The following is a 72089-nucleotide window of genomic DNA, read 5'->3' as shown; positions in this document are numbered from 1 at the left end:
GGATGTCCCCTTGAGTAGGGACACCTCTTAAGGTTTCTCTTTGAGGTTGAGAGAATCCTTATCACATCAGATACTTGATAAGTGAGTTGGTAATAAGAGCGCTGAAACTTTGAAATCTTAGCTAAGTGATATCAAGGATTGATTGCACACGCATAATGCTTTAGACATAAACCATTAACCAAGTCTGGGACTAAGTCTGGACCCAAGCGTACCTAAACTCCCCCTGTGAGAAGGAGTTTAGAATGCAAGGGTGTCCTTTCTGAACCTCAAAACTCAACGGGAGGGTCTCCCTGACAGTTTGGTCTGACCCTGTCCTCTATGCAGTAAATACTCGTGTACCTTGCCATCAAATCTTGTTAAACCACTGTCGCATTTACTGTCAAACTTTGTTAAATCACTGGTTTATATCAATAAATATATTTCTACTTCTCTCTTATGAGTGAAGTGTGTCACTCCATCCATGATGTGTTCCGAGTGCCAATAAAACTGGGTTATGCAGTTCCATCTGGGGTCTGAATTACAAATGCTCCTCCAACAGCTGCCTCTTGTTAGTACTGATGGAGCACCAACATTTCCCTGATCTTAGTTAGCCCCTCATGCAACTGCAGCTGAGTATGTCTCCTGCTGTGATGCTTTGAATCGCACTTGCAAAACTCGCTTAAGTGAGGTACAGTCCTCTGTTTTTCTGCAGAGGATCTGAAGAATTAGAAAGATTAGTTTGAAACCTGGCTTGCAGAGTGGGATCTGGTGCTCTGTGTTAGTGCTTGGTAATTCACCCCACCCAAGTTTTGCCCTCAGATTGTTTCTGAGCACATTTTAAGCTTAGTCCGTCTTCTGACAGATTTAATGGCACCTCTGAAGGTATCCAGGAAACAGTGTAAAGGCCAAAACCAGGAGCTCCTCTCTCCAGTGATGCCGTAGGTCACCTAAGCTCATTGATTAGACATTTGTGCAGTCACTCCATCCCTGATACAGGCGGTGGGCTCGGGACCTAACCCATCCAACATCCCATGAAAAGACCTAAGAAGGGAACACATGGGACAATACAGACTTTCAAAGTTCTTTGCACATTTTTCATTAGCAAATCTTTACACATTTTTATTATCCATAAGATTAAATCAGAAGAAAACAAGGCCAGAAGCAGAACAGTTTGGTTTCTGCATAAAGAAGTATCCAGACCACAAAACTAGAGTCTTTTATCTCCTGTCCTCCTGCATCCCAGAGTCTCTCACTGCTAGCTGCAGTTCTTCATTGTGAAAGACTATAAAGGGTGTCTCAAATAAAACCCCATGATTAGGAAACCATCTTTGGATATGGAGCTCTAGATCCAAATCCCCCTCACTGTGAAAAGCCTACACCTTCATTTTCCCGGGCAAATGTCCGGGAGCATTGCCATATGTGAGGGGCAAATGGCCCACGAGGTATTTGGATAATTTCAGTATGCCCTGACAAGAGATAAGCAGGGATTGAGCACAGGACACTTTAAAGGCTTTTTCAATGTGTTAGATGAAGTCCAAGTGCACTTCAGATCAGAGGATTTATGACACTTTGTTTAGGGCTGAGGAGACTGAACTCCAAGCGGAGAATATATTCATCAGGAAAGAATAAGTGATAGTGGAAATGTTTTCTGAGACATAAATACTTCATGGACATTTCTCCTAAAACAAACAGGGCTCATGTTTGCTTTTAAAACGTGGCTAGAGTCATCAGAGCTATAAGACCTTCATAGCTGATACTGACCTGGAGATAAAAAAATGGTTCTCCAGACACCGAGAGGAGCTTGGACCTCTCATTGCATGACTGAGTGAAGACCTCCCAGGTAGAGAGACAAAGGGTAGAGACGAGGCCTGACCCTACAAAGAGCAGAGAGTTTGTAAAATACATGTGGCACGGCCATATGCTTCTGCACTGGGATATCTGAGGTGCTCCCCTTTAAGGCAATGCAGCAGTGTTGTTAAAGAATTCATTTATTTTCCCTAAATATTATCAAACCTTATCTCTCAGATCTCCACCTCAGAGTGGAAGGTAGTGCTTGCCACTCAGAAGGGCCTTCCGAGCCTTATCTACCAGACATTTTTCCTTCTTTTTTTTCAGTTTGGCCAGTTCAAATTAAATGAGGGAAAAAAACCCAAACCCTTAATTAGTCACCTCCTCCTTGTTGCAGCAGGAGTCACCAAACCTAAAGAACACATTTTGGCTCCCTCCCTTGGCTGCCTCTCTTGTGGATATTTCAGGGCCGAATTGGCAGCAAATAATTGATAGCTACGGGTATGAGTAGAGCTACTGCTTCTAATCAGGAACTTGAAGTTCCTCCAGGAACTTGTGCTGGGTTCCTGGCAATGAATTTGTTATTCAGTGACAAATTTGGGATAGAGGAAAAATGAGCATACAAAATGTTTTTTGAATTTACCTCGTTCTGGTCTCTGTTGTCATCAAAATGTTACTTCATCTGTTCAGGTTCATATACTTCTCATTCTGGGGAGCTGAAGGACTGTAGTGCTAGGTCCCAAATTCAAAGGATTAAATGTATCAGAATCTTTCAGGGAGGTTGAACTTTTTGACTATGAAACATAGTTCAGCATGTTTCACAAGATTAATACGAATTTAATTGAACCGGCAGAAGATATGGCAGAAGAATAAAGCACAGAATGGCACAGCTGTTAATTCTTACTCTTCTATGCCTGATCCAATTCTCACTCAAAAGGAGTCTTTCCAATTAGTTTAACAGAAGATGGATTGGACCCACAGGGTTGATCCAAATTGCAATGAAGTGCCCAGGAAACCTTTGCTAATTTCTATAAGCAGAAAATAAGCTCCTTATTTAGTATAAATAAAATTGATACTGAAATGAATTGAAGTGGGGCACAGGCTTTCTGTTGGTCTTTGGAGAAAAATGAATTTTATTCTAGATTTCTCTTTCCAGATTGATGAGAGTTACATGAAAACAAGCGTCATTATTCAGAGGTCAATGCATTTTGTAGCAAAACCTAGCAAAGATTCCATTTTTCTCAGAAAGAAAATCCATTTTCCAAGTTTGAAAGAACAAAATGTTCCAATAATTACACAGACTGATGAAAATATAAATGAAAAATTCTCAGTGAAACTTCTCTTACATATGCATCAGTCTAAAATTAATTAGATAAACTTTTTTTTGCCTCTCTACTTTTTACCTGGGATAACCTAGAATAACAATCCTCAGAATAACCTAGAATAACAACCATCAGTGGATGGAAAGTTGGATTCTGATCTGAACTCTGTCTTTGATTCATAAAGCCTTGGGCAAGAACCAATCTATAACAGACTTAGATGTCTACAGATGCCTATGTGTGTCTTCATAGGTATATTCTCCTAAATTCTTTTTATAGGCAGTGGAACACAGAAGAATTTGTGGAACATTGGTCATTTGAGCTATTTTTCACATTTACTTCAGAAAGAGATGAGTCATATTTCCAACGTGCCTAATTCTCTTTAATGACTATAAAAACTTTCTAGACAAGCAGCTTAGGTTTGGACATCTATATCTGCATGTGTAAACCCTACCCAGGGTAGACTCCACCACCTTTGTTTTTACTTTATTCTTCCCTCTGCTCAGAGGCAATATTCTACATGCTTTGAAATGGCTGCAGAGAGATTCAGTGGAAGTGTTATTTCTTTCTGCAAGGGACATTCTACAGTTTTTCCAGTTGTGCCACTAGGATACAGCTATTGCTAGATTTTAGGCTTTCTTCTAACTTTACTACGGTCAGAGAATTGTGTTGCTTTTCCTCAGGATTCAGTTATATCGAGGTTGTCCATCTTTGCTCTATTGCCCTCCTAGAATTGTACAGCTGACTTCTGCCCCTAAATTATCTACAAGTTACTGAGAAGTGTGTAACCCCTCATGGTCAGTGCATTTGTCCTTTTTTCTCCCCTTTCCAGAGTGCTCACATCAGCTGAGCTCTTCTGCTGGTGGAATGATATTGTGCTATTCAACCGCTCAGCTACCTCTGCCTCTATTGGCCTATCTTGCACTTGCTTTTGCTTTCCCAAGCCTTTATCAAAGTAGTTCCAGCAATGTCCCCAAAGCACAAGAGACTTAATATATATGAAGAATGCCTCATTAAAGATTAGGTTGTGTACAGTACAAAGCCAGGTATGGGAGCATGTACCTGCTGAAGCATTCCTATTTCTTAGCTCTGGATGGTTGCAGCATGCTAAGTACACTATACTGTGTCATAAAAAGGTATAGATCACCCCTGCACCATTAAGGTTGACTTGTTTCCTTCCAGCAAAATCAGCTAAAGCCCTGGTCCCTCTGGCTTTTTACCCATACTCATCTTTACCTTAAGTTTTACAGCAAAAGTCTTCTTCATTGATCATTAAGGCTGAATCAGTGATATTACCTACAAGTTAGAGATGGCAATGATGCAAACCATGCAAGGGTCTGCTTGTGTGGTGTATGTGATTAACTGTTATGGCGAGGAAAGAGTTATTCTTCTATCCCCTTCCCTATCAAACTGTTTTACAGGAACAGAATCTATTTCTTCACCCTCTTTCACACCACATCAACTTAAACCTTCCCTGACCATGTAATAGATCTTTTCCACCTCTAATATCTGAGATTTATTTGCTGATGCCTATGGTAAAGGAGGAGCAATGCAGTAAGAACAATATATGACTGTTAAATAACTGGATTTCGATGCTAGTCATGTTTGAGTATTTTATTGCTGGATAATAATAACTTTTTTATGAATGTTTGGAGATAACATATGTCTCATCACCCTGCTCCTCACGGGGTGGAACTGTAAACAAAATAATTTATATGAGTACTTGCTATAAAATTTAAAATAAATCAAGTTCCTCTCTTACTCTGGTTAAACATACCCTTGCTACAAGTTGGTTTCAGTGCTCCAGGATGAAGGTCCCTGATCAACTGCCAGTTGCATAGACCTCTTACCTAGTCTTAGCCCTTATATTGTAAAAAATGTGTGGCCTTAAAGCTCCTGAGAGTTGTCTGGGGAAGTAGGGTCTGTTAATGCAGGCACAGAAATGTACTAAAGTATAGTTCTTCCACTGTAGACGGCTTAGAGTATGGGCAAAGGAGCCCTTATCTGTTTGCACCTGCCTGAGTAGCCATCCGTGACCAGAATTCATTTTCTGGCCTGGCTGTCAGGTGTTGGAGCAAAGCAAATTCCATCTCAAGGCAATTACAACATGCCAGCGTAGCCAAAAGATCCTGATCCAAAGCTCTTTGAAGTCCAAATTCAGCCTCCCTTGGCTTTGACGGCATCTTAATCAAAGCTCTATTTCACTGCTTTTATATATCCCGAGTTCCCTTGGATCCTGAATTTAACTCTGAAAATGCAGATATAGACAAAAGCATGATTCACCTCTACCAGCGCAAGCTCTATTTGGTTCCTACTTAGAAACGCATCTAAATGATTTTGACTAACCTCTTCAAGCTGGAAAGGTAAGACTGGACTTTGAGGGCTGCCACGTTAGCCCCAAGGCCAAGAGGGACAGAGGTACCTTGATTTACTTTGTGCAAAGTAAATATTTGAAAGTTCTTAAAGTTTTTGCTGGCTCAGATTCAACCTATTTAACTTTAGGCATGGATTTAAGAAGCCTAATTGCTATAGGTTCCACAGATAAGCAATTGATAAATACAAGTGTCTCTAGAGGAGAGTTGCCTACTGTCTAAGATACCAGTTGCCTACTGAAGGTTCCCATCTGTCTACATTAACTACAAGAAGTTAGTAGAGTGAAGACACTTAGTGTAACCACTTCAAGCTGATGCCCAAATTTTTGCGGGACAACCCTGGCTGTAATTTTAGACTCGTCATCAGCAAGCATTAGTCAGGATTGAAGCTGCTTCTGTTCTCAGAGAGGAGCAACAAGGGGTTGGATTGAAAAAAACCTACAAAATCAAGTAACATCTGAAATGTTCCTTCAGAACACTAGGCAAGAGTTTCTGGCTAAATAGCTTCTACCCTAAAACAACCTCCCAGGGAGCTCTACAACCACTCAGAATCTTTAACTGCCACTAGTGGAAGAGGAGGTAGAGCGTCATAGCACACATACCATCTGAGAATAAGGCCTGCAAAGAAGAGTACGGCAAGACACCCTGGCTGCAACTCATAGGAAGCTCAGTAGGACAATTTAACATTGATTATTTTTTTTCAATTTTTATATCTATGTTTTCCTATTTCTCCCAAATGTGAAATATTCTGCCACTTCTTCGTTTTATTTTTCATTCTTGCCGTGAGCTTTATGTCTATGCTGAGACAATCCTTGCTGTCGATTTCGTCAAAAGGATTTCTGTAGCAAAAGAAACATTTCTGTTGTTCCTTACTCCCACTCAGAGCATTAACAAGAGCAGGATAATGGATTCCTATGTATGTACAATGCCATTCTTCCTATAAAAATGCATATACAGTACAGTGCTTCTAGCTTGCTAACAGCTACAAACTGTTTTTATATCGATATCCTAATATATCCTCAGGATTTTTCATCAGTTCTCAACAACAAGCTGTGTCCTACACTGATGTTGTTATGTTTTAATCTCCACTGGGAGCACAGTAATGTGATGTGCAAAGAAGATGAAAGGCCTCTGCTATGTCCATTTTTACATTAAAATCCCATTGCAATGCTGCCAAAAATCTAAGAAAATTGTGGGAAGCCATACATAGAATGACTGAAAATCCGAGGGCAAGGGAGGTGGAGAGAGATAAACTGCATGTTTCCTGAACTTCATTCTTAGCTCTTTTCCTTAATCATACCTAGAATTCTGGTACTTGTGATGTTTTGACCTTGCATGTAGATTAATTGTAGGAAATTCAAGACCAAACCTATCGGGGTAAGAACATGTGGGTATGTTATTTATTTAAGCCTTGGCTGTGCAATTTAGAGCCAGTATAATGCTCAAGAATACCTATCAAAATTAATATCAGTAAGCGTTCACTAATGTGAAGTAAAGATGGCAAAATCTGCATCTCATTTTCTTTTCTCAGTAGATATGAAGCACCAAGGAACTTAGAGTGAGGAAACACCAAATCGGTTTTCCTAGCCATTTCCTATAGTGTCCCACACTGTGTTTGCTAAAGGTTTCTAAAACCACCATGTTCTATACATCTGAAAAAAATAAACTTATAACCCCCTCAGATAGACTAATCTGCTGGAAAACAAAACGTCTCCCTGTGGCTGGTAACCCTGACCTGGGTAAATCTGAGGTACTTTGAGGAACTTTGCATTTTCCCCACTGAATTCTTCCATTTGTGCAAAGCCTCCCTGTTTTTACCCCCATTTAATTATTATAATGAAACTACTTGAAGTGAAAGGAAAAAGCAACCCCCTAATGTGTTTGCCTAAGATATTTGCTCTATTTTTCCCCAAAGTTTTGAAAGTCTTTTTCATAGTGGGCATCAGCATCTCTTCATCATGCTGCTAAGCATATACATTAAAATACATTAAATACATGAAAATACATTAAAAACTACACATTTAGGAAACTTGAGTGATAATGGGGTGATAAAAAAGGTTTTAAAGGAAGGTAAGGCAGTCTAGTTTCACTGACATCAGTCCAGCTGTACTGATTTATATCAGCTAAGGGACTGGGCCAATATGTTAAGTCCAAACAAGACACAAATTTCATATGTATGTGGTCAAAACTTTACCCTGTACTACCACAGTGCTTGTATTCCAGCATATACATATGTAGTTCTTATTTGATTGCACAACAGTCATACCAGCTCACAATATTTCAGCAGACTTTATTATTTGATGCCTAGCATGAATTTGAAACTATATGCAGTAGGTTTGAGTTACAGGTTGCTGATGATTCAGCTCAGGTTTTCTACTTCTATTGCCATTGCAAGAGGAATGAGATAAAAATCAACAGAGTTTATTTCAGAAGGAAACAGAAATACCTTTACTGCTCACTAAACTGTGCTCATATGAACTGTCTGATATGGCTGTGAAGCTTATAACTGATCATAATAAGCAACTTTTGTTGCTAGATTTCCCCATCAAAGTCAAAGAATAGGATTCATGAAGCTAACAGTTTTCAGATCACTCCATCTGCTCTTGGATGAATGTTATAAATGACCTTTCAGGGAGACTCCTGTGACTCCGTGACAATCACACCAGCCAGAGAACATTTCTCCTGTATTTGAGTTGAGCAATATCAGGTTACCGCCTAATCCTGACCTATCATTAATCACTGCAGAGCCAGCCGCAGAAAAATATATTAGCAATCAGATAGAAAAATCTGGAAGGAAAGAGGCTCCATTGCCTGACAGAAGCAGAAGTAAGTGCTCTGGCAGGCTGTTCAGATTTGGAAAGCCCTCTTTGTCTAGCCAGGCTCTCACAGCAAAGAGGATCAATAGAAAAAAATCAAATGCATTATCTTTGTTTACATCCTAGGCACAACAGTGTGAAAATCCTCACCAGGCTAAGGAACCTGACGGCGTGTGATGGATGTCCTGTTTAAATGATGCCTTTGAAAGCTTTCACAATGCTCTGACAGAGGACTCACTGGAGAATAAATGACTTTCCTTTAAATTACAAGAGCCTGGGTTGAGAAGACAGACAGTGTGAATGTCGCACTATAAATTCAATATATTCAGCTGCTTCTGGTGCTAAAGAGCAATTGTTAGTGGTGAAAACACGTCCAAGATTGTCTTTGACCCAAGGAAGTTTTGGTTATCAGTAATGAGAAAGCTACAACATTTTATTTTGAATTATTTTTTCTACTTACAGAATATGCTTGCAATAAACAATAGAAATGTGCTTCGGGCTTGAATTTGCTATGCTGGCAATCCATATAAACATAATACATAAAAATCCAATGGAAGCACTCAACTGTGCATTGTGTATTATTCTTAAGTGCATACTGAGAGTATACCAGTAGAGCTATTTGGTATATTAAGTGTGTTATGAAGCTTTGGAATAATAGGTGAAATATCTGGAGATGGCAATATTACATAAAAATAGTCTTTCTTTAGATAAAGTACCTATATTTCATGCAAAGTATGTGGGGTTATTGGTAAAGAAAAGTTTAATCTTTTTGTAAAATGTGCACACTCATGCTCTTCCACATATATTACCAAGTTAAGAGTAAAGAAAACCTCTTTGGAATAGAGTAGATGCACTGGCAGAAACACTCACTCTTGTGGGTCTCGGGTGGATAAGTAAACCCATGCTAAGCAAGCAAAGCTCATTCACCTCCAGGCTGGACCTAGATACACTTGCACTCAGATTACCAGATATCACACCTGGAAAATGAATTTCAAGAGATTTCAGCCACCATGTGCACATCAAAATAAAAAGCTTATTTAGGAGCTGAGCCCTAAACATAAAACTTTTGGCAACATATTTATGCTTCCTGCTAAGGTGGCTACCATACTTCTCAAAGACACTATACTGAACAACCACAATGGAAACACTGCCTCATGCTGTAGCGGCTTTTCGAAGATCAGACACAGTAAAGGACTGTGAAGGACCTCGTTATGGAGAAGACAGCAAGTCAGGTGGATATTACTTACTTTCAGGACTCACTAAACTCTCTAGGAGCTCTAAATTTTTGTGTAATCCATAAAATGATCCATATTTTCAAATTCCTACAGCTTTTTGCTAAAGGTAGCTTGCTAGTAGCTTGCTAATGGAAAGATTTAGAAGTTCTAGAGCACCATAATCCAACAATGCAACAAATATCCACATGCCATATCTATCATGTATCCCTGACTGCTGTTTTGTATAAGGGAAACTGAGCAAGAAAGACACTGAGAACTTGCAGAGTTTACATACAATCATAAAATACTAGTTCAAAATGTGAAACAAGAATTTATTACACCCATGGATAGATCATTCAGCATTACTGTGACCTTATGCCTTTGTAATCTGCAGGAAACAAGAACAAACTTCAATGAGCCGAAGTTGCTTTAGTGACAAATTACAATGTGCAAACCCAGCTTTCTGTGTTCATTTCTTGTTGGATTTTCACTGATTGCCAAATGAATTGCCCAGAATCACCGCAGGAACATGTAATAGGAAACCCCAAAAGACTGTGGGGAGTGTCTTTTTTTCTTTTTGTTCTTCCCCACTCCCCACCTTGGTGTCACAGATTTTGACAAAAAAAAATACTTTGTTCAAAATTTGGCTAAAGAATGCCAAAGTGCTCTAATAAAAAGAAAAATTAGGTGCTGAAGAAAAATGGAGATTCAGCCTTTCCTTTGGCCTGTCCTTTACTTCTCTCCTCTTACTCTTTGGGAGACTTCCAGGTGTCTGCTCTCTGTGCAATCTCCTTCTCTGCATGGAGAAGAAGTGTTTTAATTAGACTGAGTGAGATTCACAGAGTTCCTACTGCTGTACTGGTTTTCATAACCTGTAATTTGAATAATAGCTGGTATGAACTAACTGAATTTAATTCAGTTTGAACATTCTTTGGTCAGTAATCGGTTTTGTCCTGAGAAAAAGCCTTAGTAAATGAGGCTTTTTTTTTCTCTAATCACTTTGCACCTTGCCTGAAACCACACAAGCAAGTATGAAAATAAATAGTGGATTTTGGAGATGCTATGAATGTACCCAAAAATCTCTGACTTTTTGAAAATATCAGTCTATGTGGGTAAATCTCAGTTCATCATAAATCTCACAAGCAATGGTCAGTCATTAAATTTATATATGTTAATAATCTTATATTTGTTCAGTTATGCATGTTAGGGTGCACTTCAATTAAGTTCAGAAATCCACCTCAGCCAAACACATGTTCTGAAGACCAGAACAGTTTTCCTGAACCTTGATTTTCACTTAGGTCACAGCATGGACCAGAACCCTAATCCCAAATTTTAAATTTGTTATTGGACCTCACATCCCACTTTAGAGTTGACATCAGCATCCTCAGCCTATATATGAGTAAGCCTAACTGCATGATGTGCTGACTCTGGGGACACTTTATACCTCCTCATTCTGACAGAGTTATTGAAAATGGAATTGGGTTGTCTCCACTTTAATCAGGGGTGAAAGCAAGACAAGTTGGAAAGGAGTAGGAACGAGCTGTGCAAGTTGTTGACTGCTGCAAATCCTGCTCCATAATTCTATTTCTTTCTATGGTAGTTATTTGAATTCACTTAGTAGTCAGAGCACATCATTTCTAAAAAAAAAAAAGGAAATTTACAATTGAAGGTAATGGGGTGTTAATAAAATATAAATCTGCTGGCTGTTGAGGCTCATGGATAGTAAAACAGACAATTATTGCTCTGAATGTTCCACTGAAAAATAAAAAGCTGTTGTCTTCGGAAGTATTTGCTTAAACCATATTATTTGGTTTGCTCAAAATTTGCAGAGCTGTGTTATTGGAAAAGGGTTTTTTTTGCAACAGAGAATTGAAAAGGTTTGAGTCCAGAAAAAAAAGAAAGAAAAAAAGAAAAAAAAGACCTCCATCAAGCAAGGCAGTTTAGTGATCTTAGATGATGGTCTGCCTAGATAGCATGGCTTTTCTAACTCTTTGTGATGTTGTTATTATCATAGCTGTGTTAGCTAGCAAGTGCCTTTGCAAACTGGTTTGTGAAAATTTAAGAGTAGGATTAAGGAAAAAGTGAGGAAATTAAGGTTACCAATAAGGTGTTTGGTCTCAGTTTGTTTTTCTCATCCATTGGCCAGAGCAATGTCAGCAGGGCACGTGATGCTTAGGGTTGAGAAACTGAGTGATGCTTGTACTGAGGATGTTGCCCATCTCCTAGCCATCAGGGAGTCCTTTTATGATCTTAAGTAATTCTTCAGCCCCTCACCCTATTTGTACCACATTGGCAACTTGAATTTCCCCTTAGATTTGTTTCAAAGTGTGTTAAAGCAACCACAAATGGAAAAAGCAGATGTATTTCTTCATATGCAATTGGTTGCCCTAGTTTGCTTAAAATAATCTCTAAAAATAATCTTCTCAAACTCAGTATTTAAGAATAAGGAGCCATTCCAAGGGTATTTCCACCCTGAGAATTCTTGTATACTGCTGTTTCTGTGTATATTAACAAGTATAACAGGAAGGATTTATCATAAGAGTGTGTAAAAGTGCTACACTGTCCAATGTTTTATGGAGTATGAAATTGTAAGTGTCAACACAATAATAGTAAGATGGGGATTGTTGTATAGTTAAGAGTGATCAAAATCAATAAATACACACAACTGTCTGAATGCATCATAAAAGCAGAGAGTTCATAATGGTTGCCTCTCTGCACCAAAATGAAAATAAACCAGAGCACAGAAGATGAACAGCTGATATTTTAGGGTCTAGCATCAACACCCAAGCAATGCGCTTCAGTATTGGAGAGTTGCCTATAGCAAAGCCCAGACTGAAAGCTCTTTAAAGACAATGGGATTCTTTCTTTTGGCCCATGCAATTAAAAAGAGAAAAAATGTGAGACAGTCTACACCAATTTCACTCTTAAGACAGTCTTAAAATTCAAAGTCTCCTTCTAATGATGCATTCATTTACCAGTCTACAGAAACAGTGGAGCCAAAACAAGTCTTTGTTTCCTCCTTAATGAAATACTGGTTGTGTCTGTGGTACCACAGTTCATTGTCACAGCACAGAGTATTAACATTGCCCAGTGCAGAGGAACTATTCAAATTGCATGATGTGGGTCTTTATGAAAAGTGATTTAGAATCCCATAAAGCTAAATTTGCAAAATTTGGAGTCTAGCTCTCTGCAATTGAGAAGTAACTGTTAAAAAGCCCCCACAAGGACATGCCAGTGTATGTAATACTTTTGCAATATGTGTCATTCTTTCATATACAATATGGTTTTTATATATTCAGAATATATGTAATATGTGATATTTTTTGAAACAAAAAGTGCTTCCATTTTTACATGCCCAGTTTCAGATGCCCAAAATACAGGTCTTCAAGTGTAATGACTTCTTGTGAAAATGCTGCTTGTTAGGACCCCTACCAGCAACACATTTTAGCATAAATTTCATTCAAATGCAAAAGCAATGTCACTATTTGCTGACTCAAGGTTGGATATACACACAAATATTTTGCTGAATATGTGCCATGTTTTTCCGTTCTCCACCAGGGATCTCACACATTCAAAGGACAGAATATCTTAAGGTGTTCAATGGTCCAGACTAATTTTCATTTTACCAGGGTATATTCAAGCACTTAATTTAAACAAATCTCACCCCATGAGTGAGTTCTTGTAGAAAAATTACTTCAACGGGTTAAATTTAGAATAATAGGAGCTAAAGATATCCCCAATGTGCAGGGGCTCATTTCTTAATGTGGGATGGTTATAATTAAACTTCCATAGGCAATTGTTTCATTCCACTTCCTCCATCTCACTACTGCCCTTAGATAAATTGAAGGTCTCTTTGCGTATGAGTTTAGAATTCAAACATGGTGTAAGTTGAGAAATCTTCTTTCCCCTCTAGTGCATAAAAATGGAGGAATGATATTCATCCATTGCCTTCAACAGAATTAATTTTAGGATGAATTTACACAGACACTCAAATTTTTCCATATATGCCACATTCTTGACTCTGGTTTCCTAAAATCTGTACAGAAAAATACTTCTTATGCAGAACTGCTGCAAAAAAAATCACATTCACAGCTATTCCACTTATAGTTTCAAAATAAATAACAAATATTTTCCTCACTAAAGAATTCAAAGCAGAATTGCAAATATCCTGTACAGAAGCGTACAAATGAAACTACTCAGTTCAGAGTCTACCACTGGTGATTTCTGTCTTTGCATCTGGGCAGGAGCTGTTAAGGTTTGTTTAATTATTACTTACACTATAATATAGTCCACAGAGAAAAATTAATTGCAAAATGTATCCATCTTACAGGGAAAGTAATATCAACTAGGATAAAAGCTGAAGCTTTTCCAATTAAAGCTGCTGTCAGTAAAGTGCAGAATGTGATTGCAAATGCAAAAAAGCAGTTTAACTTTAGCTCTCCTGCAAATACACCATGGATTGGGTATGTGAACACCATCTGTCCAAATACTGGCCAAACTGATCTTTTTAATAATTATATGGTTTCAAACACAGCCGCCATGACATGCAGTGTAATCTTGCTTCAAGGTTCTTTGAAAACAAGAAAAATCTCTGTTTACACATGGAAGACTAAGTAATGAGTCACTTTCTGAGTATTTATTCAACCCACTTCCATTGCATTCATTGGTTGCATGTCTGAATTTAGACTCAGTAGGGCTGAGGTCAGAAGAGGAGCAGGGTTATATCCTCAGTCCTGTTAAATGGTAATCCACTTTTTGTCCCAAGAAAGAACAGGCTCCATGTTCAACTGGTATTAATTGCCCTAGCTCCCATATTGCTATTTTGACATTATAAATATGGTGTGATTAATTAGTTAGCAGATTTGTTAGGTTTTAATCAATTGTCTCTGAAAGAAAGCAAGCTACTGGACCAAATGGAAAGTTATTGGCTATTTTAACCCAAAAATTATTCAGAAATGGTCAAGAAAAGTAGCACCTGGCTTTTTTAGAAAAATAACAAGCTGATTGCTTTTAGTATTTTTAAAACTACTCTCATGTTGATTATGAAAAGAGATTTGAAGATGTTCTGGAGACGCATGTATTTAATTGCTTGTCTAAATATGGAGCTCACTGAGGCTAAATAAGCCTAAGCACAGTTGACACACCTGAGGGATGGGATGCCATCCAGAGGAACCTGGACAAGCTCAAGAAGTAGGCCCATGGGAACCTCATGAGGTTCAACAAGGCCAAGTGCAAGATCCTGCACCTGGGTCGGGGCAACCCCCAGTATCAATAAAGGCTGGGGGATGAAGGGATTGAGAACAGCCCTGCAGAGAAAGACTTGGATGTACTGGTGGATGAAAAGCTGGACGTGACCTGGCAATGTGCGCTCGCAGCCCAGAAAGCCAACCGTGCCCTGGGCTGCATCAGAAGAAGCGTGGCCAGCAGGTCGAGGGAGGGGATTCTGCCCCTCTGCTCCACTCTGGTGAGACCCCACCTGCAGCTCTGCGTCCAGCTCTGGGGTCCTCAGCACAGGAGAGACATGGACATGGAGAAGAAAAGGCTCTGGGAAGACATTATTGGAGCCTTTCAGTACTTAAAGGGGACTTATAAGAAAGATAAGGACAAACTTTTTAGTAGGGCCTGTTGTGATAGGACAAGGGGTAATGGTTTTAAATTAAAAGAGGGGAGATTCAGACTAGATAGAAGGAAGAAATTTTTTACAATGAGGGTGATGAAACACTGGCACAAGTTGCCCAGAGAGGTGGTAGATGCCCCATCCCTGGAAACATTGAAGGTCAGGTTGAACGGGGCTCTGAGCAACCTGATCTAGTTGAAGATGTCCCTGCCCATGGCAGGGGGGTTGGACTAGATGAACTCTAAAGGTCCCTTCCAACCCAAACTATTTTATAGTTCTATGATTCTATGGTTCTCAAAGACCTGACTTTTTCATTGTGTCGGAGTCTGCTGTAACTAATGGGTGCTGCTAGTAGGTGAGCATTTCTAGGTGGGAAATCTTGGTCCTATGTAAGTCTTACTGACCCAAGATTTCATCCAACGTTTTGATGTGTGGAGCTAAGGGTGAATCAGATAGCACATGAAACACAATATTTTAAGTCATAGTTGGAAGTTTTATAGAAAAGATGCAGGATTTCCAGCTTGGATCCACTACTCCAAATCTCATTCCTCTAGCAAGAAGATATTGTCAAGCACAGATCATGAAGGGCAGATATGCTTTCATTCACACAGATTTATTGTGTCATTTCACCTATTAAGCAGAGTCCTACCTTTTCCAAAAAAATACGAGTTTGAGTTTAGTGTTATGTACTTTGTGCTAGTCCTTTTTATTTCAAACCATAGCAATATCTAAATAGTCTAAAGTTAGTTCGTACCAGCTGAGGATCTACACCACCAGGTTTGTAAAAACAAACCATAGTTTTATTGCCATTTTACCAATGAAAACAGCAAAAGCTAGGACTCAAAAGATACATTGCAACGCTATCAGGACTCATTTCCACATCATACTAGATTCACACATGCTTCATTAGAGTTAAGTTCATGTAATTACAAATAGGTGAAAGCAAGGCCAGAGGCAATCCTGATAAAAAACCCCATATCAACCTTTCCCACAGAGGTATGATGCCTAAGACTATAAAGCCTGCCATAGTAGGTAGGAACCAAAGGCCCTTCTAGCCCAAAGACATCCTTCTAACAATAGCCAAACCCAGCAACTATTCTTATGGAGAGCGTGTAATAAAAAAGGTATGAGAAAATACTTCTCAAGAACACCCTCCCAACTCAAAAAAACCCTGTAGCTCAGGGAAGTCCTGAGCCAAGAGGTATTATCTCTCTACTCAATACCTTGTGACAGATTTTCCAGTGACTTTTTGAATTCATATAAACTTAATATCCACAGACATGAATTTCACAGCCTATTTACATGCTGTATAAATATTATGTTATGAACTTGCCAGCTACTATTGGAAACAAATGCTGGAAGCTCAATACTGTATCTTCCTTTATCTGTTAGGTTTCTTTGAGAAGTCAGTACTTAAGAGAACTAGAAGGAGCAGAGAACTCTTCCTGGATCTCGTTTAGTATTCAACAACTGTATGTGGGTTCCCTATTTGAATTAAAAGACACCTGCACAATGCCCCAGTCTTCTTTACCAATTCAATGGTATAAATTTCAAAACAAATGCAATTTTAATGAAAGGGAGACATTTCAGGCACACCTCTGATTTCTGTACAATTGTAAATGGGCAACTAGGAGAAAAATTATTGGTATCACTCTCTAAGGTGGGAGCAGCAACTTTGGGTTAAGATAGTCCTTATTCAAAGGACCATTTTTAAATAGAAAAATGAGGAAAAAGGGAAGTGAAAACCTGAAGTTGTTACTAACCTGCCGGCTGCTTCCATATATCCTTTAATGAGAAAACTATAAAGCTGTTGCAATAAGACATTTTCTTTTGCTAATGTTGTAAATCCAGGAAATGTACCTGTTAAAAGGGTATTCTTTTGTATAAAATCAAGGAAATGTAAATAATCTGACATCATCATTTGCCTGGTGAGGCCATTATCCAGTTGCAAAAGGCAGCTGTGTTATCCCTTGATCATTACACTGTAGGATAAGGAAAGAAAAGCTCTCTGAAGGACTTCATGGCATTTACTACTTGCTGTTCATCCATTATCTTGATTACATTATTAAAATGATCATGATGTAATGCTGACATTACTTTTTGTTCACCAACAGTTTAAGGCTTATAGTGTATACATTGCTCTGCTGTATTATCATGGCATTTAAGTAGTATTGTACATCTTCCTTCCCAATACCACTATGCTATTTTGTGGAAATAAATTAACAAAAATGGCCGGGGCATAACCTCCATTCTTATGCATAATTTATATGGCTCCATAATTAATAGCTGTGTCTGAGACACAAATTAGTCATTCTAAGTAATGAGGCTTTCCTTAAGAAAAATGTGTTTCATCTCACACCAATGCATGGGTTATTTGGAGGTATTTATTCTTTTTAAATGACCAGTATGTAAAAATATTTCATAAGCACCATCATATTTTTATCCTTTTAAGATTATTTTTATATACTTGTTTTCATGTGTGATGGTTCCATTTTTCTTTTGTTGGTTATTCTCTCTTTTATTGCAAATAAAAAATATGTTTGGATAAATTGCACATAAACTTGTTTATTGCTGCTTAAATCTGCTGGAGGTTTAAAAAGAACATACCCTGCAGCAATTCTCATTCAAATTGGGTGAAGATCCCACCTCTTGTTAAATTCTTTGCTTAATTTCTTCTACACCAGCATCCTGAAGCACAGACTATAAATAGAATGACCCTGGAACTCAGGAGAGGTTTTGCTGTATTGTAGCTGATGTTCATTGACATAGATCCAGCGAGCATGAAACCATGTTTGTTTACAGGTCATGAAGGCTGAAGACAGTGCTGAATTCTTTATTTTCAACTCTTTTTTCATTTACAGTTCCTGATATGAAAATGCCCCTTGGAATGGTACATGCCTGAGGCACAGGGGCAATATATAGACTAGTAAATAAAGCAGGCTGCAGACAGTCCTTTGACCCGAGGCCACTTGGTGTGGTATAGCTTATGTACATTTATCTAAAACCAGGGACGCCTCTTTCCTTGCTTATGAGAAAAATTGTTGCCCCTGAATTGTGCGTGAAGAAGTGATGAGACACTATTAGCCATCATCAGCTAAAACCATAGCAGAGAGCATGCTAATAATTAAATAGTATGGACAATCGCAGCCCAGTGCTCACACCCCACTCATGTTTTATTAATTAATATAGAAGTTAGCCAAAGATTTGGGGTTAGGAGCCTGACTGACATGCTAGGGTAGCAAGAACAGCAATTCCTTCCCCAAAGAGCACAGGGCTGAATGTGAATGCAGTTGGTTTCCCAGTGCAGGAGCTGCAGATCCTTCTTTGCTTGCAAGAGTGAGAAAAGTCAGGAATGCATATGCTCTCTGCTGAGTAAGTTTAAACACCATGTCTCCAGAGGGACATAATTACATATAGTCTTGAACTGAACAGTTTTGTTAGTGCAAAGTTTGTTTTGCAAGAAGTGGAGTATATACACATTCTATATTTCTTCATCTCCAAAGGCACAACTTTTCTGCTTGGAAACAAGCATAACTACAGTTAGGGTGGATAGATTTTTGGTCTCTGTCACCACTTACAAAATACTTTTTTTTAGCTCATACGAAATGGTAAAAATTTATGACTAGTGATTGGGGTTAGTTTCTGGGTGCGCATCACAAATACATAAACATTTAAGCACTTTCTGCAAAGTAAATCATGTCCATGGGAAGTGGCTGAGCTGGGTCACTGAAATCATGAACCACTTCGGAAAACATCAGACGATAAGTAGAGCTAACACTAAATATTTGTACATAACCATTTGGTGACCCACCACCTTCTAAATACCTTGTTCTGCAACTGCTGCCTTGTAAAAAACCAGCAACACCAAGCAAACAAAGTAACTTCTGTCAAGAGGTTTTTCCATCGTGCCTGATTTTTTGTCCATTGAAGTCAATGGCAAAATTATCTTGGATTTAAAGGGCAAAGGATTAGGTCATTAGTGTCTCCTAATCCATTTGTCCTAAACCTCCTAGAGAGAGACAAGCACTGTAACTGTAGAAGAGAAGGCATTTGTTTTAATTTTGCTTATTTGAGGTAACAAAATCTGGCACCAAATGCATTTGTGTGTCTGGGTGTAATTATTCTCCTTTCAAAGAACTGCTATTTCCCTCTCGCCTCAGGACCATTAAGGTGTTAAATACAAAGACACCGCTTGATGGAAGTAGGCTCCAGACAGTCTGAGATGTGAAGAATCAGCCTGGTGAGAGTTACCACATCAGACTGTTGATTAAACAAACGTAACTCAGTACTGTATCACCAACAGGGAGTGCAAGGAGGGGTGGGAGGCAGAGAAATAAAAAATAAAAATATTGTAAGAGTGGAAAGAGACAGAAAATCCTACTCCTCCTATTCTTCACAAAATTGTTTCCCGTTCATTTTCTTCTCCCTTAACCTCTATCATGTCTGAAGTTTAATATTTCTATTGAATGTAATCACAGCTTTGTTGGCTGCAACAATTTACAAGGTAGAGATAGGCAAAGACAGAAGCTGGCAGTAAAGGTTTCCATATCAATAGCTGCTCTGTAAGCACCATCATGGGTTTGCAGCACTGCCGCCCACTCCCTCCACCTACTCTCCCGTTAGTCAACAAGGACAATCAGTCATCTCATCACAGAAACAGACTCAAAAAAGATGCTTCTATCTTCACGATAAATTGACCTGGATATTAAAATGCAAATCCTTCATCGTAAAACCTCTGGAAATCCACTTAGATAATAACAACAATTGTGAAGCTAGCTTAAGGCATTGAATAATGACTTTGAAAATATATTTAAAAAAAAAAAAAAAAAAAAAAGGTTCCCCCCCCCCCCCCCCCCCCCCCCCGTTTACCTGCTTTCCATTAATTTCATGAACCCAACATTTTTCTGTATTCTCCAACAAAATCTGCAGACTAACCTGTGGCAACTGGGAGGGAAGAAAAGAAACAGACAGTTGCTCTGGAGCTGTAAATCATCATATCACCAGATGGGTGCAATTGGAGCAGTCTAACCTGACCTTGCCTGCTCGTACTGGACATTTGCACTGCCACCTCCAGTGGTATCTTACCTGGGGTATTTTTCTGGCTTGAACACAGGAGTATTCACAGCTGGACATGTATGATGCCTGATGCAGCCCAGCTGTCAGCTCTGGAAGGTCTCAGTCTGTGCAGAAGGTCTAAAAAGAAGTGCTTAAGATATATTGAACTGAAAGGAAAATTTTAAATTTCCCCATGGGCTTCAGCTTTAGAAAGAATATTCCATAATTTGAAAAGGCAGGCCCTTTACTTATAGACATCAGGGATGAGACTGGGTTTGAGACATTATGTTAAGACTAATGAAGCTTTGCCTCAGCAACACACTGGGAGGGGATTCAGTCATCTTTCATGCTGGAGCTTGTTTGCCATTTTGTGTGCATGTGGTCACAAAAGGTGCTTGTGGCTTAAACATGGCTGTGGTTGTGAGGGGCTGGTGGTAAGCAGCTGTGTCTCTTCTTTTACAAGAACTTATAAAAGAGAAAGCACATATCAGTGGAGGTCACAAGGCTGTTGCCAAGATCATGTTAGATCTTCTGTTAAAAAGTTTATAACCCAGAAAAAATCTATTTTTACCATGATAAAACTCAGCTAGGCAGATCTCGTACCTACAGCTCCTTTCTGATAACTGTTGGAAACAGCTGTCCATCTGGAATAATTTTAGCAGGCATGGAATACTGCAAGAATCCACATCCATGGAGTGGCTTTCAGGATTTGTCTCTAAATCAGTCAAGTTCTTTTGATTCCTTCTCTTTCACTAGAAACTATTACAGGCAGCAATGCAATAAATTCTGAAGTCACATCAAGAGATAAGTAACCCCTTTCTGTTTTTTTTTCACATCAACATTGCAGACCTGTAACATCTTACAGACATTCTTACAGAATTAATTTCAAATTAATCGTGGTACATAGAAGCCCTATCAGTAATGGTACAAGATACCATGCAAACAGAAACTCTGCATTCTAGCAATATAAAAGAATATATCATTCACTTTTACCTCATCAGAATATAATTTCTTTTAATTCGGGAACACTCTTAGAAGTAAGCAAATAAGAGAATGACCCAGGCATAGCAAAGAGTATGTGTGAAACATCCACTGTGAGAATGGAAGCAGGAAGCATCCTCCAATGTCACCACCTTTCCAATTGACCCCAATGAGCGTCCAAAAATATCTAAGGTCTGTCCTGCAGTTACAAAGTTTTTTTGCCAAAGGAAGTGAAGTGGGGATTCATGGGAAAAAATATGGATGTCAAGAAACATGAGATCAGGATGGTAGGGAGAGAGGAAGTGAAGGATAAGGCAGGGAGGGAGCTGTGGCATTTAAATGTTGTTTCAGAAATTTGGGCCTCTACTGTGATTATCATTCTCAACCAGCAGCTCCGTCCTTTCTAACAGCAAGTTTAGAATAAGGAAAAAAAATAAAGATTTTTACTCACAAAATTTCATTCTTCTTGATTCATCAGGAAAGCAACTCTACAAACTGTTTTCATGGTTTCCCAGATGAAAATAGGTCTCTGTAGGTTTTTGTCAAGTAAAATTCATCTTTTCTCCTTAGCGCTCTACATCATTAAATCATCAGCCCATCATAACAAGGACAATGCGAAGTGCTGAAATGATGGAACACAGGCTGGGATCCCACGAACAAGAAGTGTATTCTCAACGTGCCATTGAGTGAACCAGTGGAGCAAAGACTGGCAGCATACCTGTCCTGCTGAAAGCTGATTGATAACAGGGGGAGATTATTTATAGCAAGCTTTATGATATAACTTTTTATAGAACTTCATGCAGGAGAGTACGAATTCGGCTCATTATGTTTTCTCATCCTGAACCAAGGCTCCACATCTAAAATGCTATTGTTAGTGCAAATAAAGACCATATTCTGAAGAATCGGCATCCTTTAGCAAACCTGTTTCTCCCTCTGCAGGTGAGATCTTACTTCCTTTGACTTGTGAAGAGTCATGAGTGACCAGTCTTGAAGGAAGAAGGGGCAGGCAACTCAGGACGACTACAAGGATGTCATGAAGTTACGCAGGGAGAAAATTAGAATGGCCAAAGCCCAGCTAGAACTTAATCTGGCTACTGGTGTAAAAGACAATAAAAAATGTTTCTATAAATACATTAGCAACGAAAGGAGGGCTATGGAGAATGTCTATCCTTTATTGGATGGGGGGGAGAACATAGTGACAAACGATGAGGAAAAGGCTGGGGTAATGAATGCCTTCTTTGCCTCAGTCTTTAATAGTAAGACCAGTTGTTCTCCAGGTACCCAGCCCCCTGAGCTGGAAGACAGGGATGGGGAGCAGAATGAAGCTCCCATAATCCAAGGGGAAAAGGTTAGCAACCTGTAACACCACTTAGACACACACAAGTCTATGGGGCCAGATGGGATCCACCCAAGGGTACTGACGGAGCTGGTGGAAGACACTTTCCATCATTTATCAGCAGTCCTGGCTAACTGGGGAGGTCCCAGTTGACTAGAGGTTAGTAAATGTGACCACCATCTACAAGAAGGGCCAGAAGGAGGAACCAGGGAACTACAGGCCTGTCTGTCTGACCTCGGTGCCAGGGAAGATTATGGAGCAGATCATCCTGAGTGCCATCATGAAGCACATATGGACAATGAGGTGATCAGGCCCAGTCAGCATGGATTTCTGAAAGGCAGGTCCTGCTTGACCAACCTGATCTCCTTCTATGACAAGGTGACCCGCTTAGTGGATGAGAGAAAGACTGTGGATGTTGTCTACCCGGACTTTAGTAAAACCTTTGACACTATTTCCCACAGCATTCTCTTGGAGAAACTGGCTGCTCACGGCTGGGATGGTTGAACTCTTTGCTGGGTAAAAAACTGGCTGGACGGCCAGGCCCAAAGAGCGGTGGTGCATGGGGTTAAATCCAGTTGGTGACCAGTCACAAGTGGTGTTCCCCAGAGCTCAGTACTGGGGCCAGTCCTGTTTAATACCTTTATCAATGATCTGGACAAGGGGATTGAGTGCATGGCCAGTAGTCTGCAGAGGACACCAAATTGGGCAGGACTGTTGACCTGCTTGAGGGAAGGAGGGTTCTACAGAGGGATCTGGACAGGCTGGATCAATGGGCCGAGGCCAGTTGTATGAGGTTCAACAAGACCAAGTGCCAGGTCCTGCACTTGGGTCACAACAACCCCACGCAGCGCTACAGGCTTGGGGAAGAGTGGCTGGAAAGTTGCCCATTGGAAAAGAACCTGGGGGGGTGGTCAACAGTCGGCTGAATGTGAGCCAGCAGTGTGCCCAGGTGGTCAAGAAGGCCAACGGCATCCTGGCCTGTATCAGAACTAGTGTGGCCACCAGGACTGGGGCAGTGATCATCCCCCTGTACTCGGCACTGGTGAGGCCACACCTCGAGTCCTGTGTTCAGTTTTGGGCCCCTCACTACAGGAAAGACATTGAGGTGTTGGAGCGTGTCCAGAGGAGGGCAACGAAGCTGGTGAAGGGTCTGGAGCACAAGTCTGATGAGGAGCGGCTGAGGGAACTGGGGCTGTTCAGCCTGGAGAAAAGGAGGCTGAGGGGAGACCTGATCGCTCTCTACAACTACCTGAGAGGAGGGTGTAGCGAGGTGGGGGTCAGTCTCTTCTCCCAGATAACAAGTGCTAGGGCAAGAGTAAATGGCCTCAAGTTGTGCTAGGAGAGGTTTAGATTAGGAAAAATTAGGAAAAAGTTCTTCACCGAAAGGGTTGTCAAGCATTGGAACAGGCTGCCCAGGGAAGTGGTGGAGTCACCATCCCTGGAGCTACTGAAAAGGCATTGTAGCTGTGGTGCTTAGGGACATGGTTTAGTGGTGTACTTGGCAGTGCTAGGTTAATGTTTGGACTCGATGATCTTGAAGCTATTTTCCAACCTAAACTATTCTATGATTCTATGAAATACAATAGCTGCAATCTTAGCTGACGTCCTGGAGACTGAAGGAGTTGCTCCTCCTGACTAAAAACCACCACACTAGCAAACCAGGAAAGGGGAATTAGAGGTAAGCATGCTTCTGCATCTGTGTATTGTTCTACACATTAATAATCACTCTATCACAGAGATAATAAATACCTCAAAACTCCTTCACGTGGATGCTGTTATTGCACAGTAATTAATGCATGTGCTTAGTCTGTCCTGACCTAACCCATGATAAACAGATGCGAGTAATCAAAATTTTGACTGGCTTACTCAGTATTCCTCACTGAAGGCATGCACAAATATTTAATTAAATATTGAAATGAAATTAATGAATTAGAACATATCACCTGAGGAACAGCATCAGTCATAAATGCAGATTTCATTCTGAAACAACAATACGTCTGATTATTGAAAACCATAAGAAAGGGAGGAAAAAATATTATTTTGGAAAAAAGAAAACTATTGCCCCATAAAAACTGTGAGGCTTTAATACTGGTTTTGGACAAACAAAATCAACTGGTGTGCTTTGTCAGATGTTTTAGATTACGTGCATTTTTCTTGAACTGATGTAATTAGACTTAGCCAGATATCCATGCATAGCAGTTAAATCTATAATGACTCTTATGTTTTATAGAACATCCTCTCTAGCTCTTACAAACCTAAAATATTTTTACCAATATTTTGTCCAATATTACCCAATATTTTATGTAACAGCATTTGGCAATCTAGAGAAAGCTTGGTGGTTTTTTTAATAGCAGATCCAGCCTTACTCTCATGGATGAAACTGCATAAAAGAGAACAGCAAGGGGCTATCACTGCAGTGAGGCCACAGTTCAAATAAACTTGGATAATGAATCAACCTTTTTCCCTTCAGGAGATTCTTCTCTGCAAGCTGTCTGTCCAAAACCAGTACCTTCTGATTCATCAGGAAGACATTCTTTATATTCACATGAGGGGCTCAGAGCACATAAATCATCCAAGAGTGAAATTTCACCTAACTTTAGCTACTTAAGCGTTCAGCACTAAGTTTAAGACAATGAGCTAAGCTCTTCCAAAAGGCAGTAGCAAGGCTGAGGCACTGCTGAAGGATGCTTCACCCCTTGCCAAAATAGGTATGAAGCTCTGGAAGTACTTTTGTTGACTAAGGACAAGTCTATGGACCTATCTAGGTAGTAAACCTATAGCTGAAGTTAGGTGTAACAATCCTACACTTAAAACAATTTAAAAATCCTACCTGCAGACCTCTACTGTTGGGGATGATTAGTGGCATAACAACGTAATTCTCAGGATCTCTGGCAGTGCCTGTAGACCTGCCATTCGGAAAACTAACAAGTATCTTTTTACTTGAAAACAGAATGTGTTTGATATGTAAATTATTGACAGTGGACTTTCTCATTGCCATTTTTACAGAGTAACATTTTTCAAAGCAGACCGCACTTTAACATTAGTTTTTCCAAGTAAATAGATTACAGGCTGAAATTAAAGATGTTGCAGATATATTTGTACATGAAAAAGCCTGATAAGCCCAAAGATACAGGGTTTGGGGCCTGCAGGTATTTCGATAAGCACATCTTTGCCTTCACAAAATACTGCCAACTTGCTTTTCTAGTTAATTCCTTCAAATATTGCCTCTCCTATTTAGAAATAATATTATGTCAGTACCACAGCAGCCTTATTAAAAGAGCTGCAAATGAAAGAATTCTTATTATGAGGAAATCAGCCCAAATGATGCTGAGTTCTGAATCATCAGTCAACTGCTTCAGCAGTCTGTAAAAATTGAAGGCACTTTCCTAGTGGTTAAATTCGTTTTAAAAGCAAGAACTTCACCACTGTCATGAATACAACTTATTCAATGTGAACATCTGCCATTTGCACAGCTGTTTCTGAAGGCCACCATTAGCTCAAGGCTTCTTAGAGAGGCAAGTAAAGGCACTTTTGCTGCCCTAAGAATGAGGGGCTGAGGTAAAGCTGCCTTTGTCAGCAGAGAGTGGGTAAGAAAGGGTAAATCCGGGGTAGAAAGACAGTGGAAAAAACAGTCCATGAAAATCTTGCTTGGAGAACCTCTCCACCACCAGGGGTGATCAAGAAGATAGTAGAGGGAAAGGTGGGGGACGCAACAGCTGAGGGGAGGTTTAGTCAGGTTTCCCTGTTTATAGGGTTTGGACATCTTTTAACGAGCCTCTGATACCGAATCTTCTCAAAAGTAGGAGAAAGTGGATACTTTCTGGAAGGTTTCTCTCTGGGCATGGAGAATGCACTCTCAGACTCTCTGGAATCCTGTCTTTCCTGGTTCGTCCACAACTTTTAACATTAAATTAGCATGGATCGAGACCACACTAAAAAACTGTCTAGATGGCAAGCAGAATACTGTCCAAAAGCTAATTCCATGAAAATACCTATATTTGAATGGATCAGTAAATATATCAGTGTGCTGGGCTTGTGTGCTTAAGTAAATTAAGGTCCCTTTTAAATGCATGGCCCTTTAAATACACAGCTATAAGAGATAGCTGATGTTCAGTAATCTTTTCATAAAAAATAATGTCTTGGGATTTATAAGAAAATTTAGCTCAGTTGTTGATATTTGTAGGCATGGTTAAACCTTTGAGATTACAAACATCTTTATAAATTTAATAGAGTTCACTCCCAGGCTTAACACAATTGCAAGTCTTAACCCCAAAACACCTACTGAAATCCCCGCCATGTGTTAGTACCAAATCAGTGTAACTAAAAGTAACTAAGTAGAATTTTAGCATAAAGTCTGCACAAGCACTAAAACTGATGCTAGACCTTCAATATTAATTATGTTGGTAGCAATAAAAATCTATAGGTCACAAGTGATGAAAATAACTGAAGGAGTTTATATCATTTTGTTGGCTGCATACATATTTTAAAAGTGCTCTGTATGTAAAGCTGGATGATACATGGCCCTAAATCTAACAGCACCATCTCATTTTTCATAACAAATTTGGAGTTAATGTGATAAGTACTATGTACATATGCAAATCAGAGCTCTTATACATGAAAAAATACACAATAATCTTTACTTAAGTTTTAAAAAACCCTCCTCATGCTGTTTTCCTACACATAGCATTTTGCTGCAAGTAAAATTACACAAACAGAATGTTTCCACTAGCACTGCATTTTACAGATAATTTATTTTCCAAGTATTGGTGCCAAGCCCCAGCAAGATCTCTTATCTCATATGTGTTATTCACTGCCATTTCTATTCATTTTTTTTCCTCTCACTGCAAGTATCCTAATCATGGAGAATGCTTTTTTTTTTTTTTTCCCCCTCAGTTATGACTGAATTTGTATATAAATGTTTCAAAGTATTTAGTCAATCATGTATGAGCTGCCATTTTAATAAGTTTGCAATGTGTCCTTATTGATGTCTCATAACACTAACAACGTATTTAAATCCTTTATTTCCTCAGTATTCACAGTAGATACTCATTACCTCACATCATTCTGGAATATCAGAATCAAGACGCATGTCAAATGATGATAAAAAATACCAAGAAATAAAAGTACCAGAAAGTGCCATTGAGATGAAGGAGTAATGCTTTCCAGACATTTTTCAATTAAACAATCTAAAAAAAAAATGCCCATTTGCTGAACCTGAAACATTTCATTTCATTTGACATGTCTCGGTTTTGACAGACTTTCACTGAGTTCAAAACAGGGTGTGGAGGGAGTTCTTTCTGCCTTCCTGGTGTCTCTGTTCCAGCACTTGAAGACCTTGAAACTCTTTAACATTGATATTCTTGTCAATTGCTCAAGCTGTTAAATTTGTGATAAAGAAATCAATTTTCCTGAAGAGCTGCAAGATCCAGGAAGTTTCTAATTCACCAGAAATTGAAAAGATATTCCAATCCAGACTGAAACTGAACCAAAATCAAGTATATATTCTTTGGCAAACTGTACATCTAGATCCTCATCTCATTCTCATTTGAGAAGAAAAAGAATTGTACAGTAGTGTTCAGCTGCAGAAACTTTGGAAATCTTGCTGTAGTTTTTGGAACCGTTACATTTGATTGAGGCTGCAGAGAAATAAATAGGAAGAAATGATTAGCTGAAAGACAAGAAGATGGTTTTATTGATTCTAATTAAAAGGTCTTCCCCACACCCCTTTAAATAGAAAGAAAATCAGAGGTACTACCAGGACTTACTAGATTATACAAGAAGAAAAGGCTGTAGATACAAAATTTGGGTCTGATATAGAAAAGTAATAGGTGGGGCTGATGTAAATGATTAAAGGCAAAGACAAAAGACAGAGTACGGTGGTGATGACAAGAACATACCTTCTACTGATGACTTGAGGGAGCAAATGTTGAAAGGGACAAATTGAAGGAGATGATCCATTCATACAAAAGTACATCCATTCTGCAATAGCAGTCAGATAAAAAACGTTTATATTAAAAAAGTGAAAAGCAGACATAAAGAAAGAGATTTTATTCCATTTCCAAAACCTGGTGACTCTCTGAAGAATGCTAAGAGAAAGTTTCAGAAACGTGGCTCTGAAATGTACTTCAAGGTGTGAAGGAACAGTCTCAAAACTACAATACTTTTGCATATGATCAAAGTGAAGTGGTTTGTGAGCTAATAGCATCCTTGCAGCTAAAGAAACAGAGTATCAGAGCTCAGCCAGCCAAAATCCTGGCCCAAATTATGCTTTCACATAGAATGGTCTAGCCAAGAAGGGTACAATTGCTCACCCTCGCCAGGTCCGTTACCCATTCTGGTAAACTGTTATAGAAGTAAATATATGTGAAATGCCTTAAAAGATTCAAGGTACTGTTTCACATCTTTCATACATGTTCCAGTTACATTATCCACTTTAAATATTAATATTGGCAGTAACTATGAGATATAAAATGCAGGGAAATCGCCTTAATTATAAGACTTCAGAAATATTTTATGAGATAGTCCCATGAACCAATGCTGAAACATTGGCTTCTCTGTATTTAATGAGGTTAGGTTATTTTTCTGGTGCGAGATGGGAAGTGTTGTCTAACAAAAAAAGGAAAAATCTCTTGCATATTTTAAATTAAAGACATAAAGATATGGAGAAAATGATTGAGAAATGGTAGTTTATTAAGTTTACACTTGACATCTGAACTGCTGTTACTCACTGCATGTACTTTCAAGGACTACTCCATTTCTGAGGTAAAGAGGTTTAATCTCATGTATTTTACCTTGCAACTGAGTTTCGTTAAGTATAAAGATAATTACAATGATTCATCCAATGGGGGATAATCTGGCACATCACCATAACTGTATCAGTTTAGACATCTATATTATTTATTGAGCGCTCCTGCAATAAAAGCAAAAATAAACAGGTAAAAGACCCGTTACGCCATTCGTCATAGACCCATGTTGTCCTAGTTCTAGGGAAGGAATTACAGTTTGATGTCTTGTGTAATAAACTCTAGCATCTCAACTAATGAACCTCTGAAGTGGCAGAACCATTTACCTTAATGTGAAGTTGACCATTGAACTTTTGTTGGCTCCATACATAATTTGTGCGTCCCTTTTGCAAAGTCAGTTTCTCTAATTTTAAATTCTTCTAGTTAATACCTCTTTTCCTCTAAATGCTTCCTTCATATGTTGACATTAATAAAGAAATATGACCATAAAGCTGGGGTACCAGAGTAAAGAATTAAAATTCACTGAAGATCAACTGAAGACCAATTATACACATTTTACTAGGCAAAAATTTGTGTGAGCCAAAATGCGAAATCAGTCCATTTCCCTGGAAGTCACTTTATTATACACAGTAGATAAGCAGGTTCTGATTATTATGTTTGGATAGGATTTTCACATACACTTTCCATATACTATTACTCAAAGCTTTATCTAACTGAGGCACATAATTGTATTCAACAGGCATCTGGAAAATGTATATGGGAGTTAAAGTTTGTCTAAGTGAAAAATTGATTATTCTTCCAGAAGAAGGTTTCACTTTTTTTTTTTTTTTCCCCCTGACTCTTCATAGTAAAATCTCGCAGGACAGCTGATAAAAAGAACTTGAAGTGACTAATCTATAGACTTAGAAAGAACTGCAAATAACCTGCACAAGAAGTCATAACTCACTGAGGACAAAGAAAATGGTCTACATTTCAAGTAATGAATCAGGCTTTTCTCTTTTTTTATTTTAACTTTTATTTAAGTTTGGCAGGTTTACAGAGTTTTGAAACATTGCACAATTGATTTGGTCTTTTTATTTAATTTTCTTTTATTTTTTAGAAATTGTGATTTAGTCTAATATATTGTCATGATCCCCAGCAGAATGATATATGTCCATTACTGCTTCTCCATAATGTTCAATAGAGGGGGGTCGTTTATTTTCAAAAGATGACAAGCCATGTTGCAGAAAGGAATAGAATCTTTTCCATGCCAAGGTGATTTTATTCAACATTTCTTTAGGTTTCTTCTCTTCTGTTCAAGGCACTGACTTAGAAAACAATTGTGCTGCTTTCAGTCACCAGCAACATCTATTTTCATGAATCCGTAAGATTCATTTTCATAGCTCATCGTGTCAGCTTAGGTCCAGATTTTCCAAAAGAGTCACTTAGGTACCATGACACTCAGCATTGCCACACTAGATTTTAGACACACAGGTCTAGAAATGGAATTCATAATCTCGAGTGGAGACCTCACTTCTTTGTATACAGGAGTCAGGTAGAGTTCAGTGCTTAGTTTCACAACCCTCTATACACTGAACTGACAACACCCAACAGTAAACACTAAAGGAAAGCTTTGCCTGGCAGTCAACACCACTCCCAACTTGGTGGCTCAGGCAAGGACCACCATTCGGTGACCCCACAAAGACACATGACATTTCTTTTTGCACAGATGACTGACTCAGGTCATCACCGCCTCCGTCCCCTTGAGTTCTAACCCTGGAACTGGCAGCATTGATTCAGTTCCCTCTGCAGCCTGAGGCGGTTTGAACCATACAGCCTCTCTTCCTACAAGTTTTTTAATCACACCCAGTTAGACCATATTGGGATAGTGAAATTTCTATCCTTCGTGACGTTCTAAAGCCGTAATAATCGTCTGGAGCAAGCAAGAAATTTGACAAGATGGACCAGAATTAGAAACAAGTAACAAAACATTGACCTTCTGAACTTCCAGTAAAACATCAGATACAGAGATGTAGCTCCATCATTCCTTGTTTTCATTTGACCTATGCTGCAAAAAAAGGTAATGTAGACTAATAAGAACCTTAATACTCCTATATCTTGTATACATACATTTTGAGTTTGAACATATATATATTCTGAATTTGATCCAATGTCCTGTTAATGTGATTTTATATTGACTGTATTTCAAGATCACAACTATTAACTTTTATGAATTCCAGTGCCATAAAAAAACAGATTTAGAATAATTCTGGCATTTGTCTTTCCATCCCAAAGCATTCTCTTTTTATTGTACATTTTGGGAAGATTTGCTGGTTAGGATTTCTTTTTGCTTATGTTTGCAATATGACTTTGCCAGCATCCTGCTCATCTCAAATAGTTAACTCCTAGTCAAATAATATCCTGCTCTGAAAGCCTTTGATATGCTAATACAGCAATGTAATTTCAGACTGGAATTCAGATTAATGTACTGTAATTACTCACAAACACAGGTGAGGCTCTTTCAGTTTTACTGCCCCTATTTACAGATCAAAGACATTGCTTAGCCCTGACATCAAAGATGTGATTTAACCTTTTGAATTTTATCACAAAGAACAAACCTGAGTTACAATTAAAATAATTTTTAATTGTCAATTTAAAAAAAAAAACCAAAATGTCATGTTCAAGTAGTCAAAAGCAGCAACTCTGCATATTGGAAGTAGCAACAAGAGTAAATCCTGGCCTACAAGTAGGAAAACACAAGCTAGTGTGTCTATTCTTAGTAGAGCTAGCTATAAGATCCACTATGGGTGGTGGACTAAATTCTCCCACTTGTGTCATAAAAAGTACTCCAGTAAAAAAATCCACTGATATAAAGAGTACCCACTACAGAGGAAAGAATGTTCTATTCTAATGCTGGCAGAACCCCATCTAGAATATATTATTTTAGGATATGACCTTAAACAATTTTATGGATTCACATTACTCTTCTAAAGAGCATTCTCATAGGAACAAATGGAGACTACTCTTAGGACTAACACTGTACAATGTGTAAATGCAAGATCAGAGACTTAGTTCCTATTTCAAGCTGATAAGAAATTCAAGAACAAGACCTATGTTCTGTATGTATGTTAACCAGTCTTCAGCAATGAGTAAAGTTTCAAGAAATAATCATCTTTGCTTCTCCATCAATCCTTCACTTAAAATGTTTAACAGTTATATTCATATTGCATACAGTCATCCAGCAAAACCATATTGTTTCTATTCTTCAGTCAGGTCTCAAAGGCTTTAAATAAAAACCCAATGAATTGTCAGTAAAAATTATCAATTTGTAGCAGGCTTCAGATACATTTGAATAAGTATTTGAATAAATATTATTCAAGATAAAAACCTATTACCTCAATCATGAAAAACAAATAATGCTACAATGGATTTACTCCTTTCTTATAGGTCACTCTGGCTTACAGATTGGGCCATTTTATTCTACTCTGTATACCTTGTTCCTTATATCCACATAATATGTAAGTTTTGCAGATTCTTTCTGCATGGCAAGGGGCCTGGGAATGCAAAAGTGTACACTAAGCATCTTTTGTCAACCACCCCATCAGCCAGCAATATCCAGCACAGCACGTACACATCAAGTGGCACATCTGGGTTGCGGTCAGATGTCTGCAGCGTCTCTATCCAGCTGCAATTGTGTCCTCCTGCAACATCTTTAGGCCTTGACCTTTCCCATCTTAATCACACACATCAAACATTCAGCAAGTTATCAACTCACAGTTTGATAATTGCAACCTCCATTTCTCTGGCCCTCGAAAGCCCTCAGCCTTTAAGAAGGCTAAAAAAATGATTCTTTTCCTTAGCCTGTTTCTTTCCAGAAGCAACCCTTTTACACAACTCTATCAATTTCCATTTTCCATTACAGTGAACACAAGTTACTTTCATCCCATTCCAAGCTTCTCATCTTTTAGCCCGCTTGCTCTTGAATGAAAACTCCTGAGGTGGTATTGCAGTGTGAGCTCCCATCACAGACTGCCTGATGGTGACAGCCTCTTTCATTCGCTTTGCATGTCTTTGCCCTTTTCCCCTCTTACATTCATCCACATCTTTGCAACAACTTAATCCCGAGGCCTTCAAACTCCTTCCAGATAACGACCTTTAACTCTATGTGGTACGACGACCAGTCGCGCTGCTTTGTCTATGCTGCCCCATCTCTGCACACCCACGCGTTTTCTCCTGCCCTACACTGTGAGCCAGTTGCGATGAAGAGGAGTTGCTTAATCTTTTTTTTTTTTAACTGGACTTATGCAGTGAGGTCCTGATAGATGACTAAGACCCTGGCACATTACCAATACTAATTGTAATGCATTCCAGTAGCCAGTCATAATATTTGGAGCTACTAGAGAGCTGTGCTTTATTTTCAAAGTCAAAGGACTGCATTCTGCCTCCACCACAGTTAGTAGCTTTGGGCATCATATGACAGAGATGTTTGCTTTATCTGAGTCAGTTTCTTTTCCTCCTTTGGGAATATTTCACACATAATAAGAGCATTTCTTCACAGTCTCATTGCCTTGCAAAAGTTCTCATTTGTTGGCAAGGAAATAGTTTGGAAATCTTTCTTTTCCAAGACAAATGGGTTTTTTTTTATTTCACCCTAGAAATATATAGTAAATAACATGCCCAAGTCATCTAGGCAAGGCATCATTTTTACCTTTGTCATCCATCGAGGAACTAGGACGCCAGTTCATATTTTCATTCAGCTTGTGTCAAAGATATTGGCATTGCTACAGAAGATGTCAGCCACTATTTGTTGCTTTGGCATTCAGAGTAATAACATTGCTTGTGATGAACTCGGTTTGTATGGCCATATTATCCTCTGTATGCACTTTACTTGGAAGCTTTATACAGTAATATACTCTGTCATATTCCCCATTTCTGGCTGCAGTTAATATCGACGAACAAGAAGAACACCGCAACTTAAACTCAGCAAGTCAGAAAAGACACCAAGATTATTTAGGTTTATATTTCCAAGTAAAAGAATACCTCTCACTACTGCAAAACCCTCTAGATGAAATTCCCTCTTCTGTTCAGAAGAAATGTCTCGATCCTTCAATGGGATTCAACGGGATCTTCAGGTGCTGAGTCACACATCTTGTATACAGGACCTCAAGCTTCAAAGTTGCCTCTCCTATCACCCCTGGGAATCTGTGCGTAGTCTTTGCATAAGGCAACTAGTAAGGTGTAGATTGAAGTTTATCTCTGCATTCTAGGGCAAGCTTTTAAACAACAACATGACGTCCTCTTCTAACGTGAGTGTGTCGACTCTGCACTGCTGAAGTGTGTATCAAACCAGTGAAGACTGATGTAGAACTGAAAATAAAGAGGTAAACTCAGATAACACAATGCAGAAAATCTCTATTAGGGCAAAAATCTTTACGAGGATGTTAATGGGAATTCACCACTGATCAACTCTTTTAGTATAAGGACTAACTGAACTCCTGGTCACCCAAACTTGTACTGTAAGAAGCCCTCTGAAGCAGCTCTATATTGCTTTGTATGTTTTCCATATACTGGTATATACACTATTGGGTGTTGTATATACATATATACCAATACTGGTAATTCCAGTGTTGCCCTATGTCAGAATATTCTGGCATGACTTAAAAAGCATCAGTCCCTTATTTAATTTTGAATTCTCAGAGCAGAACAGCAGTTTCATAAAGGCTGAGCTGAAACCCTGAGAGATATTCTCACCAGCTCTATGGGTTATTCACCTCCCATGCAAGCCTTGGCAGGTGCCATCCAAAAAAAGAAATTAGTCAAAGTTGGATTTCATTCATCTCCATGCTACCCTCCTCGTTCCAAAGAGGAATGCAGTCACATAGGCTGGAAATAAGTCTTCAGTTGTACTGTCTTTGTAGGCACGGAAAAAAATAATTACATGTCAATGGGCATAAAATAGAGGCGAAAGCTTTCATAAAGTTGAGAATTTCTGCAAAAGGAATGCCAAATGATCCTTGGAGACAGGCTGTAGGATTATTTCTTACCAGGAAGGAGATGAGAGATATGATGCATGGATTAATCTGAATAAGAACTTATCCACTGTGCTAAAGGAAACAATGAAAGTATGAGTGTGACTGGTTTTGCCATACTTCTTCTCTGGTCCAGTTTTCTTTAATGCAATACATGGATGTTATTCATGCTTATTTTCTTGTCCAGTTGAACCAAAACGATGACATTGTCAGGAACATGCCAATAAAAATGTCTTTTAACTAGTGCACGCTTAGGAAAGGTAATCTAATTTGACAGATTTAGATCATAGATATAACCAGATTTTCTTCATACACCTCTTAAGCACCAAGATAACATACCCTGATGAGACTTCAGATGAAGAAGAATATTTATGGTTGTTTGGGAACAGCATCTATAATAAAGTTTAGGCCCAAAACTTTTACTATTTATTGATTTATTTATTTAGCAAAATCTTCTACAAGTGAAGATAATAATATCCAATAATAAAAATAAAAAGTTAAAGCCCCTTATAGACTGGCAAGAAAAATCTCTTCAAAAATACAGCAATACAGGGGATGAATCAAGTCTGGTTTCTAGTTTTAGGTTACAGTGCCTGTGATTTGTATTTGTCACATAGAGTCTGCATAAAATGTAAAACTCATCAACGTAAAGAACCATTCACAGTGGAAAAAATGGTATCATCCCACCAAGTGTAAAGACTGTCTCCGTCATAACATATGATAGCCCCAACGAGCCATCAAGGAAGGAGACTGCAATTTTACTCTACAGCACCAGTTGCTCACAAGTGAGTTCGATAGCGTAAACTGGATCTGGAGAGCACATTATTTTTAGACCACTTGTCAAATCAACCAGCTCAGATACAGTGGAGACGTAGGACTGGGAATGATCCAAACCTAAATCAATTGCTCAGTGATTAATATCACTTAACCTATGTACCTCTTCTCTCCCAGCTGAATGTGAACCAGCTTATCTTCCTATTTCTGTTTTTAGGCCAGCTCTACCCAGAGCTATTGTACATAGGGTAGCAACAACCCTGTTCACTCCTAATCCATCTCCACCAACTTTGCACCGGCTTGCAGCCCTGAGGAAATTAGCCCAACCTTTCCTGTGAGCTACGCTATGCTATATATATGTCCTATATAAAAACTTTGACCACAACAAATGCAAGGTCATTTGGCTTAACCCAGGAGACTTACTTAAACTAAATTGGTATGATACAAGATGCATAATGTCAATCAGGTATCTATATTGCTGTCATATATGGACTTTTGTGAGATTTAGCACATCTTCCATAGAATGAAAAAGACTATATTAAGTCCAATGCCTCTTGGTAGGGCAGTGAGAAGGGAAAAGAAAAAGATTGTTCTGCTTCTTTCCATGCATGAGTTCAGGTACAATCTAGAGCATATCTAACAAAGAAAAGAAAAGAAAAGAAATTCGAGTAATAGAAGGAACTAGGAAGAAAAGACTCTTTATTTCATTTCCTAGTATGCGTCCAGTTTCTCGCGTGACCTTCAGCAATTTCAGCCTCCCTCAATTTCTCCTCATTTTCACCTCAGTTTTTACCCATAAAAATAGCATTAAATCATTTTCTTCACAGGGGCATGGTAAAGACTTTTAAAGCAGATAGAAAGCATTAGATAGAAAGTGGCAGAAACATGCAAATTACTGTTAGCAGAGCTGTTTTCATTTCTAGCTCCCTTCACTGCTGCTGCCATTGTTTTCTGTTTTCCTCATCAGAATGAAACTACAGAGCACAAGAAGAAATCTTCCCTAACCAGTTACATCTCATGACTTTGCAGTGTTTCATTTGTTTGTTTATTCACTTGCTCAGAGTCTCTCTGACAGAAATCAAGTCCAGGCTTTTCCTCCTAGACAAGGTAGCTCTGCAGTGCATTTTTTAGTGTCTTTGTTATGCAAGAAATGTGGGCTTGAAAAGAGCTGCCATTGGGCTGATTGAATTGTCTGCAAGAGAGTTAAAATGTGCCCTGAGCTGATTAGGCCAGCCAGTGTCAATGACAGAGTAAGAGCAAAAGATTTAGCATCACAGAAATTGCAAGGTTTATCTAGGAGGAGAAGTGGATGCTCAGCATTATTTGCTTTTAAGCAACAAATATTTTGCTCAACACTGCAGAGCACATCATACATTTACGGTTGTACTATGCTGGGGCATGCACATGTATTTTTCATGCTGCACGCTCTAACTGACTTGCAGTGTTTGTAATAACCTGAATTTTCTGGCTAGATTGAAACAAAGCCACAAGACTGAAAACTAGACATCCCAGCAAAAGAATAACTCATAGAAAAGTCCCGGAATAGGTTCTGTCCTCACAGAGGTCACCAGTCTCAAAGGACACAGCCTCAGAGCATCCCTGGGGCAGGACATAGTAAGAAATGCCATGGCAGCAAGGAAAACCGTGTTTATGCCATAATGCAATAATAGCTCGGATGAATGCTCCTGAGTCTGCAGAGTTCACTCAAAACTTTAATGCTAAGCAGAAAGCAGACACAACAGGGAGTATTCTCACTGTCTAACTTTAGTTCTTAGAATCATGGGGAAGGTTACGCTCCCTATTTACGTGCTCTGAATCATGCTCTGGAGGACAGCACTGTTGGGTCTAGAGGGATCACGGAGTATCTTCTTGGGCATTTTGCTAGGATGGCAACTTTTATTGGAATCGCTATCCACGAAACGGGTGTCAACAACTTACCTTAGAAATGCTTGCTTGTTTTGAACATCCAGTAGTTAAGGCAGCCACAGGCATTTCACCTCTGCACCATTGCAGAGGCACTGCAGCAGGCCACCTGTGAAGATCCACCACCCAAGAAGAGGAACCAAGAGGCCAGTGGGACAATACACCCGACCACGTAACGTTCAAGAGTGGGACAGTGAAGCAGGCACCCTTAGGGCTGGCTCCCACGTTGCTGGTCTCTCTTCTCCCAGTCACCTCCTTTCCCAGAGCCAGTTTGAGGCTTTTTACACACAGAGGCAAAAGCAAATTTGGGGTCCTCAGGATTGCGCAAGAAGGTGGCTGAATGTACCACTTACCAGCCAAGGGGCAAGAATGCTGAGAGTACTATTTGTGCAGTTTACTACCCTGATCTGATGCCAAATACCAGTAAACAACCCAGGGACGATTACTTACAGTCACCGTGAGCATTCCCTAGAAGTCTGTGTGTGGTCAGTGACCAGAATCACTTACAAAACTGTGGGCAAGCAAGAAGGCAGAGTAATAAGGACGAGGTGGCTATGACAGAGAAAGCAGCATTTCCAGCTGCAGGAACTTTGTTAACTCAGTTTCCTTCAGCCCACCTCCTCTTTTAGCTTTGCCACTGCACATGTGCTGCAATTATTCCACTAGCGTTGAAGTTGGAAGATGATTTAGTCAATAATCAGGTATTTCTTTTCATTATGTAGTAACCTTCCCTGTGATGGATTGTACTCTTTGTTGTGATTACAAGAATAATTTGAAAGGTACCACACTTCTCTTCCTTAAATCACGCAGGATTTCTGGTTCCTTGTTTTTCTCAGGACTCAAATTTCACAATAGCAAAGGCAGAAAAGTGATATTTTCAGGGCAAAGTTGATAGAGACACGAGTCCCTTCTTAGCAACATTTGCTATTGCAGGGATTGAAAACAGAGGCGTTGTTCTCGATGCCTGCTCTTACCTTGTGACGCATTCTAGCTTGTGTTTTTTGGTGTTGTAGTATCAACTTAAAGTTTGTTATAGGGTGATGGAAAATATTTTGCATTTTCTTGTGCAGAACAGACATCCTGTGGCTCCACCTAGACTATTGTTTACTACTTGTTCGCATACGGTTTTGTGGATTGCTACCTCCTACTCCCATAAGACAGGGTCTCCTCCTGCTTAGATGTGACATGGTGAGCTAGGCTTAGATATTATCAAAATCCACTTCACAAGTGTCCATAGATGTGTCAGATATTTAGAAAATAATGTATCTGTGTTCAAAAACATTTGCATGAAGATAACTTACCTTATCACAGCATTCCTGACTTTTAGTACAGACAGACCATAGAATTTCTAATTACAGCTTTCACAGTTAGTGTTGTTATGTGCACCTGCAATTGTTGATTTTAATGTTATTGCATTAATACATGGCAAGGGGACAGTATACTTCACTTCTGCAAGCTTTAAATGAAAAGACTGCAGCTGAGAGTCAGGCTGAAGAGTGAATTTCATTAGTTATGGTATAAATTCATAATATCCTGGATAGTTAACAATCTAAATGGACAGGACAGACCAAGGATAGGAGAATAGCTATCACAGAGAGGTGAAATGTGTTGTTCAAAGTGATGTATAAGGTTAGAGGTTGAGACAGAAATAGAACTCAGGTGCAGACCTACTTGGAGAAGGCCATGGGATGACAAAGCATATAACCCCTTCTTCTCCCTGCTGCCTTTAGGACTGTTCAGCTTAACATACCATAGAAGCTTCCCCTCATCCCAAATTCAGATGGAAACCAAGGTCTCAAATGCCCCAGATCAGTCTCCCATTATATATTATCCCCCATGTCTCACCCGCATCAGTATCATCATGTGATAAAATTACGCAGAACGAGATAAATCACAGAGCTGCAGGTCTGTGAAACTAGCTAGATTTACAGACTAAATATTCATTTTTCCATTTCCCTAATGCTTAGCCTGCATGTGAGCATCATGAACATATTAGGGTTGATACTTGGGTCAAGGTGTTACATTAAGACATTTGGACTGCTCCCCGGTACCTGAGCTAGCTTGAGAAAACCACACAGCACTGACGCTGCTGCACACGTATCCTAAATAACAACACTGAGATGTGCTTGAAATTAAGAGTGACAGAATAATTTAGTAGCAATGTGGGATGCGATTAACTGTAATGAGATGACACTGACCAAAATGAAATTCTGAATTGAATGATTTCCTAATAACAGCAAGGCTATTGGAATGCAGGACTAACCCTCCATATGAAATGCTTCACTTTTTCGGTCATTTAGCTCATTGCAATCACCTGAATGCAAGTTGCGCAGGACCAGAGACAGCAAAAGGAGAGTTTGCTGATGTAAGCATGGCTGGTATGCACAGTGGAGAGACTGAATGTCTTAAATAATTGTTTTAATAAATAACCATCATGTGTTTAAAAACACGGGGCCTTCTTATTACCCAGCTATACAATTCATAAAATGTAGTGGCACCAGCCAGTCTAGGGAGACTCCCAGGAGGTAAGTGAGAACAAACGCACGCAAGCAGAGGCAAACAGAAACTGTTTGCATAGACAGAACCCAGGCATTGCAACCAAGTTTTATTTAAAAATAATTGATTTTCGGTAGTAATGGACATGAAGCAAAGAGAGTGAACAGGGTGGTCCTGCCTGCAAAAATGGCAAAATCCCTAGAACAGTGATGAGGGGTGTCTGATGGCTCTTATGGATGACAGTATGAGATACATTGTGAGTCTTTTTTATTCTAGAACTAAAAGCAAATGAAGGAAATTGAAACTCCAGCACCTACATGTAAATTTGGAAACGTTAGAGGTTCTCCATTAATTGACAGGATGGGCTGTGGGATGTCTGACCCTACATGACTGGAGACTGCTGAGGGAAAGATTTCACCCTGGAGAAATACATCTTAGTAGTAAAGACAGCAAAACTGTCTGGGGAAAAGGTCCAAACAATGCCAATCATCAGTTCAGAACAAATACGGTCAAACAAAAGGTCAGAGTCAAAGTAATAAGCAGAAGTAGAACGACCAAGAGGACAGATGTCCGGTTCATGTCTAAGCGATACAAAGGCAGAAAGAGTGTCCGGACAAAGGGCAGCCATGGGAGGGAATGGACCACAGCAGCCCTGACAAAGGAAGCAGAATATGTCACACTTCAGAATTAAAATCTTCCTGGGGAAGAGAAGGACGTTGTCAGTGTATGATGGAGTGCTTGCTGTTGTGTGATGAGATGGATGGCAAGTTTGACTCGCAGAAGACACTAGAAATGAGAGCAGCATTGCAGATGGGAATGCAGCAAAATTTTTAGGAGAAATCTGACTAGTTAATGACCTACTGAAAAGCTTTCTGAGAAAACAAGTAATTTTCAAAACAGAAAAAGCTAGTAAAATTAGGGGGTTTTGTTTTTTTTCTTTTTCTTTTAAGGAGTAATGGAGTAATGGAGGTTGATTCACAGTGTCTGCAGGGCAACAACTGAAATATGCCTATTCAGCTGCTTTTGACAAAGAGGCTCATATGGTCTACTCTGAAACCTTAATGACCATTAAGGGTTGCTGAATTAGGAGTAACAATGCTAGACCAAAACCTTTTTTTCAGAAAACTAGGAAAAAAATGGAAGAAGGTGTTTGAAAAGGTAGGAGTATCTAGGAGGAGGTACTTCTGTTTTAGCACAGAAGAGTGAAAAACTAGTTAAAAGTAAATAAAATATCTGATCCCAGTATTTGACGTATGTTCTTCAGACAGAAAAATATTTAGAGGGGCATCTGAACCATCACCTGCTTCATTTTGTAATTGTTAAATTCAAAAAGCAAACCATTTCTACTGTCAAGTAGAAAGTGCAAAAAGAGAAAGTAAAAAGAATGATGAAAGTATTTACTGATGAAACAGGTTCAGCTTAAACCTAAAAATGTCAGTACTCTGTGTTAATTAAATCCTTAAAAGTAATTTGTTTTTAAAGACAATATTAATTATAGAACCCTTGTAAGAGAAGACACTGGGAGCTGCACCTCAAATGACAGCGGTGTTCATCATCAGCTGATTCTCAGATCTCACTGACACAATGAACCCAAGGCAAAACCATCTCAAGAACAGCCTTACTCCACAAATCTTACTAAAAACAGGGACAGAGTTTCTCAAATTACGTATATAAGATTAGAGGAAAGGGAAGATGGGAAAGGTGGAGAAAGCAAGAGCCACATACTTTCACTGTGCCCATCAACCTGGTTTTCCAGGACTCTGCCAACATAGACATATGGCGAGGCTTATCCAGCTGCTGCAGGAAACCTGCTGCTGTAGGCTCCTGTCTATATTTAGGAGCTGTATTTACAGCTCCTTCTGTTTTCCTTTTTCCCTTTTCCTGTTTTAGCTAACCTTGTGTAAGCAGTGTAACCTGTAGCATTTTCAAACATAAGATCATTCCCACTAAAGGACATTAATATCTGCTGACTCATATTTTTTCCTGCTGTGCTGGTTTTGGCTGGGAGAGAGTTAATTTTCTTCATAGTAGCTGGTGTGGGGCTATGGTTTGGATTTGGGCTGAAATCAGTGCTGAAAACCCAGGGATGTTTTCGTTCCTGCTGAGCAGGGCTTACCCAGAGCCGAGGGCTTTTCTGCTTCTCCCCCCACCCCACCAGCGAGGAGGCTGGGGGGGCACAAGGAGTTGGGGGGGACACAGCCGGGACAGCCGACCCCGACTGACCCCAGGGATATCCCAGACCATAGGACGTCATGGTCGGCAGATAAAGCTGGGGAAGAAGAAGAAGGAAGGGGGGACGTTGGGAGCGATGGCGTTTGTCTTCCCAAGTCCCGTTAGGCGTGATGGAGCCCTGCTGTCCTGGGGATGGCTGAACTCCTGCTGCCCATGGGAAGTAGTGAATGAATCCCTTGTTTTGCTTTGCTTGTGTGTGTGGCTTTTGCTTTCCCTATTAAACTGTCTTTGTCTCAACCCACGAGTTTTTTCTCACTTTTACCCTTCTGATTCTCTCCCCCATCCCACTGAGGGGGAGTGAGCGAGCAGCTGTGCGGGGGGTTAGCTGCTGGCTGGGGTTAAACCACAACACCTACACAAGTATTTTTGGCTTGTATTAGTAGGCATAATCGTGCAACTGTGAGTTTTATGTATTTGCTTGTACATGGCCTTTATATCTGACATCCTGAGCTGAGTAGGTGATGTATGTGAGTTTGTGCTATGTCTGTCCTTGATGAGTAGTTTACAAACCTCCTGGGTCTTTTGTTTTGTTTACTACTGAGAGGATACCTTTACTACAGAACATTTGGGAAACTGCTTTTGGATCAAGCAATCTTATTTGTCCCAAAAATTCCATGTAAACACAACAATTCCTATTTACTTATGCTGTTCTCTTCCATAGCATTTCCTTTTTTTTTTTTTAAACTTTTTTTTCACTGCAGGGTTAAAACTGGTTTTAGAGAGGATATAGTATTCTTTCTCTTTTTCTTTTTAAACATTCCAGGACACAGGAAACAATGCCTTACAGTACTATTGAAGCTTACCATCAGCAGAGTCTTTCTTGTCAACCTCAATATATTTCTTGTTCTTGTGGTGATACAGTTACTTTCACCCTTGGTAACTCCTGTACAACTGACCTTTAGTCCTTCGCAGAAAGCACCATCCACCCTTAGCTCAGTGCCTCCAATGAAAATTGGTTAAAATTAGGTCAGATATAACTCAGACACAAGTCTTCTGGTGCCCAGACATACGTCTGTTTATTTAGATTTAGAAGGTTGTTTTTTTCACATCAATGATTCAACACGTTAGCAATTCAACATGTCTATCTGAGATGAAATCACTCTTGATCCTCCTTTACATTTCTGGAAAGGCATTCATTTAAATAATTTTTGAATTATCAATGGAAGACATCTTAATGTGAACAAAGTTGTATACTCCTGCTCCTCCTGAAAACACATAGCTAGATCTTCAGATCTAGAACTTCCACAATATTTAGACTTATTCCTACTAAGGATAATTTTAATTTTTAGTTTAACCAACTTTTAAAACATTCAATGTTTCTTTCAGAGGAATGGAGATGCCTAAATGGGATACAAGTACCTAAGAATCTTCGGAGAATTTGGAGTCTGAATTTTGTTTCTCATTTAGCCATCTATAAAATGGGCATAATATTACATTATTATAATATACTAAATTGCAAAAAGCTTATGAGGTGCCCAGGTATAGCATGTATTGGGATTCTGTAAATAAATAGAAGTGAAACTCATTCACAGTCTTTATATGGGCTTCAGGTTTTTTTAGTGGGGATTGCACCTGTGAACATCTTTTGTGTCCTATGAATGGGCTTTGAGATTGTCCCCCTACAAAAGCCCTAAACTTGTGAACTGCCACTAATCCTCAATTTGTTAATCAAGTGATGCATGTTATCTACTGCCTCATTTGTACACAATGCTTGCACTTTTCAGGCTACTTCCTTTACACTTCAAAAGGCCTTTGCCTGGAACACAGAACAAGTACTAGCAATTTTCAAAGGACCTTTTTTTTTAACTCTGAGATTTTTGGAGAATTTACCTTAACAGAAAGCTAGACAATGAAAATTCACTGGTGGGGGAAGGAAAAAAATAGACAAAACCTGACCTGATTTTATGTTGGGTCGTGTCCCTCCCCTCCCCCCCCCCCCCCCCCCGTGTCTTAGAAATTAGGCAATGTTTATTTCAATGTGAACTCAGTTTTAAAATCAAGACTTTACAGCACCTTCAAAAGGAGGTTCTATAATGATTTGACTGGCAGACCTTTAACATGGCAAAGCAGATGGGTGTCACTGAAATATATTTTTGCTTAGGTGGAAGGTAGACTGGTCACAACTGGTTTCCAGCAGCCCCTTTAGTTTACATATTTATTTACTGCATTTTAATTTTCCTGGTATTTCATAGGTCTAATTTCACACTTGCCTCCATCAGCTTTGTGCTCTGCTTGTAATTTGGAACTCCAGTAATCTGTTTTTCTACTTCCTTCCTTGGGTACCAATAAAACCTCCATCTGTGTTAAAAAATTAATATTGATGTACAGATTGAGTATAAAAATGTACCTAGACTGGCTTCAAACAAGTCCTGGTGATTTCATTAAATCTTTTTAATAGCCACTGTCAGTGGGAACTCTGTGTTCTCAGAGAAAATGACTTGCTGTATTTCTTCCAAATCATTATTTGATTTTTAAAGCAAAACAGCCCCAAGCTAAAATAATAGACAATTAGTTTGCCCACAGTCAAATTAAGATTTGTCAGCTAAGATCCTTTATGGGACATGCAGTAGATGTAGTGTTTTACTTTAAGACAAGAAATTCCACTTTGTAAGTTAGTTTCACCGATTGTCCTATTAGAAGAGGCTTGTATATTAACTGGTTCAGTTATTGCTTTAACAGTTTCATCTCAGAGTGGGAAAAGGATTATACTGGTCCAGCGACTTTCATGGCTCTTTTTTTTTTTTTTTTTTTTTAGATTATTAGGAATACTAACTGAACTGTGATTACAGCAATCAAACATTACAAACACAGTAGCTGGGCCAGCATAAAACGTAATCTGGAAAACTCTCATGATTTATTCAGGGTGCTTCCCACGATCTGTGCATTTGATCGGGAGATAAATTCAGATTACTTCCTCTCCATTTCAAATTGGGAAATACATGTAATAGATTCCAGCAGAGAAGTGAATAAGTAATATGTCAGACTGCAGGTCAGGTAGAAAATTCATAAAGTTTCCTCAGAAGTTTTCAGGATAACACAAATGCAGTCTTTTCCTCGCTACTACTGGGTAAGCTCTCGCTCATCTAGGGCTGTATACATAAGTTATCATGAGATGAAGTAGAGTGTGGATGTCTAAGTACATCAGCTGCTCTGTGAGCAGCAGCTCCCTCAAAGCACACTTTCAGCCTGCAATAAGCCCGCCTGGCTCGACCCTCAGAGAAAGCGAGAGGTTGCTCAGGGTCACTGTCATGGAGTAAAACCCCTGGCTTTCTTCATGGAAGCTTCTTGGAGTTGCTACATGCCACTAATTGTATTTCAGGCAACTCCTTTCATTTCAGTAAAGCCACTTTGGTGAATAGATCTCCTTTTTAACTGACTCGTCTTAGGCTTAATGCCAAGCGTACGTTTAGGTCTTGCTAAGTCTTGTTCTGAACAGGCTGCTAAAAAGTAAGAATCGTCTCACTTCATTTCGTTTGCTTTGTGCCCCACGTTGGGCACCGAAATGAACTGTCGGGGTTTAACCCCAGCCAGCAGCTAAGCACCACGCAGCCGCTCACTCACTACCCCCCACCCAGTGGGATGGGGGAGAAAATCGGGAAAAAGAAGTAAAACTCGTGGGTTGAGATAAGAACAGTTTAATAGAACAGAAAAGAAGAAACTAGTAAGGATAACACTAATAAAATGACAACAGTGATAATAAAACGATCGGAATATACAAGTGATGCAGAATGCAAGTGCTCACCACTCACCAGCCGATCGATGCCCAGTTAGTCCCCGAGAAGCGATCTCCCCACCCCCACTGCCCCAGTTCATATACTGGGCATGACGTCCCATGGTCTGGAATACCCCTTTGGCCAGTTGGGGTCAGCTGTCCTGGCTGTGTCCCCTCCCAACTCCTTGTGCCCCTCCAGCCTTCTCGCTGGCTGGGTAGGAGAAGCTGAAAAATCCTTGACTTAGCATAAACACGGCTTAGCACCAACTTGAAAACATCAGTGTGTTATCAACTTTCTTCTCATACTGAACCCAAAAGGTAGCACTGTACCGGCTGCTAGGAAGACAATTAACTCTATCCCAGCTGAAACCAGGATGACTATAACCAAGGTAGAGATGAACAAGTGGATTCATACAGTGAACGACTGAACCATCTGTCTGTCAAAACATTATCTCAGTTATTTGTGTTTCTAAAGCATATGATACAAACAGGCTCTGATCTACCTTGTGACAACACACGCCATCGTAATAGAAGTAATAATAATAAAATGTAACAGGGTTCTGGTGATACACACCTCAGAAAGGGTGCTCTGGTACTGCAATTAGATTTGTAAACTTCTATGAAAATATTAGATAGATATATTGTGAAAGGCATGTGCGTTTTAATTAACATATATTGCAAGTGGTTGGGCCATGTTTATGAACACTACTTTTATCAGTTTCAAAGGATTATTTTAAAGGGATTTCTGCTACTGAAGGGATTATTTTTGTTTTCTATTCCTGGGTATGCAAGTGGCAGAGGACTCAGGTTATTCCTGAGGGCCCTCCGTGGCAGCATAACACAAACCACAGCTGTCAATACATCATTGATAATGCACAGAATCCAAGGGTAAGGCTGAAGGTTTCGTAGCTTAAAGAGCACAATAAATTTGCATTGTGTACGTGCATGAATGCACCTGGCTTCTCTTAGACGTGTCTCTGCAAGATTTGCTTGTAAATTGAGGTGATAATAAGAAGCATAGAGCTGACAGACAAAACCCACCAGTTCATTCACAAGTGTTCAACAGTTCTCTGAAGTTAAACCAAATGCTTAATCTGTGCAGAAATACTAGCATTATCAAGCTATGAAAATCTGAAGCATAAGTATACTGAGAAATATGGCAGCTATAATAAAATTGTAAATGGCACACCAGAAAGAATAAAGGTGGAAGCATTGAAATCTTGATATATTGCCAGCCAGGAATGTTGCATAATTTTTGAGGGCTGCTCAAGAAGTTTTAAACTGTATTTGCTGCATTTTAGCCAGGAAAAAATATGTTGCTTTTGAAACAGTGAAGAATACATTACTGAAACAACAAAAATATCATTTAGACATAATTTACAATCATAGAAAATTTGAAGTGTCCCTCTTTCAGCTCTGACAAACAGTCACAACTATGGGTACTCTCCAAGAATATAGTACAGACACATTTATATGCATATATCGCTCCATAGCAGACAGTTTTTCTTTTACTTAGGTAGGTTGCTGAAGTAACTCACTAAGCACAGTTTGCAATTTGTGTGCCGTTCCTCAGCAGCAATGGGGTTGTTGAAAAGTTGTAAGGGTTAATTCCAGTAGAACAAATGCTTGGAGAGGATGTTTATTGTGCAGTTGCCAGTGTTTTATTGTCTAGTGATGTTGGAAAAAACTTATCACTTAGGCAGCCAAGGGAGCTCCTTCATTGCCTCAGGAAAAAAAAAAAAAAAAAGAAAGGCTCATATTTTATAACAAATATCATAAGTGCTCCATATTTTACCACTGCATTATACACCAGGGACCATTCTGCTCCAGGCTATCACATCTGCCTGCCATGTTGGCTGTCCATACTCAGCAGGCTAAATTCATCTGCGAGAGCATGTTACTTCCACACTGCGCTTTTCAAGTCTTTCTTCAGGAACTTGATGCAACCCGTCATGGTGTTTTTCTACATGATAATGTGAGATGTTTGAGAAAGGAGGGAGAGCTAAAATGTTCCTCTGGGTGGGAGTATACACCGAGGGGTTCCTGTCCAAACAACAACATCCATTCACAATAAAATCTTTTCATGGATTTCGAAGACCTAATGTGAAATACCAATTTTTAGAGATGCTGGAATTATGCTAATTCAGCAGTCACAGAAGGACATGCCCAAGTTTTATGAGGTTCATGGGTTCTTGTGAAATTAAGCATTTCTTAATAAGCAGAAGAGAATGACTTTTTTTCTCAATGTGGCTCCTCTCTCTTTCCAAGAGAATAATTTGAAATCTTCTGTGATTCCTCTAAGAATCTGAATTCAAATGTGAAGACTTATTTTATCTATGTAGTGAATTTGTTAGTTTCAGAAGTTGGTAATAATTATTTTCCAGATAAAGTGGGAAGCTAGTGTTGATATTTCAGTGTTAATAATGGATGACTAAAAAAAAATTAGAAATAACTGATTTACAAGAAAGTGGAACAACTAGCTAGAGTTGTCTTTTTTAAGAGTGAGCTGAAAAAAAAGAGCAAACTGGACAAAGACTCGTTTGCCAATACACATAAACTGGGAAATACAGTGTGTGTTTAGTTCTTCATATTTATTTCAGAATTGCCTAATAACTTCAAGAACTCATTAAGCAACATGCTTTCACTAGCTTCCTGCTAATCCAAAGTATCATTTTTCATAAGAAATCTCTGAATTTAGAAAAACACCCACAATACAAACATGCAAAGCTATGTTTAAAATGCAAAAAACTATTGAAATGAAAAAATAATTCTAAGTTGGAGGAAAAAAAATCTATTTAGGAATGTAAAATAACTAAGTTTAATGAAAACCAAAATAAAAGCTTCTATTCTTTCAGTCACTACTCATACAGTTTGTAATCCACCAGAAAAATAGTTTATAATCCATTTAAAGTCCCTGGAGCCTCCTTCCCAGACAGGTACTATACCAGACACCTAATATAGCATACAACGAATCTCAGCAGCTCACAGAGTTCACGTGGGGCCCAAATGTTGCTGAACTGGAATCCTGGACAATTCACTTCAATAATGAATGTAATATTAAAGGAAACATGTCCATGCATTCATGACTTAGCACTTCATACTTTTGATTAATTTATCCCATTATAACCTCATTCATTTATTAGGACCAGGAAAGTAAGAAATTCAAAACTTTATTGAAAGGTGCTTTATTCTGACTGCTCAATAGAGAATGGACATTGTTAGATGTCTTATATGAACTTGCTTCTACTAAAAGCAAATTGAAATTAAGAGCAAATTTTATTCCTTTATTAGAAGCAATTACCTTCCCCCAATAGCTGCGATATCAAATACAAATTCAGTGCTGCACCCTCTTTCAGGTATGTGACTTAGTACGATTTAGTGAACTCAGTCAATCAGGAAATAAACATTGTTTCATGTAAAAGAGGTGGAAATTTATTACAACTTTTTAGTTCAGCAACACAGATTGTTAAACCTACTTGTCACAGCCAGAATGCAAATTGCATGCTGCCAGTCACCAAGATTAGTCAAAGTAGACATCTGGTAGATAGTGCTTTCTTAGTATACAGACATTTTCTTATTTATCTATTTACCTCCCTACACCACCCTACCACCACCCCAATCTTCTTTAAGCATCTTTGAGGAAAAAGTATTGTGACATTTTCTGCCTTTTTTTTTTTTTTTTTTTTTTTTTTGCCAAGCATATTGGGAAACTATTTTTGCTCACAACCACTTCCTGAGGACCTTTGTAGATGCTCTAGTGAAGTGAGCTGTAAAGTCAAGGAAATAACTTCCTTACGTAGGCTTCCAGCATGGCATACCAGGAGGAAAGCAGTCAACAATAGGCTTTAATTCTTATGCATGCAATTGGGAAGAAAACCATATACAATGAAAGTTGATGGAGATTACTTGTCTTCCCTAATCATAAAGAAGTGATGAACAGGAAGGCTGTCCAATCAAGGTAAAATTGTAATTTTAAGAGGCCATCTGTCCCTGTCCTTATCTCGACCCAGGAGCCTTTCATTGTATTTTCGCTCCCTTGTCCAGCTGAGGAGGGGAGGGGTAGAGTGGCTTTGGTGGGCACCTGGAGTCCAGCCAGGGTCAACCCACCACAGACAGCAAGCAGGTAACTATAACTGGCAGCCTTTGTACCTTACCAGGTCCAATACTTACTATCTCCATCCATATATATATCGAATGTATGAATTATATATAAATTAAAATATTTTATTTTAGGATATATATCTGTAAGGAAAAGTAAAGTTTCAAATTCACAGATAATTTTCTCAGAGAAGTCCCATTCTCCACAAACTTCTAACAAGAGACTGACCATGCCACAGGGAGCTTAGGTTTTAAATGAACAAGACAGACTGTGTCAGAGTAAAGAAGACACAGTGACTTCCCACTTATCTTTCAGTATATATTGTAAGAATAACAGCCAGGACATCTGGAAGGACATATTTTAACTGCTGCTATTCAATAGTTCTAAATACGTCTACCCCAGCACTCAAGATCTTCGTTCCCCATTTTACTTCTGCTATGGCATTTGTTGTTTAATACAGCGGAGAAGATTAAGATCTTTCCTAGTGTTACCAGGGTGGCTTTCTGTCTGGATTGGTTTAGTTTATTTAAATGATACTTACAGTACAAGAAAGAAGCCATTTAGCCTGAAAACAAGAATCTTAGTTAATATTTGTACAGGAGATTTAATGTGACAGACTGAAACAACAAGCTTTGCTATCTAATATCCTTTTATTTATCTAGTCTTTAACAGAACATACAAAGGCATTATTGCAACCCAAATGAAAAACTCTTGGAGTCACCATGAACTCTCAGTAATGGGTAGAGTATTATTGTTTTGTTGAAGCTTCCAGATAGGGTCAAAATTTAATAGGAAAACTAAAAGTGAAAATCAGTCTTTTTTTTTTTTTTTTTTTCTCTCTAAGCAACAGGAAAACCATGCTAGCTAGATAGCGCAGCACTTTTTGCTTTCCATTCAGCCAATTCTTCGGTCCCCTTAGGACTTATGACCAAACTTGAAATCCAAAGCAGTATTAAAGCAATAATTTTCCATATTTAAAGAAGGCAATAGATAAATTTGTCAGCAGGCAGTAGTAAAGTACATTTAGAAGCTGTTCCATAAATAGAAAATTTTCTAACTGGCATAAGGGCCTCATTTATGTATTTGCTTAAAACTTCTTCCATAGACCTTCCTAGAAAAACTAGAAAGCACAAAAGATATTAAAGGCAATCTTCAGCTGAGCATCAATATCTCTTCAATTTCTTATTTTAATATTTATCTTTCATGGAATTTAGTCTGAATTTATAACTTTTTCCTTGTTTTTAATTTGAAAAAGCAAGTAATTCTGCCTTCCTTTCATAATTGGATTATTCTAGCTATGCCATCTGAGAGATTTTCTTTTCCAAGGAGTGTTTAATTTACCTGTAGCACAATTTAATTTCTTATAAATCCTTGAGGATCTAGTGCTTTTACGAATCTTATCTAAAGAAGATACATCAATCAGTATGGCATCACTAACTAGACTATGAGATTTTCAAAAAATTATTAGTGGTCAGGGAAATCAAATGCTCTCTAACTATCTTTTTGAGGGCATCCCATCTCCTATTAGGAGTATCATTAGGTTTATTAAATGGCTTCTCCAAACTTTTGACGTGAAGAATGTCCTTCATTAAGAAAGGGTTAGAGTGTCCTTTATCAGAGGAAGCACAGTCTTGCAGATTATATGATAAAAATTGCATGTGATATGACCATATTGAATGATCAAAATTTTTCTTGGTTTAAAGACATGACTTTTTTTATAACTATGAAATATTTTGTCATAGCTAAACATTAGGGGTTTGATTCAGTGGTGTTGCAATGGAGTTATGTTACCATAAAACCAACATACAGAAATGGTGTCCCTACTCCCAGGGAGTATAACATACGGTAAACAAAATATTCGCTTTAAGGAAATGTGCATGAGCTTTCAGTAAAGCTGAGATACGTCTGGCAGTGTTTCATATTGAAGAGACAACTACAACTTCTAGTAAGGTTTATACAAAAGTGTCTTTTCAAACTCTGGAAGAAAATCCTTTTCTGAATTATTACCTACTAAATTCCATGATTGTCCAATGTTTTCTTAACATAAAATGGGTAATCATTTTGGAAATTTCCTGGTCAGCATATCAAAATGCTTTATAGTCTCTCACTCAAAATGATTTGCTCTGCATCATACAGGACGGTCCCACTCAGGCAGCAGGGAATTAAACTCTGTTCTGAAACTCAAGACAAGCACTTGTGTTATCGAACTAGTAACCTGACCCTCAAAATCAGGTTTCTTCAGGGACGTTTATCTCAGTAACTTTAGCAACTGGTAATGCAGATGTCTACATTTGAGATAGTCACTCTGGGCTCCTCCAGGAGAGCAGGAGAATCAAAATGCTTTAAAAACATGCTTCGTTTGAACCATTTTACACATTTCTGTTTGGTTAAGTGAAAACACATTCTGCAAGCGCTCATTTTTTCTCCATTGACCGTAAAGTAGTTCTACCGATTCCTGCTCTTGCAAGCTGAATAAACATCTAACAACAGATGCCTACGTTTTCCCATAGGATTTACAGGAGGAGCATCAACTTTTTTTCATTCTCATACACTGTTTGTTTGGTAGTAGGGCAGGTTTGAAATACCATTTGCATAAATTCATATCTTACATTCTCACTTGGAGACTTGTAATTTGCAGAAATGTGTTAGGAAAGTCTGAACAGACAAATCCAGGCAAAGACTTGATGGACATCCCTGTTCAAATTCAAAAAACAGTATTTCTACAACAGACACTCACAGCACAATCTTTACATTTCCAGTAATGTCACAGGAAGGAGGAAAGGAACAGCAGGAAGCTAAATCCAAATTCCTTGCATATCTTAATGTAGTTAACTAATTACCCTGGATATATAAGTAATCTTCCATGTAAATATGGATATTAATTAAGTAGGTACAACAGAAGTAATGTGGGAAGCAGGGGTAGATCTAAGCCTTAATTGTTTGGCTCTGTCAAAAATGCTGAACCGTTTTCAAGATGGCATAAAATTAGGAGGTCACTAGTAGGTGAGCCCTGGGTTTTCTCACAGAGACCAGGTAGTCGTAAAGATAGATGCTTTTTCCCCGAATTAAGTAGTCTTTTCATTTCACCTAGAATATCCCACCTCTTTTAAATGAATTAATTGTCACTGATGTTGATTTCTGCTTGCTGAAGTTTTTGTTTTAATTTTACTTCTCTCTGGAACACACAATTTCCTATTCTTCCACCACTTAACAATAACTGACTTTGAAACAATTGCACAAAAAGAGCCAAGCTATTGAAAAGAAGCATCTTAAATGCAAAAGTTCTGCAAAGAAGGATCTCTGATAATGGAAACAAGCACTGCAAGCGATTAAAAGCTGAAAGCATCTGGGAAAAAGCAAATTAACTGAGCTTCTGGAGTGAACAGACGTGATCTTTAGAGTTTAGAAATATGATTTCCCCCTTCTCATTCCCTGATGAAACACAGAGGCAGGACACCATACCCTACTTTATTTTTCACATCTTTTGTTCTGAGGTACAGTTGTTTCATTCTGGGATTTATATTGAAGATATCCAAGGCCTTATCCAGAAAAAAATAAACTGTTCTGAATACCCTTGACACGGTTAGGACTAAAACCCAAGAGAAAATATTTCATTTTGTTCAATCATTATGACTGATTAAAAATAAAATATAATGATAAAAAAGAAAGGGTACAAAAGTGGAGAATGACATTAACTCAGTGGAAATATTTTCACTGGCTGCTCAGCTATAATATTGTCATCACTTTCATCAACAGAAGTGGTTTAGCCGGCTCTTCTTCTGTAAACCTTATAGCAAATTCTGATCTGAAACCAAGGAGAAAAAGGGATGGAACTTCTTAGCCTGGAGGTAGAGATTGTTTATATTACTGCCTTTATTATTACCTCCAGTTAAGCTTGAGCAATTCACTATGTAGTACAAGCTTAGACCAAAAGGTCATGTTAACCCCCAGATCTTACTAGCCTATATTTGCAAGGAGAGAAAAGTGAACATTCAGAAAGTGAAAAGTTCTAAAAACTAAGCTAGGTCAAGGTTATATGTCTAGTAAAGTATACTTTGAAATAAGTTTATATTTTACTATTCCCAGCCTACTACTATGTATTATAGCAGTTCTGCTGAAAAGGACCTGGAAGTCCTGGAGGACAGCAAGTTAATCGTGAGCCAACTCTACGCCCTGGCAGCGATGACGGCCAACAGCAGCAGGAACAGAACCAGGAGACTCAGTAAAATCACCATCCCCCTTTACTCGGCGCTCGTTAGGCCACAGCAAGATATTGCATCCAGCTTTGGAACTGCAGTACAAAAAGGATGGTGATAAACAAGAAGACTGGGGAGGACTGGAACACTTGAACTGCGAGGATAGGGACCTGGTCTTATTGAGCCAGGAGGTACCTAATGGCAGCCCCTCAATACCTGTGGGAACAATGTCAAGGAGGCAGACCCAGGCTCTTCCCCATGGTGTGTACAATACATATTTGCAAGGGTGAGAGCTAGAAGCGCACAATTTATCATCCAAATTTTGCAGGCTTTTCCAAAACAACACTAAAATCGAAGGGCTGAACCCCAAGCTAATACAAATCAGAGCAGCTCTCATGTGGCCTTTAATGATTTCAGTGTATCATCACTTTAAGTGTGGCTTTTCTTCAGCTTTACCACGCTATGAAAGTTTCATTTTATATTCCGTTTTTCAGGCATTAGACATGGCTACATGGCAATATTGTTAATATATATAAAACTATATGAAAGTTATTTCTTTTCAACTCACTTGTTAAAAACTTTCTGGAATACTGCATGGAAGAACAGTTACATGAATATTATGTTAGCTATGTTGTGTTGACACGTGGCATCCATAAAGTCTTCACAAGTTTTTAACTATTTTTCCCAGTATTTCACAATAAAGAATACTCTTTTGTTTCAGATTCCCATGAAGTCATTTAAAAAAAAAATAGAAAAAGACATGCTCTTTATGAAAAGACAATCAAATGTGTCTGGGAAGCTTTAAACTTTACTATTTTTTGGCAGCTTTTCTTTTCTTTTTTTTTTCCCTGCCATTTACAACCAGTTCAATACATCACTTCTGAAGATGACATTTCTTTTTTCCCCACCAAACAAAACCAGAAAACTCCAAACACCTAGATCATAAATGTATTTTTCTCTTTATCTTGAACTCCACTTGAAACTTTGTTGTCTGACAGTTGCGTCTCCCTCATTACCAATGATTTTTGCGGTATCACTTTACAGCTGACTTTGTTCTGACACATAAGATCAGAAAAGCCTGAGCCTAAATGCCGAAGTCATAAATTTTAACTGTCCTTCAGTTTAAATGCTTCCTGAAGACTGTTCTCCATTTAGTGATTTGTAGATGCCGGTTTTTTTCCCCACTGTTATTACATTGCCCTCTAGAAATGCTGACAAAGATTGGCTGCATGAGTTCACCCTGTGTCAGCCTTTCATACTCTTCCAAGTTGAAATGTTTCTATTGTCATTACCAAGAAAGATTCAACATATGTAAATGCATATTCTACACACTATTATCCTTCCAGCAGCCAAATCATTTCTTTTGTCACTCTGTCAGCTTTTTCAAGGCCACTAGGAAGCGCCAGTCTTTGCATGTAAGACCCAAGTCCCTGGGTGCGCCACAGAGGCTGTAAGAAATGCAGTTACTGGGCTGTCAGTAGGCAGCTGTTGACCTCTAGATGCTGCACGGAGCAGGGAGAAGGGATCCTCAAACCCCAGAGAGTTCATGGTTTCTGAGGACCTATCTGTTGCATTTTGTAAAATGTGGTCGTTGACGAACACGCTGTGCAAATTCCCCATTTGTTTCAGTTGGTAAGATACTTAAAACGCTACATGCGAGGCATGACTGCAAAAAAACACCCCAGCGAAACAGGTTTTCAAAGTTTGTAATCAGACCAATGACTTCTTCTCAGATTTGTCTAGGATCATGTTCTAAAACACATGCTAAGACATACAAGGAGAGCAAGAGGATAGGCAAAAAAGCCAGTCTGAGCCTCTCCTGCCCAAACCAAGCAAATTATATGAACGGGGCAGGGGGCTACCGTGGTGAACCTATGCAGAAGATTGATCTAGGGCAAAAGGAAGCTGCTTCTGACTGAGTAGTCTCATGGCAGCAACCTGCTGTGCTATGGATCAATACCTGCTATCATTATCCTTCTGGGAGGAAATCAGGGTTAGTCCAGGGTTAGAACTCTGCGGAGCTTCCTTAACTCACTGCCCTATGTCACTTGTGGAAGTACAGTCTACTGCGTTCTTGATTCTACTGTTGGATTAACTTATATCTGGACAACGATAACTTAAACACAGGACAAAATTAATGCAACAATCACGAATTACTCTAAGGTGATAAGGTAGGGACAGGAGGAGAGAGCCAGAGACATGTACAGAAATGGTGGGGGCAATGGGGATATTTGAGAGAGACGTGTTTAGACAATGAAAAGATTCAGGAAATAAAATAGGAGCAAGAATAGTAAAGGTCAACAGTATGGAGAGCAAGGAGTAAGGGTCATGTGAGAGAATCGGAGACAGGGTGCAAGGAGATCAACAGGAGTCCTTAACTTGGTAAAAAAAATAATAGAAAGGGGAGATGAGGAGAGGCAAGTAAAGAGAAATTATGACTGAAGCCATAGCTCAGATATAGTAACACTTACCCGCCTTTGCTATACATTTTTTGCAGACAAGGGAAATAGAGGCTGTGGTATGCAGAAATGGCCTCCCAGCTGACTAGTAGGAGTAGTGTTAATATGAATGTTATAACTATTTGTGATGTGGTAGCAGGCAAGAGCATCACTGAGAGTCAGTGACTATCTGATGCTATGAATAATGCAGATAAAGAAACAAAACAGGCACTAGTGCCATAGATAGCTCCTGGCTGGACCCGATACAGCAGACACCAAGGTAACATAACAAATAAAACTAGGAGAATTGAGCAGGAAAGAAGCAGTCACAGCTACTTACGGGTCTAGTGACTCAGAAGCAAATTCTGCTCACTCTAGAAAACTTTCACAAGGAGGTATATGAATGCACATTGTGTTTCCTTATCCCTATTACTTTGCAAAGATTATCCTCCTACTAGGCTAGCTCCCCATCTCCTACTCTTCTCAGACCTACAGACCATGTGCAAATTAATGGCAACTTTTCTGTTTAACCTATTAATAATTTCTAACCTGTAACTGAAAAGAGCAAGACTTTCTGACAGCTCTGCAACCACCCAACTGACTTCCCAAGCAGGTTCTGCTCTGCCATCTCTGACATGGATTTCTCTACCTGTTCAAGTTCTCATGGTGCTACAAGCTACATGAAATTAATTTCCTACAAAAGAAAATATCTGAAAAAAAATGTTCTTTATACTCCTGCATGAATAGAAATGAATGACCTATTAGAACGTTTCAAGCCCATACAAAAACTCTTGGATTTGCATATATCTGAAGTTGGAAAATATTTATTTGCATAAACCCAGTTTGTGTAGAAATAGTATAAAATATTGACAAGTTTTATAGCATTCTACTACCTTAAGAATAAGGCTCCCCCCCCCCCCCCTCCCCCCGCAAATGCAATAGTTGAAATCACAGAGGAAGAAAATTATCCCCTTTGGACACCACAAACAAAATTCCTCTACTCACCCACATGTTATTAGCCATTAAACCAATAAACTAAAATCAGAGCAGTACTTTACAAAAGGGAGATACTGCTTCTGTTGTCACCTAATGTACCATTTAAACCAGCTAATTCTTACCACCGCTTATCATATTGCCTCTGAACAAATGATCCCTGTGCCTGAATTTACAACCAGGCACATTAGCCTTAGACCTCATCTTACCTCAGAGAACCTTCTTCATTTCCTCTAAAAAGCACAGAAACCTTTCAAGGACACTTGGGCTTATAATGTCACTTTCCATTTTAAAGTTAGCTGCATGAAAACTGTCTTTACTAGAGAGAATTAGATGCCTTTTTGACTTCTTGCAATGATTTGGTATCATGCAAAGCTCATGGAGATCAATGGCTTTTCTTTAGAAAAGTGCATTAAAGCAGATTCTCAGCTGATGTAAAGTGACAGTGTGAATGTCAAGGTTTACCACTTGTAGAGCTGGTCAAGTAGGCTTCATTTCTATCAAATACACTATAATGAAAAGAGGCCGTTAACCCTAACTATCCGAATATTTACAGAGTGTTTATCGCCAGGAATCTGGAACAGCTAACTGCCTGGTTTACATATTCAGAAACACAAGTCTGCAATTCCCTGAGACCTGAAGCACTGCTTTCAGGTGAATTTCTTTGGTATCATATAGTTTGTTATCCTTATATCCTTATACAAAACTTACACACGCCTAATTTCCTTATTTGTCAATTAAATCAACCTGCTAGGTTTTCAGGCTATGTTGTGATATAAATACACATCCCAGTTAGTGATGAAGCCGTGTGACAGAAAGGGTTCTGTGATAAATGAAAAGGCATATATTTCATGTGGACTAATGTGACATACTTGAAAAGTGACAGATTAGGATCTTGTCTAGAGAGTGATGCAGAAGGTTAACTTTTCCTTGTAAAAAGTTATATAAGAAAAGCTGGTATAAGACAAGATATGGGTAGTTCTTTGAAAGAAGAGGTTGGATATAAGCAGGTTTGTACTAAAAAAAAAAGAAAATATGAGTTTTCATCCATCCCCAAGTAATCAGACTTGAGATTAGGTGTCTAAGTTAGCATCATGCATGTCCCAAGCTCCTTCTAGAGACAGGGGGAAGAGGCAGGCACCTCCAGGACTGATTCAATCCACTGCTCTTCACAGCTCTGGACAAGTGAGGTCTCTGTTCTCGCTAGGATCACAGGAACAATGTTTCCGTGTTTGGGGAATCTTCCTGTGCTGTTTCTGAAGGAAGATGAAAACCATATAGTGGCAAAGGATGACATTCCCTGACCTGAGAAGACATCATGCCATGCACTCCTGGGAGCTTGGATTATTAGTCCAGAAATCTGCCATTTCACCCCATCATGTCTCTCTTTTACATAGATGTCTAGGACTGGAAAATCCTCTTGTTTCCCTATTCCTCTATCACCTTATCCTGACATAGGTGTCTCAGTTAAATGTCTAGTACAGTGTTACCCAAGAGGTAGAAAGCACGAGGTGTGTTCTTCATTAAACCAAGTGTAAACCTAAGTTTGTTTCCAAAGGCAGAAATTCAGTGCTATTAAAAAACCATTGTGTTTAGATTTTCAAGCATAGTAGTATTTAATACTTGCCTTTGTGAAATTGCATCTACAAAATATAGAGTTTCCTATATGATTCCCTGAGCTAAAGAGGTACATGCAATGAGGGTATAATCCAAGGAACACTGTCAACACCACAGGGACCAAGCAGATCATCTCAGTAAAATGTAGGCAGTGGTATTTGTTGCTATACATTCTCTCTAATTTAACCTCAGTTGAAGGGTATGTTGACATCTTTCAAAAATTCAGGTAACCAGGGCTTGCCCTACATTTCTGTGTATGCTTTGGAAATATGCACAGAAATAGGACGATGCCATCCCCCATACAAAAGAAATAAACATCTGATTCACCCAGTGAAACAGTTCCCTATTTAGAAGAAAGATCCAAGGTTGAGTACTGTTGTCTTTCATCAAAGCAAATTCCCATGGAAGTCAAGGGAAATTCTGCCGGATGAAGGACTAGATAAAAAAACAGGTTCCAACCCCTACTGCTCATAACTTGTGATTTATGCACTGTTTTTTACAAAACGATGCACTTAATGGGTTCTTTGATTCAATATTGCATGCCATCCTATTCCAGTTATTTTAAGAAGTGATCTGTGTAATGTTAGCATGATGAACCTAAATTGCAAAAAACACTGGCTGTCTGCCAAGAAGTTGAAGAAGGAGGCACTCATTCTCAGAAGTGCTTGACAGCAACTGGATTTTTTTTAAGTATCCTTGAAGGGCCATGTGTACCTTGGCTTAAAGACTGGGAAGGACTGAAGTGGGACTAAAAGGCAAAAGGTTCACTCTTATCAGAATATGCTCTACATGAGAAAAATATCCAAAGGTCTTAAGGCGTCTTAGGACGTGTCTGAAAATTGTCTCCTTACATCTTAAACATCTGCTGTTTTAATCAGAACTTTGGGCTTCTCAGAGGGGTTCAGTTCAGCAGAAATAAAATGAATCTACAAAGAAATGTGCCCAGTTACTTGAAAGTAGTTTCTAACTAGTTCTCAATTTCTACCAGCCCACATTTATGAAGTCATCGTAGGTCACACGTTGTATATTTTCATTTTTGTATGATACACCTTGGTCTGGTTGGCAGGGGCATGAGTATCCAGAGGTCCCCTGGAAATCCTGTGACTTGCTGGAGAGCAGGGTATCTCATTGTTTTTCGTTTCATCACTTTGGAAGAATTTTTCTTACTAGGAGCATTATTCTTTGTCTTCCTACTTCTAAGTACCTTGTTCTTTCCTCTGAAGGATCTAGTACTGCATGTAGTATTGGCTAGTGTTGGAGAAAGGTTGCTAGAGTTGGCAATGGGACTGATCCAGTCCGGCAGTTTCTGTGATCTTACCAAAGAAATAAGGATGTATTTGAAAAGCTGGCACTTGGATTCATCTCATATCAGACTGTGCCATTTTTAGCTGAAGATAAGTATTACAAGAGCACTTCTGTTACTAGTGGTCATCAAAGAGATTTCAGACTGTGACGTGCAAATTCACTTTTTTGTCAATTTGCTGGTTTGTTTGGTTTTTTAAAGTTAAAGTTTAGGAAAGTTTAGCATTCATAGGATCTGATTTTTTTTTAAAAAAAAGAGAAAAAACCCAAAAGTTGTATTAGGCCTTCATGTTCCTCTTTTGAATAGTTAAGAATGCTGAAAAAAGTGTTCTTTTGAAAATCTTGCAATGTACTGTCTGTATTAAAAAAAATTATTATATAATACATGCAAGCATGTATTTCCTTTGATTCTTTTTAGACCTAAAAAGGGAACATCTTATATAACATATATATCTGCAGAAGTAGATTATCCTCTTTTTTTCTTTTTTTCTCATATGCTGTTTGGAGGAGAGCTGCCTTTTCATCATAATTAACTACTGAAAAGTGGAACACTGGATGACTAAAAATATTTCTTTCTTTTTTATAAAATTATTTCTCCCCAGAGGCTATACAGAACATGATTTGTATATACAGTTTTTTTCTGCAGATCATGTTTAGCTATGTATGTACAGATTCCATGTGATTAATCTAACCAGGAAGAACATTCTGATCAGAGGTATGTGGTAAAGGACAACCTCAGAATTAAATATGTGTCAAGCCTGAATATTTTTATTCATTTTCTAAATGACATTAGTGAAGATTGTCCTGCTATTCTATAGGTTAAAATATTTTAAAATTTAAATCTCCTCACTACCTCCCCTGGATTACTAAAAGTTGATGACAATCTAGACAGTGTACTTTCTCAATAAAATTCAAGAGCATGCAGCAATAGCTTGTCTTTCTTTTTAAAATAGGACAAAACCTGTTGATGTAAACTACATAAACTATTTAATTCTTCAAAATTATACATTCTTGTAATGATTTGTAGACAGCTAATGACACTGATCTTTAGTCTTATTTTGATAAAGGAAATCTCTTTAACTCATAGCAAATTGAGTAACTTAGGGTTTTTTAAATTTCTGCTGCATTATTAATAGTTCGTACTGAGTTAACATCTAGAACAGTCAGTCAGAGACTCAGACTTGTTTTGCTAGATATGTTACAAAAAAGAGAATGAAAGATAGACTTTATCCACAACAGCTTGTGGTACAAGAACAAACACTGTTTTCATATGTTTTCGTGTTCTTACTGTTCCATGCGCAAATTATTTCTCATGTAAGTGGGTATTTTTGCTCACCAAATTTATTGAAGGAAAATTGGTTACTAATTGGAAGAACTGGGAAAACAAATATATTGAAGTTGTTTCCAGTGACTGTAATATTAGACAGACATAGATTTCATACTTTTTTTTATTTTCAAATACAGATAAACTATTATGTTACCAAAAAGTAATGAACATGTAACAAACAACATATTATTAATATTTAATGTTTTCAAAGACTAAAAAACCCTCCATCTATGAAAAAAAATTCTAACAGTTGTTGAGGTAATATTTTGATAGTATTTTTTCTTTCTTTCCAAATGTCATAAAAGTACAAAACCCAAAAAACATTTTGTGAAGCAGAAAAACCCACATAAAACCTTTCTAGACTGCTACAATAATATTTTTGTTACCAATAACATGAAAAGGCATCATCCAGTTCAAATAGGCAAGATTACTATGACTTAAAAAAATGAATTGGAAGAGCCAGTGACCTGAAATATAAGACAGCCAACAGGATCTGGATTCACATCTGGCGTTTTTATTTAACTCAACAACTTTAAGACAGTCCTCCCACCTTTCTTCACCTGCAAAGACGGGGTAGTGATGCTGATCTTCATTTTGAAGTGTCTTTCAATTTACAGACAAAACATGCTGTATGAAGTCTAAAGTTTGAGGGTGTCTCCTTTCGGGTCAAATTCCAAAGACAATGGAACACAGGACTCCCCTGAGGTCATTAATGTTAACTTGTAGAGCTATTTATAGAATATGCATAAGAGAGATCAGACTCTCCCTCATAGCAACACTAAGAAATAAATTGCATAAACATAATACTGCTTTCCCATGAATGGTGTAAATGTTATTTTAAGAGCAATATATACAATGCTGCTTTAGAGCTTTGAAAAAGCCCATTGAAATTCTCCAGTTACCACTGAGAGTTTTATCCCATCTTATCTGTTACATCTTCATGAGAAGATTTAAATAAAATGGCTGACTGGAATAACAACTTCCTCTGAAAACATTGACATTTCATAAATGTGACCTACGCTAAAATCAAGACAGTGGCCAGAGAACTGAGACTATATTAGAAATTGTAGTCTTTGTTCTATAAATAGGCAGAAGACATGTTAAAAAAATGCTTTTAATTAATACCAGTTAAATATCAACTGTTTTAAAGCTTGCTGACATTAGACAAAAAATTATGTTTGGTCTTCTTCTAGGGCAAATGAAAATCAAAATCATTTGCCACTGTGTTTCAGCAAGGGAGATGAAGTGTAGGGAAAACCTACCAGATCTGCAGGAGGTCTTTGAACGAGCAATTACAAAGAATGCACAAAACTCCCAGTAGTTCTGGAAGGAGAAAACATGTTTAGAGTAGCAGATGACTAACCAGCTACACTTCTCTTGTAAAACCATTCCAATGGCTTTCAAAACCATGGCCAACAAACAAGGAAACAGAAGGACGATACTGAGCAAACCCTAGGAGCTTAATTAATGTAGAAAGGGAAAAAACTGCTCTTTTCAGAAAAAAAAAACTCATGCCAGGTTTTGAGAGTGGACAATTTGAGAGTCCAAGATGCTAATATTACTAGTAGAAGTAGCTAATCAGTTACTGCCATCTACAGAGTTAACCTCACAGATCCACATTGATGAGTAAGTTTTATGTATGTGGCGTGACAGGGGTACTCTGCAGGTCAGATCTTGTTCCCTCTAATACCGGAGGGAACTGGTATTACCACTGACTTTAACAAATGCAGGAACATGCTGCCAAATTTATGACCCACTACTTTGGCCCTGCACAGGAGAGTTAACCTGTCATATTGTTATTATTCCTGTGCCAGAGACCATTGAAGAAAACTAAAAAGTACTTTTCACATTTATCCAAATGTTTATTTTAATTTTATAAAAGACTAGCTGCAGTTGAAAGAACTTCTTCCCCCGCCCCCCTCAGTTTTTCTTCAGTCTTAACGTTCTTTTTTAAATAGAAAACACTCTAAGAATCACATTTGCAAATAACATCTTCCAAAAATATCCACACACCAACAGTGAAGTCTGCTTGACTTTTCAGAGAGCCTGAAACAACAGCTCTGTTGACTAGGTGTTTGTGTCAGTAGTAGTGACAATAAGATCAACATCACTGCTACAGCTCATTGCAACATGCAAGAAAGGACTAAGAAGCATTTTTAGTATTTTAGGCAAAGTTGTTTTGGGAGGGGAAACAAAGAATACTTTTCTCACAGATGGTATAGAAATAAAACTGGATAATAATACCCCTGAAGACTGAAGGATCGAAGACAGAGAGACAGCATAATCATTTTCATTTTCCTCAAAGAGGCACATTCAAATTTTTGTTGAAGTGATTCCAATCAATATTAAATACCTACCATATATTTCCCCAGATGTTTGTAGTATATTGAAATACATGGCACAGAATGTAACCAAAATTGAAGAGGAGCTGTCTGGCTTCAGCTACACTCTACAATGGAATTTTCTTCTTGGAAGTGGACCTGAAGAATTCCTTTTCTGCTAGCTATGACCTCTGACTACTGCAAGGTTGGGCAATGTGCCATATAACTTCCAAATATTCCAGATATTTGGTTAAGATGCTGCATCTGATGTTGCTGGAAAGTACTTTGTCAATTTAAGTTGCAGAGCAAAGCACTCTCGTATCGTTCCCTCTAGCCAAGAAAATGCACTTCAGCACAAGGCAAAGGCAGAAGCAGTTGCCAGGTCAATCAGGGGAACTGAGCTGCACAGTGGCACCGACAACACAGCAGAGCCACACACCCCACTGAATCGAGGTGTCGAAAAGGCAGGGAGATGAAGGGCTGCAGTCCCCGAAATGTCCACTTGTTCATCTGTTTGCATAACAAACCCAACAACAATAGCATTTCTTCCCAAGAGTGAGCAGTTATTTGCACAGTAAGGAAAAACAGCATGAAAGACATGTATACCAGCACCATCTAGTGATGTCTGCCACATCACTGGCTCCTTGATATTCAGAACTCAGAAGAAAGATCCCTAGCTGGATGCACACCTGCACCAGCATGCCCATGAACACCACCGTATGATCTTTGAGATGTCTTTGAATTTTGTGTCATAATCTCATTTTCATACACTGCAGGCTTGCATGTTTTCAGTGAAGATCCTTCATCAAAATACAGGCAAAAATCTCTGAACTTACTGAAACATATGTGATTGACAAGAGTACAGCTTGAAGTGGTGTAGCATGGTACTATCTCAATAATTTAGAAGTGTTGGCTGTGTATCTCAGGGGATTTTGCCTGGGAGTTGTTGAAACATTTATTCACAAGTTATTAATTAGTAAAAGCCTGATGATGGCATTGAAAGTTGTTTCAGGTTTATGAAGACCTTGAGTATTCACAGTGATCAATAATGAAATTTGAACTTTTATTTTGATTCACCTGAATTTTCTGTTACACAAACAGCTCTGTTATTATCTGGAGCAACCTTCATTTATTTTTATCCAACAGTGACATTACATGAAAAGATGGGGAGGGGGAGGGGGCAGTAATATATGAAGTATTTAAAAGCATTGTCTCATAATAAACAAAGGCACTGTATTCTACATTTCAGAAGGCTCAACAGGCATGATGCCAACAGAAGAGGTAACATATGTAGATCAGAGCTGATGCATCAAAGAAAACGTTACAAGCAAAATTATTCTGAGAACTTAGGAGTGCTGGCCTGGTAGAGACAAACAAACACAAGAAGTTTTCTTCAGGTAGGAAAGAGTGTTGCAAGTGGAGAGGATTGCCATAGCAGATGAAATACAAAGCATTTCATGATAGCATGATGAAGAAATGAAGAAGCAGCTACCCCAAACACAAGACTTAACATGACTACAGCAGCAGCGAAGAGAAAATAATAATTTTTAAACCAACGTGATGCCAAATCCTAATTTATTTTAGGCTGCACTCATTGCAAGAGTAAAGAGATCAAATAGGTGTTGGTTGGGTTGGAACGAAGGTAAAGCAAGTTCGCACACAACCTCAGAGTAGGTCACGCTAGTGGGCACATATGACCACAATTTCTCTTATTACATAGCTTCAGAAAAAGGACATGGAGAGTCCCTTCTTCCAGAGACAGCTCTAACATATTAATCTACACTCCTTGCATTCACTCAGAGTTCTTGATTTCATTGAAGATCCTTCTATCCTCCAACATGCTCCTTATATGGTAATTTTGGCTTCGATTTTTCTGCTCTTTTTGAATATGGATATGTACATGGGTATGATCTACTTTGCAGATGATTACAGCTGCTGCTACACATACATTAAAACTAACATTTTTCAACTCTGGTCCTTAAAAGCGTCATAGCCTAAACTCATAATATCCACTGAAACCATAAAGAGAAGGAAAGCTTTGTAATGTATTGTCCTTGGCAATCCACCTTCTTTTTGTCTCCACATCGCCACTGCCTCAGACTGCCTAAAGTTCCTGTGATATATGAATGCTTTACTGAAATCCACTGGCTGGTTGTTTGGTGTGTTGATTAAGTATTAATTAGCATGCAAGAACTTAGCAGATCACAAACATCTTTTCAGATGCTGCAAGATATCCAGCACATGATTTATACTGAAGAAAAAACTCACAGCAACAGCAGCTACCTCCCCCTGACCAGAAACATCCATTAATCATTTCTTCTTTTTATCCCATGCTCAGAGTTCTATTTAACAAAGATCTACTTGCCTTCAGTTGCATAAGCCATGGGTACTGATGCCACAGATATAGATACATCAAATAAAGTATGTAGCATACATAGAATGTTAAGTACTCCAAGGGTACCTAAAAAGTAAGATGAGAGTAGTGACCCCAGAGAGCAGTATGTTGGTTGGCTCACTTCTTAAAGATTAATATGATAGCATATTTCCATACATTCTGTAGGGTACGTCTAAATATTTTGATGGTTTTAATATTTTTTACCAGCTGTGGAAACTGATTTGCTGCTGGATGACTGTAAAAGTGAGATTTGGTAAATAATTGTTAGAACACTATGAAACAATAGACAAAAGTATAGCCAAGCAATTAACTAGTAGATGTACTTACTCATAAGTTTTGCAGTTCTTTGCTCTTATGACTAGATGTTCCTGTACGCTAGATGAGAACAATGTTGAATCTGACCACATGTGACTGAAACTGCGTTAAGCTTCAAGATCAAAGAACAACGACAAGAACAACGACTTCAAGGACAGCCACCAGAATCTCAAATGGATTGGTGGTCGCAAAAGCAGCCCTTCAATGAATTCTTCATTGCACATGATCAGATGTAGGCAGTACTATGATAACCAGTTACAATAATTTTTATGTATATATATACTAATCTGATTAATATGTAATTGTTACTCCTTATAACCTGTTAGTGCTAAAGTTGTGACATGCACGCTAGGTGGAACTATCCCCCGTGCATCCAGTGCTGCAATAAAGAATATCTGCTTTCTAAAACTCCAAAACGAGTCTTAGAGAGTTTCTTTGACCAGTTTTTCAATATCAAATAGAAGGAGGCAAAATAACAGAAGGAGCCATAACTGTTAGGATATTTTTGCGCATTCCAGTCTCAAACCAGCGTTACACCCTCAGTAACTAGGTAACTGTGCTGCCCACTAGCATTCTCCTCACTAAAGGTGATTTACTATCACAGCCTTTTCTTTGCACTGTATTGGTCTAGAGCAATTCACACGGACAGTTAAGGAGATAAAAATCTGTGTTTGCCACCTAATTATTCAAGCCATCACAATTTAAATGTCAAAGTTATCTTGCTGAGTTCTGTAGCTCCCTGTACAATCAATGGTGAGAGATACATTCCTCTGGAAGGTGATTGAGAGCAAGTAAATTAGCTATGATATGAACCTAAATGTAGGTGGAGAAGATGAATGTCTGTCTCTGTTAAACAACTGCTAGTGGAATATACTGAATCCATCTGAAGGGTAAATCTTACCCTCTAAATAAAGTGGCTATATGGCAAAAACTCGAGACCAATCTTTGTAGGATAAGGGCAGTGCTATAGAAAGTTGAAGGTTCCCCCTTTTCTTTACATGTATGTTCATACAAATTGTTATGTACCCATGGCTCCCTCGGCTGGTCTGAGGAATCACAAAGAACAAAGCTGTATCCTGTTGCTCACCCTTCCCAGGTTTCTGTCTGCCGTGGAGCACAGGCTCTATTCCTCCAAAGAAGTAAGCAGGAAAGGGAGGCAAATAATGGAGTTACCCTAACATTTTCTCTCTATGCAATAACCATCATTATTATTCTTATTTATTATTATTATTATTTATTACTGTTGTTGTTATTCAGGTGGGAAGAAGTGAATTTCACCTTTGCACTTATGTCAACATAGCATTTCTTCCCAGATACCTGCATAACTCAGGAGGCAAAGGAGTTTGTCAAGGGGAAGTACCACTACATGCCCAATATTATTTGCTATCCATCTAGCCACATTTGAAGACATGATAGTGGGCTAGGTGGACATATGGTCGGATCCTGTAGACATGTTCTCATCATCACACGATCCGTAGCTTCTCTTTCTGAGTCTCTTGCCCTTTCGTCCTGCATGAGGGAGAAGGTCACCCAAGAATGTCAATTCTACATATATACCCATGTACAGGTTTTTTCAACAGCAAAGAGGGGAGGAGAGCCTTTGGGATTTTAAACTTTTTTTTTCATTCTTTCTGTGAAAGTAGCTTGAAACCAGATGGGATCATAAAGATAAAAGAAGTTCCATTAAGTACCAGCAGAGATGCTATTAGTATGCTAATGGACAGATGTTTTCTTAAAGAAGAGATAAAAGATATAAAAGGTGTCAAGAGAATAAATAGATTCTTCTTTTTCAGTGTAGAATCCAACACAGAAATGACCAAAAGGATAAAGCAATTCAGCAAAGGAAGAAGTTTATAAAGTAATTTTAGAAGCCTTGGCCACATTGACTCGGGGATTTAAAAAAGTTGCTATTAAAAGTTTCTTTAATAGCCCTATATATACTGGTGTCCCTGAGTGAAGAAGAGATGTTAGCTAGATAATGGCTTTTCACAATATAACTGCGCTCAAAAATTACACCCAGTAAAGCAGTTTCCAAAAAAATAAAGTGCCACAATACTTCATGTATATTCAATCAGCAGAAAACAAATCTGGTCACTAATATCTTAAACCAGCTACTTAAGTTATGAATAACAGTCAAATAGGCTTTCTTAAAAAGAAGTTCCTTAAGCGACATATGTATTCATTTATTTTAACCTAGATATATGTCAGAAAGCCACTATCACGTCCACATCTCCAGTCCTGAAATACCTCCTGATCTTTTTGTTTGTTTGTTTTTAATTAAATCTATTCAGGTCTGAACTTGAAAAAAAAAGAAAAATCTTATTACCACACAAAGGAGCCTCCTGTCTATGAGGTGATAACTGTACCAAGATGAAAACACTCAGAGGATTTATAGGTTATAAACCATAGCATTATTACACTGTATAAAAAACAAAAGTGGGTTTTTTTCTCCTTGAGAAAGCAAGAAGCACCTTGTAACCAAGTGTGCTGTGTTATGTAGCTGCCTGGCTTTGATTCTGACCCTGCAGATGCAAAATGTACGAGTTTGCTTTATTCAGGGAAATAGCTCCACTGGTACTACCCATAAGAGTAGAGAGACCCACATATTATGTCATTTGCAAGATCACTGCAAGTAAACAGTGAAAGTCTGTTGATATGTACCCAATGCCTCTTAAGTACTCAGCAAATGTAGAAACTGCACAGGAACCTGTGGTTGTGGATTTTACAAACTGATGGCCAGGGTTTCCAAGGCAAGGCAGTACGTTGGGGCTGGCCCTTGGACAGTAATAGAGACATATTACAATTTTGTTTGAAAAGCACATTGCATAACTTATGTGCTGCTCTTCAAGCATTGGCTTTACAACACCTGTAAACCATTAACAATGAAATAAATTTCAATTTTTCAGCACAACGTGTATACTCACATTGCTTCATGGAATATAACTCTGGGGACATTTTATTTGAATGTGTTCAAAAATGTAAGACTGGAGCTTAGCAGATTTCATTGGATAAGCTTTGGATACAACCAGCATTGCCAAAACCGCTTAGTCAATGGACTAACCTTGCCTTATTTAAGAAACTCCTTTGACTGTAGTCTGCAACTGTCAGTGGAAACAAGAGCAAAATTCAGGAAAAAAAAGTCTTCTAAACTCCTGTGGAACATTCTTGTTTCTGTTTAATTCTGTTGAATTTGCTACCTGCGTTTATGATCCTGCCTTAATCCATGGGATGGAGTCTCAGGCAGTTACTTTGTGCCACTCACTGTAAAGACGACGAGCAGTACTACAGGAGAAATACTGCCCTGGTATAGAGCTCTCAGGGACTCCAGACTTGATCTTTCTGCCGGCTATATCATAAGAGAAAAGAAAGGTCAAGTGGGGGACACTGTGGAAGGGGGAAAAAAAAGTTATATTGGAGACTTTTTAAGCTACATTTCAACTATTGGTAGGATTGTGGCACTGATACCAGAGCTAAAATATTATTGCTATTTGAAACTACACTGGCCAGTGTAGGAAAAAATCTATATTCCCATCATAGCAAATTTGGCTGTCTGTTATGTAAAAAAAACCCCAAAATCCAGCTCTCTGATTTGATGGAGAACCATTGCTGGTGGAATTAGAACATTTCTTTGATAAAGGAGAACTTCTTGTCTATTCCACTTCTCACACTAGTTCCCACAAGGGTGGTGTACGAACACAAAAGGGATCAGTAAAAGGAAAGTTGGAAGAAGCTGGTGTTCCCCTTTGGAATGCAGAGTTACATGATGAAACATTTATTAAAGTGAATTAAAAAAGAGATTAAGACCAACACAGTGAGGTGAAACAGTTCAGCTTGAAAAAAAAGAACAAAACCAGTGGCATAGCATTGGTTTCTCTTTACGTACTGACACTATTCACAGGCAGAAATCAAGGGAAGGTCGGGCTTCCATACAGAGACAAAAGGAGACTCAGATGCCAGGGGATGATCAATAAAAGGATACCCTTACCAATCCTGAGAAAAAAAGGATCTGACCTGGTACACATCCGTATGTACAAGCTACTAATAGGAATATGATTGAAAGTTGCATGTTATCTCTGTGATACTACTTAAATATACCCAACACCACTTCTAGAGTGTGTTCAGTATGAGGAAGAAAATTCTAAAACCTGAAATTTCAACCCTGATGTCAGTAGTACGGGGAGCTACATCTGATTTATCATTAGTGAGTGCTGTGAGCATAATACCAAATGGGACATAATTAAGACAGAGGTTTCATCTAATAGTAGGTGTTGTCTCATTCATCAGGCAGCTGCAGCGTACTGGGAGACACATCAGCCCTGCTCTGTTCTAGGAGCACATGCAGTGCAATCAAAAGTCTGTAAAAATATGTCCTATGAGAAAATAGTGGAAGACATGGAGTTATTTAACTCGGAGAAGAATGTGGAGAAGTCTTCAAATACATAAAGGGCTTCCTCAGGCTGTCTTATATGCCTAGGACAAATAGACAAGGAATGCTGGTAATATGTTTCAGCCTCAGAAACTTAGACCGGAATAATAGCAAAAAATAATTCAAACAGTAGAATAGTTAGGAGGATTGTGCAATCTCTGTCACAGGAGGTTTTTAAAGGCAGGTATGTAACTGAATGTCCTAAAATAGGTATGCTGGTTCTGATGATCTCTCAAAGTCCTTCCAGTTATGCTTTGTTAAATATTATGCCTGCCTGCAGTAACACACAGGTGTA

This window comes from Accipiter gentilis, chromosome 19, assembly GCF_929443795.1.
Source record: "Accipiter gentilis chromosome 19, bAccGen1.1, whole genome shotgun sequence".
NCBI lineage: Eukaryota > Metazoa > Chordata > Aves > Accipitriformes > Accipitridae > Astur > Astur gentilis.
This window is presented reverse-complemented; position numbering follows the sequence as displayed.